We start from the raw sequence: 68,810 nt of genomic DNA, 5'->3' as shown, positions 1-68,810 counted from the left end.
GTGTTAACTAGACATGGGGTGTGAGAGGACGAGAAATGAGGGACACCCCAGCTTGTGGCGTACTGGCTGACGGCACAGGTAGCCTTGGCATGTCCCGAGGTGGGTGGGGCTTGGGGAGCAGCGCAGGAGTTGGGGTTGGGACATGCTACGCATGCAGTGCCTGCCAGCCATCCACGTGCTGGGGTCGAACGGCCAGTTGGAATTCAAGTCTGGAGTTCAAGGGTCAGGCCTGGGCTGGAGTTGAGTTTGGGAAGCCATCATATTAGGCCGTGTTCGGACTGCAAGGATACATGTGATTGTGTGAGGGGAGAGAGTAGAAAGAGGAGAGGAGGGAGCCTCAGAGCTCTGAGCTGAGCCGCGTCATAGAGTCAGAAAGACGGAGGGTGTAGGGGCGCGTGAGATTGGAAGATGCAGGAGTGCAGTGGGGTGAGCACCTGAGAGAAGGGCGCCCTGCAGCACAGGGTGGCTTTCAAGCAAGAAGGCGCAGCCTGGAGGTCACACCAGATGCCGGAGCTGCGCCCATTGGATTTGAATTCCTCTGTTTCAAGAGCAGTCGGGGGATTGGCAGGTGAAGCCTGCTGAGTATGTTGAGGACACAGTGAGAGGAGAGCCAATGGGGTGGTGGGTTCAGAACTCCTTCAAGGAGTTTCACTGTTGCCAGGGGAGGGGGGTGCAGAGGAACAGGGCAGAGTAGCTGGCAAGGAAGATGGGATTAAGTTGAGGGTTGTTGTTTTGTGTTTTTAAGAAGGAAATTGCAGCATGAATGTATGCTGGTGGGAGTGGTCTGGCTCGAGCCATCTTGGTTTACCTGGGACGCATGACTTACAGTTTTGGGTTTCAAGTGTATTTATTTATTTTGAGAGAGAGAGAGAGAGAGAGAGAAAGCGCATGTGAGAGTGCTAGTGAGGGAAGGGCAGAGAGAAAGATAAAGGGAGAATCCCAAGCAGGTTCTGTGCTGTGGGCGCAGAGCCCAGTGACAGGCTCAAACATTCGAATCATGGGATCGTGACCTGAACTGAAGTCCAGAGGCAGAAGCTTAACTGAACGAGCCCCCCAGGTGCCCCAGCACTTGCAGCTTTAAAGCCCGCCTGAGCTGGTCACCCCAGATCTAGGCGAGGGACACAGTGTTCCTTTTATTTTGCCCAATTCCCGGGTGGCTTTCCACCCCCAGTCTGGTAAAAGCCAAAATAAACCCCCTTCCTAATCTCCAAGCCCCTCGGTCCTTGTTATCCACTAGTGGGTCTCTGGGCCCCCGGAGCAGAGCGGCATCCGGTGGTGTTTCTGAGACCTCAGCGGGAAAGCTGGCCCCTGCAGCACCGGGTGTAGACTGCATGCTCGTATCTGAGGATCACTGCTTAGATGATCCGTTTATGTTGGTCTTTGAGCCAACAAAGGTCCCCTTCTCACGCCCCACGCCCCACTGCTTCTCTGCCGAGCTCTTCCTTCACATGTGGGTGTTGCTAGTTAACTGAGCTACTGGTGGAAAGGGGCCTCTGCTGACAAGCTGTCAGAAAGAGACGGGCCGTCAGCTGTGTTTGCCGTCTTCCTGTAGGAGGACTCGGAGGACAGTGAGATTGACATGGAGGGCGATGAAGACGACGACGATTTGGAAGACGAGAGCGTTGCTGTCTCGCCAGCGAAGCCCAGTCGAAGGGTCCGGAAACCTGAGCCCCTGGATGAGAGCGACAATGACTTCTGACCTTTGTGCCAAGAGACCGGACAGATTAAATCCCTCAGATCTGTAGGTAAACGGGAAGTTAGAAGGTTAGGAGGGAAACCGATTTCACGCACTAAACCAGCTGGACTTGTTAATGAAGCAACACCTCGGTCTTTAGCCTCCTCCGGGTTACTCCACAGAGCTTCAGCGAACTTGGGAAACGCCTGTGTTCTAAGAGATGCACCTCCACAGGACGAAAACCCGAGGAGAAATAAGGGCCCACGCTGTTCATCTTGGCAGTTGTTGTCAAGCGTTTCTGCCAAGAGTCGGGGGTGGGGGGGATAGACCCGGGCTGGGCACAGGACTCAGTTCAGGAATTGGCCGGAGGGGGGTGGGGAGGCACTTGACTCCTCTTGACCTGTACAATTTAGAACATTTACTGTACTTCGGCTTTTAATTCTAGCTTTTATTTCGTTGTATGGTCCTGTTTTCTTCTGCATGTTTGCAATACCAAGCTTTAAATGTATTTTACTAAAATTTCCTGAATGAAAGTTAGGTAAGTTAGATGAAAACCCACTTTCCTTCAAATCCAGGCAACAGAGAGACGCTCCAGAATAGAAGCACTTCATTTTCTCTCAGAAGGTTGACATCCCTTCCTAGGAAAGCTAGTTAAAGGAAAGGTGTTTCTGACTAAAAAACTTAACCAGGATTGCATTAGGTTGAGTAGCACTAGGATAATGTTGCTGATGTGAAGTGAGAAGTGACAGGTGGAGTTGTGTCGTATTTCTGATACGGAAACGCAGAGCAGCTCTCACAGATTTTTTAGTTATGAACGCAGAAGACTTCTGAAGTTACTTAACTCTTAACAAATGTATTTAATACCGTATTTTTATATTATTAAATAAGTTTTACTTGAAACTATAATTACGTTGTTTATATTCACCTATAATGTAAAATACTTATTTAAGAAAAGTTCACAGGTTACTGTGTACATGTCAACTTTTAGGAGATAATGTGATGATTATTTCTATCATCTTTGCTGTTTCCTCTATCTTTTCCCAACTCCTGTGCCGGAGATTACTCCTTTTTTTTTTTTAATTTTTATTTTTTTAATTTACATCCACATTAGCATCTAGTGCAACAATGATTTCAGGAGTAGATTCCTTGATGCCCCTTTCCCGTTTAGCCCATCCCCCTCCCATACCCCCTCCAGCAACCCTCCGTTTGTTCTCCACATTTATGAGTCTCTTCTGTTTTGTCTCCATCCCTGTTTTTATATTATTTTTGTTTCCCTTCTCTTATGTTCATCTGGTTTATGTCTTAAAGTCCTCATATGAGTGAAGTCCTATGATATTTGTCTTTCTCTGACTAATTTCACTTAGCGTAATACCCTCCAGTTCCATCCACATAGTTGGAAATGGCAAGATTTCATTCTTTTTGATTCCCCAGTAATACTCCATTGTATATATATACACCACATTTTCTTTATCCATTCATCCATCTATGGACATGTGGGCTCTTTCCATCATTTGGCTGTTGTTGATAGTGCTGCTGTAAACAATGGGGTGCGTATGCCCCTTCGAAACAGCATATCTGTATCCCTTGCGTAAATACCTAGTAGTGCCACTGCTGGGTCGTAGGGTAGTTCTATTTTTAGTTTTTTGAGGAATCTCCATACTGTTTTCCACAGTGGCTGCACCAGCTTGCATTCCCAAGAGATTACTCCTGTTTTAAAACGGCATTTGGTTAATTTGGCAGTGATGGAGATGTGCCCTCTTTGAAATGACGCACTCACAGGGAATGGGGTGTGTGGGCGCTGTGCTAACCCCCGCAGAGCCCTGCCTTCCACTGCATTGTCCTGGATGTTATCATTTTGGTTTCCCTGACTCTGACCTACCTTTTGAAAAAAAAAAAAAAAACCCAAAAAACCAAAAAATGTATTTCTCTTTTCCTTTTGTGATGCTTTCTTCTTTTTTTAAAAAATGTTTATGTATTTATTTTTGAGAGAGAAAGAACAAGCCGGGGAGGGGCAGAGAGAGAGAGGGAGGGAGAGAATCCCAAGCAGTCTCTGCACTGTCACCTCAGGGCCCAGCACAGGGCTAGAACTCATGAAGCGTGAGATCATGACCTGAGCCAAAATCAAGAGACAGACGCTTAACCCACTGAGCCCCCAGGCGCCCCTTCCTTACGTGATTCTTTCTTCTCATGGGCATTAACGGGAGCCTGACCCAAGCTGCAGGTAACCCCTCCTCCAATAGAGGCTCCAGTGCCGTGTGAGGTTTATTATGTCACCTCTTCCTTCGTGGTCCCTCATCCCTTGGTTAACTACTGCACAGTCTCCCCATGGAGTGACACTTCCTTCCTCGGGCAGCTTCTGTCAGCAAAGGAGCTTCAAGTACCTGATCGTAGTTACCAGTGTGTGTCTGTCACTGTAACAGATCCAGGAGTCAGATATGTACAAGAGCTTGATGACCTCGTGTCTTTTGGGCCAAGCGTCAGAACAGACTCGGGCCCCAAAGAAGATTGTCTGGTTAGGTCAATGAAAAACCCTCATTTAGATCATTGCCAATAGTTCTTTGCTTTTAGCCGTGTAACTAAAGGACCTCTTAAAATGCTTTCCAGATGTGTATTGACTGAAAATGTCAAGGAAGTTTTTAAGTCGTTAATTTTTTTTGGTGGTAGCCATCAAGAACCAAGTCCAAGGACTTCTCGCACTGGGAGGTCTGAAGAACTCGCTGTTTCGGCCGGGCCGGGCAGAATATCTGCAAGCGCTCTTTCGTTCGCATTTTAAACTGTAACATGGTGTCGTGCCGAATGTCTGAAAGGAAGTGGGTTTGGCTGAAGTTAGCAACACGCCGCATAAATACCACAGTGGTTAGACTGGCCCGGGAGACTCCGAGGTGCTGGAATCCGGCACTGGTTGAATTGCAAGAGAACTCAAACTGCCCGGAACAAAAGTCCTTGCAATGAGGATGTGAGTGGAAGAGGAGGAGCGAGAGCTCAAGCAGGGATGTCGTGAGGGGAAAACGTAACTGATGGAAAAACCAGTGTGTCTGTGAAACGGTATTCTGATTGTACACTTCTCTTGGGCGATTCGGAAAGAATTAAGCCATAGTGACACAGAAAATGGAGTTTTTAAAAAAGGTGCACTGTTCATTCTAAGAACGATAAAGTCCATAGGAGAAAATGGCGCAGGAGTGATCAATGGTAATAAAGTTAAAAGACGGACACTGACGATGTCTACAAAGACCATGCTCTAACTCCGTCGGAAAGAAGGAGAAACAGAGTGGGAATGTAAGCTAACGTACATCCAAGTGCCATTTCCCATGGAGAGGTCACTAGATAACCTCGAAGATGATAAAGCAAGGAACAGTGTACGTAGGGTATGTAGTTTTGGGAGTGGGAATGTACAGGAAGGGGAGGAACAAGACAGAAGGCTGCTGTTTTCCGTTATAAGCCTGGTCATTTTTGGCTTTTTAAACTAGGTGTATTGTGTTGTTTTGATGAAATGAATTTCGGAAAAGGTAAATCTACAGACAGGAAAAGGGTAAGGGCTGGAGACTGAGGTTTGAAGATCATTTTCCTCAGATTGCTCGGGGGAGAACACGTGGGGTGGGAAGAGAGCCAAGGTTGGAAGCCTGAGAAATGCTGTGTCTCGGAGGCAAAGGCCACAAGGGGCCAGGAAGCGAGACTGGGAAAGTATTTGCTAAATGTTCTAAAGTGACTGTATTTTGCCTTAATAATTCGGGGGAAATATGTTTTATTTTCCAAAGACTGTTGAAGAAGAGTGACGAGAAGGTAGGAGGGCTGGAAGGTTGTGTGAGGGAAGCCAAGGCAGGGAGAATTTCCACAGAAGGGAGGGGTGAGCGAGCTAAATCCTCCTCCTCAACGGGCCGGAGTCAAAACGAGCCACATTGGCACTTAGGAAATCCGTGGCGACCTCAGCCGGGAGCAGTCGGCACGCGATGGGTCGAAGAGAGGTCAGAATGCGAAGCCAACACGGTGAATGTTGATGAGTGTTCCGCAAGGGGGGTGGTCCCAAGTGAAAAGAGAGGGCCCAGCCAGGGGAGAAGAGTGTGGCCAAGAACATTTTGGAGGGGCAGAGGAAGCTTTGTTTTGTGTTTTGAGAGGAAAACGAGGATTTTTTTAAGCTGGAGGGAACTGGTTTGTGGAATGGGAAGGGTTGACTCTATAAGAGAGAGTGTGCATGACTGATGAAGCAAAGTCTTCGTTAGGAGTCCTGCTTAAATCCATATTGTGTATTGGAAACATCAGGCGCACACCAGATAACCACTCGGGCTGATGCTCCCGTTAGGAGTGCGAAGGCTGAGATGGATTGCACGATCTTTTACACCTGGATGTCTACAGCATCTGTTGTAGGTAAGGCTCCAGAACAGTTTTCTGACTTGGGCATCAGGTAGAGCACCCAGAATACTGAGACACTGCCTCACAAGTTGGGCCACAGCGGCCCTGAACTTAAGGGTGGCTGGTCCTGGCCAACAAAGCTGAAAACAGTAAGCTTTGAAAGGATCCAGCTGTTTCTTTCTTTCTTTCTTTTTTTTTTTTTAATGTTTATTTATTTATTTATTTTTTCAATATATGAAGTTTATTGTCAAATTGGTTTCCATTGTTTATTTATTTATTTTGAGAATGTGAGGAGGGGAGGAGCAGAGAGGGAGGGAGGGAGAGAGAGAGAGAGAGAGAGAGAGAGAATCCCAAGCAGGCTCCCTGCCATCAGCACAGAGCCTGACCCAGGGCTCCATCCCACCAACCGTGAGATCACGACCTGAGCCGAAATCAAGAGTTGGACACTTAACTGACTGAGTCACCCAGGCACCACAGGATGCAGCTGTTTCTAAGTAATGTGTTCCAGAATTAAGCTCAAGAATTTGAAGGCATATAAAAATAGTCTGTATGAAACAAGATAAAATTCCCTGTGTCTGGTGTCCAATCAAAACTTACCAGGCATAATAAGAATCAAGAAAGAGACCAAGGAATGACCACCCCCCCCATACTCAAATGACAGATGACAGAATTAGTAGGAAAGGACATTCAGACATTTAACTGTACTCCCTATATTGAGATGGCAGAGGGAGGCAGGAGCGTATTAAGAGATAAGGCCTAAAGAAAATCTCAAAACTTGGGGAGATTAAAGAAACAAAAACAAAAACTGGGATTGAGAGCAGATGAGGCGCCACAGAAGAGCACATACTGACCCTGAAGACACAGCAGTAGAAACTGTTCAAAATGAAAAAGAAAAAGACAAGTCCCACCGTGCTGTTTATGGGTTTATTGCCTCGCTCCAGTTCACCGTTTGGTCTGCTCTGTGATAACAGAGCTATTCCTTGTAAATCTCTCTCCTTTGCTGGCTGGCGACATATAGAGCCTTGTCAGTAGGCTGCTAGGGAGGCGGCTTGCTCCCGGAGTCCCTGGAGAGCACGATTTTTCTCCGCTGCTTTGGCCCCTGAGGTTTCTTTGGTGGCTAGGTTCCTGCAGGGCACGGCTTTCTCCGGCATTTGGCTACCACATCTTTTTTTCTGTCGAGTTCTCCACTCAGCCAGAAACTGCGCAAACCGGAAGACAGCATGGCCACACCTTGAGAGTACTAAGAGCCAAAAACCATTCTGAAGTAGCAAAAATAACTTTCAAAAGCCAGTAATCCAAATAAATACTACCCAAGACCCATATTCAAATGTCTCCCATTTCCAAATACTTTTCTTTATAGCTGATTGTTTCTCTGCAGTCGAGGATCCAGTCAGAGATCCTGCATCAAGTTGTCATGTCTGTTTAATCTACAATTTAAGACAGTCCCCGGCCTTTTGTATTTTTCATGACATTGATATTTTTGAAGAGGTCAGGCTATTGTTTTTTGCAGAATGCCTCTCGATTTGGATTTTGTCTGACTGCTCCTTCCCGATTAGAGTCAAATCCATATTTTTGGTGAGAATACTGCATCGGCGATGTGTCGTCAGCACCTCCCATCAGGAGCACGTGATGGCAATTTCTCCCATTCGTGCTGATGGTAAGTTTGACCACGTTGTTAAGAAAGCATTTGCCAAATTTTCCATTTTTAAAGTTATCTTTTTCCCCTTTGTAAATGCCCCATGTGGGGTGATATTTGATAATTCCCCTTTGTAAGTATCCCTTTGGGGTGGATAGCTTCTTCCTCGATAGGCTGTCACCCATGGTTTTCGCGTACATTGATGATTCTTGCCCGAATACTCATTTTTAAGGGAACATTGGGAACAACATCAATTCGTGTTCAAACTGTAAAATCTTGATAAGCATTTTCCTTGGTTTTTTAGTTGGTGAGAACTGTGGTGTCCACTTGGGAACTTTTTCCTTTCATCACAGACCAACCAACCCCTGAGGGAATTTGTGCCACATGGAACTCCGCTTGCTCGCCTGCATGGGGACACGAGAGGCACAGCAGGGGTCTGGGAAGCCTGATGTCGCCTTCATGGGGACACTGCAGGCGCAGCAGCGGTCTGGGAAGCCGGCTGTAGAATAACATTGAGGCGTCAACATGTAACACGCTATTGACGACCAGTGTGCCAGACCCCACATAACGTGTGTCGGACGTAATCCTTGCCTTTGAGAGATTTGGTAACGGATCAAAGACGGCAAAAACCTTGGAGAGCTTAGTCTCTGTGTCCGGAATTTTATAACTCGAAGCCTTAATTTCTCTTCAAAGCAAGTCTCACAGTTTTTCCGTGTATCTCTGAGGATCATACTCCTAAAACCTTCTGTTCTTGAGAAAAGGAAGGTCCCTTCTGTCACCCATGCCAAACGGATACTCTGCATAGGCTTGAAGGTGACAGCTCACTTTAGAGTGAGGGGATGATTTTTAACCATTGGAAAAGGACAATGAAAACAAAAGGGGCGCGTGAAGACCTCGGGGTATGAAGAAACTCACGCCCGCTTCTCACCGGCTGGGCTTTAAGGCCTATGTCCCTGCGTCCCATGGCAGACACCTTCCCTCCTCTGTGCCACAGCAGGGAATCTGCGTCACCCCTGCCTGGTCGAAACCTGGGCCGGGAGAGGTGCTCCCAACCCCTTTGGCAGCATCCCTCCTGCCTCTTGCAGGAGACCAGCTTTTGTGCAGGTCAGCATCGTTCCCGGACCACAGGGACGGGCCTTGGACGGGGAGTTTTTGTTCAAAAGCTTCCAGTTGCTTCTGTGTTCTCTCGCCTGATCCACCAGGCATGTTTGCGCTCACATTTCAACAGTGCACGAAGGAGCGTTGGTCTTGATAGCCTCCGAGATCATCCTGGCGCCAGACTCCCCAATGTGATTTCCCTGGAGGCTGGAAGAGAAGGATTCGGACCTGGCTTGAGAGAGGGGCTCAAGGGCCAGAGGCCTGCAAGTCCCTTTAGTAAAGAGCAGACAGTCACTACACAAAATGCAGAACTCCAGGCAAGACCAAGCTTCCAGGATCCCTCCTATGGGGAAGGCCCAGAATGGCTCCCTCTTATACCCGGCTGCCCCGCAGAGCCGCTGAAAGACCTGGGAGCCTGGGAGCCGTGAGCCTGGGGGGGGGAGGGGGGGGCAGAATGGCAGGGAAGGGCCGAGCCCCACTCACTTGATGTGCTGGAGGCCGTGGTTCCCAGAGAGTGCCGTGGCAACGCAGATCACCCCATCCATCCCCAAGGAATTCTCTTGAAGACTAGGCAGAGAAAAGATGCAGACACCATCGTGAGCCATTCGGGACAGAACACGCGCCGGGAAGCAGTGCTGCATCGATCACAGGTGCCCCAGCAAGAGCAAGGTGGCCTTTACCCCTGAGACCAGTGTCTACCGGTAGCCAGGTGGTCCCGTCCGAGCGCCATGGAGGATGGAAGACCAAAAACGCAGGCATTAAATGGCTTACCTCTGACATAAGCTAGATAGAATGAACAAACTCATCTGCAACGTGGACTCTAGTGCTATTTCTAGTCCGAGGGAAGCGGCTTACAGAGGAAGTCAAGAGCATCTCATTACGTGGGGAGGTTCCAGCAGAGAAGTCTGCTGTGCCAGGGTGGAGGTAGGTCTCTACAACCACTCACTTGAGTCTTCGGAGACTTGAGTTGACCTTCAGAGCATTTGCCAGGGCTTTGGCTCCGGCCACCCCGATGGCATTTCCTCTTAAGCTGTCAGGAAAGATACGAAGCCTAAAGCACAGTGACAGCTGTGGGGTGTAAACAGTACCTCCTCAGACGAGCATGGGCCGCTGGGTAGAGGCAGCAGGGACGTAGCAACCACGGGGGGCGGTTCCTCCTTCCTGACTCCCCAGCCCAGAACAGAGATCGGCTCTGGGGAGCAGGACGCACCAGGAGGGGTGAAGCTGGCCCAACCTGGGTGGTTCGTTGGAGCCCTCGCCCTCCATCCCAAAGGAAGGAGAGTGGGGCTGAGGTGAGAGAGGAGACACTTCCTCCAGCGGTCCCCACATGCTCAGCATCACAGGACCACAAGAGCAGGAATGACTGAGACATGCCTGAGACCCCCACTGAGCTTAAGTCGCCCTTGCCCCTGCCCCCGCCCCCTCCCGGGGTTTGGATCTACTCCTAGACCAAGGTCAGTGGCCAAGGACCCCTACAGAGGACCTCAGGATGTGCGCAGCCTGGGCAAGACCGAGGAGAGCAGGAGCCACAGAGGTGACTCCCAGGGAAGAGGTATGAGGTGGCAGCGGGGAAGCTGGGGAAGGCTTCATCTCAGTGACGATATTTAAGTGGTTTGTGACTTTCCATGTAAATTGACATTTTTTCCCTTCTGTATCTTCCTTTTGAATCAACAGCTTGGTTCGTTTGGGTAAGAGACAGCAACCAGAGACTGGAATACTCACTCGAGAATCTCCAAGGTCCTGTTCACAGCCAGGGCATCCCCTAGCGCCTGGGCCCCCCGGGCACCAATGGAGGCCACCTGCAGACTATGCAGAAGAGAAGGGGTCAGTGCGGACAGGCTGGGGCGCTCCGGCCTGCACCCTGCCTGGCCCAGCTTCCATGCGTCCTTGTCCTTCCTTCTCCACCCCTGGACTGAGGGCTGCAAGTGACAACATAGTGCTGAAAACTGTTGGCCTGTGATCCGTCCAGAGAACGCCGCGCCTCCGGCCTCCCCTGATGCCGAGGACAGAGATCGGGATGCTACCGATACGGGAAGCAGAGGTGGTTCCCTGGAGGGTTTGAGGAAAAACACTCCCTGAACCCCTACTTCTTACTTTGTCCCAATTGCTAACATTAGGAAAATTTAACACCTTCTTGGCTGGGAAGCAACACTGATGTTTGGTATGAAAGCAGGGCTCAGGGCTGGCTGCCTGGGCGGCCGTGCACGTCAACACTTACTAGAGAGCGGTGAGGGCCGTGTTGGCCTTTAGTGCGCTGGCCAGTGCGGAGGCGCCCTCGTCCCCGATGGCGTTCTCCTGCAAACTGAACACAGAGCGTGACCCCCGGGCTCACAGGGCACGGGGCTAGCGGCACTCCATCATGACGTCCTGAGCTTGGACCTTCTAGTTTTCATTCATACTGCGCACACCACAGACTAGACTCCCAGGGTTGCCGAGGGGATAACCGACCCCGCGGCCTCCTAATTAACATGCAGAGGGCTCTGGGGTCTCTATGAACCTGGATCATCAGAAGCAAACAAGAAAAGGGACAAGTGGAAATACTCTCAAGGGTGAGGACAAAAAAATGGGTGTGCCAGCCAGAGAATTCAGTTGAAGCCCTTAGTCCCTGGCCATTCTTGCTCGTCAGGGTTTTACATCTTTTTTTTTTTTTTCCTTCCCTTCCACATTGGAGTAAAGTCAGTTCCTAGCGCAGTAAATGATGGAGAGTTTACCTCGGGTGGGCATTGGGGTGTTGAAGGGAGCAGTTTGCATTCGCGATTTTAGCAGACGTGTTAGTGTGTGTGGTGCCCTGGCCTGATCCTGTCTCAGGTGGGCGGTTGTGACTGAACGAGCCGGCACCGTGGGCCACGTGCTGGGGGGACGGAGGAGCCCGTGGGGTCTCCTGCCCCCGTGTGGTCACGGAGGCCACCGGGAGAAATAGGTCTGAACTGAAACCTGCAGGATGAGAGTTGGGGGAGGGGGCCTGGCACATCCACGGAACCCAAAGAAATGGCATCAAGTGGCTGGCGTGTGAAATGACAGAAGCAGGCCTTTGGGGCCTTTGTTAGAAGCCACACCGAGGGGTGGGTTTCACTCTGCAGGCACTGGGCAGCCATTGGAGCATCTCGGGACGGGGACAGATACACATTTTGGAAAGATGTTTGGCCAGCAGTGTGAGCGGATGGACTGGATGTGGAGGCTGCTACGGGGACGCAGGGTGAGTGGAGCTGGTGGCCTGACGGTGGCCGCGAGGGTAGAGGGAGATGGTGGGGCCTTGGGAGGAGAGTCGCAAGTGGGAAGCGAGAACAGAGACGATGTTTCTAGCTTGCAGGCCGGGTTGGCCGGGCCCGTTCGTGAGGCGGAGCTGAGAACAGACTCGTGGGGAGGCAGCGTGGGCAGTGATTACGTGGGTCTGGGGCTCAGGAGAGAGGGGTCTAGATGCGGGGGCACCGGGACTTTGAAGTCCAGGAGTGTGCGAGAGGACAGCTTCTGGAATAGAGAGCTCGTTCGAGACAAGATGGCCTAGAACAGATCCCTGAGGAGCCCCAGGATGTCAGTGCGACAGAAGAACCAGCCAGAAATGGGCTATCCTGGATGCCAAGGGAGAAGCCATGGGCGTGGTCCAAAGCAGGCGAGACTCAGACGGTTAGAGACAGGGTTCCCATTCAACTCCGCGGCTCCACTGGCTCATGTGCCCAAGAGAAATGAAAGCGTATGTCCAGGCAGAAGCTTGTACACGAACGTTCACAGCAGCGTTATGAGAGCCAAACTGTCCAAACCACCCAGATGTTCCTCGACAGATGAGGGGATAAATGGCATGTCAATCTGCACAGCGGAATAGGATTCAGCCACAGAAAGGAATGAAGCCCTGATTCCTGCTGCAACCTGGGTGAACCTTGGAAACCTGATACCGAACGAAAGACCTTGGTGGCAAGAGGTCACACGCCGTTCAGTCCCACGTACGTGAAGTGTCCAGTACAGGTAACTCCGTAGAGACAGAAAGCAGACGTGTGGTTTCCAGGGGCTGGGGCACGGGGGCAATGGGGGGTGACTGCTGATGAGTGTGGGGGTTTGTTTAAGGTTTGTTTAAAGGAAATGGTCTACACTTGTGGGGATGGTCGCACAACTCTGTGAATATACCAGAAGCCAGCGAATTGTACGCTTTATCTGGGTAGATTTTTGTGGTAGGGGGATTACGTATCGACAAAGCCGTTTAAAAAACAACAAAACAGGTAAGAACAGAAACACGCCCGCTGGCCTTAGGGCAGAGGAGGCTGTGTGCTGAGGGCCTTTGGCACGAGCCGAGCCACGTGCCTGGTGGACCCCGAGGTTTCAGATTTCCTTGCCGCCCTGCCCTTCCCCCGCCCCTGCCGAGGCCCCACTCACTCGAGGCTGGTCAGGCTCCGGTTGAGTTGTAGTGCTTGTCCCAGGGCCTTGGCCGCACCGGCCTGGATGAAGTTCCACTGCAGGCTGGGCAGACACAGACACGTGTGACCATGTGGGCCAGAGCAGAGCCCGGGAGGCCCTGGAAGGTGCACAAAGAGGGGACTCCTCCCAGGAGAGTCTGACGGCAGGGAAGGAGTGCTTGTAGGACGGGGTCCTGGCCACTGGTGGACACAACTCCTGCACCCCGCCTCGGGTCTAGTCCCAAGGGGTCAGTCAGCACTCTGCGGTTAGGGGTGGGCACAGGGACGGGCTCAAATGAAGACTCCAGATGGCCCCTGCATGAGGCTTGTGGTACTTGGAGGCGTGAGGTGGGTGCCCACCTCCCACCTTTGGCCTCTCAGTGGATCAGCCCTAGGAAGCGGGGGGGGGGGGGGGGGGGGGGGGGGGGCAGGGCGCAGCCTACTGGAAGCCCCTGAGTCCGTGGTTGTGGGGAAGCCCGATGCCAGTGGGTATGATGGCTCCGCAGCGTTGCAGAGGGGACAGGGAGGGGTGGGGGGCACCGTAGACTCACTGGAGGGATGTGAGGGCCCGGTTTTCTCTCACTGCCAGTGCGATGGCCTGGGCGCCCTGGTCGTGGAGGAGGTTGGCTGTCAGGCTGGGAGGAAGGGATCAGCGGCGAGTAAGCAGGAGCCTGCTGGCATGGAGCCCCCGTCCTTGCTCACCTGGGAATCCAGGCCCCCTCCTCCCCGAGGACCCACCTAGCTCGTGTTGATTGAGCGCTGGTGTGTGCCAAGCACGTGCCTTCCTGACAGCCACAGGGACAGGGTCCCGGGGCAGATCATCCCCCCTGGAGGACTCACTCCTGATCCCTGTACTGCGCTGCCCTGAAGATCTGGCCCCCCTCACATCACCACGGGGAGTGGGGCACGGGGGCAGTCAGCGTCCCCACGAACCTCATCTGCAGGTTACTTATCACATGACAGTGGAGGGGCTGCCCCCAGAGTCCAGGTCTCCTGGTTCCCCCTCCCCAACCGGGTCCCCCTCCAGCCTGTAAAATGACAAGGCGACGAGGGTCTGCAGCCCCCTGTCACCCTGGGCCTGAAGGGGCCGTAGGAAGCACACCCCGCCCCCGACTCACGTACTCCAGATTTTTCAGGGTGCTGTTGCTGCAGAGAGCTTGAGCCAGGTCCCGGGCTCCCTCTGAGCTGATGGAGTTTTCTCGCAGGCTGGGGAGAGAGAAGACCCTGAACTGCTGACCAGATACGTGGGGACTTGGGGGACACGACCCCTGGCACTCAGGCTTCTCAAACCCAAGGAACCTCAGGGGTGACCTGGGCGTCCTGAGCGATCGGGTGCGAAGGGCCTCCGACAGGCAGGGCTCCCCGGCCGGCCAAGCATCTCCCTGTGGGACTGCCAACAGTGGGACCACCCAGGAGGGAGCGGATCGGTTGATGGGCCCTCAGGCGAGGGGACGGGGGCAGGTGAGCATGCTTGGCTGCCTCACAAGCTCGTGTAGCAGAGGGAGCAGCAGAACTGGCCAGCTGAGGACCCCGGCTGTCCCCTGCTGTCCCCTGCCCTCCAGAGCGGGTGGGATGCCACAGGCTCCGGGACCCAGGATGCTCCAGGACCCAGCTGCCCAACCACAGATGTCTTCCTAATGGACCCACAGAGGGAGGTGTGGCCTTCCCAGCCCCAGCCTTTCCTCCCAAGTCCCAAAGGCCCTTCAGACCCCTTGACCAAAGGGACACCCCGGCCGGAGAGGGAAGGCGGGACTTACTTGAGGCTGATGAGGGTCTGGTTGGTGCAGAGGGCCCCCATCAGCGCCGCCACACCTGCATCACTGATGGAATTGCTCTGCAGGCTGCAAACAGGACGGGGCAGCGCTTGGGATGGTTGTCCCGGACCCCCAGGGAGCCACTGTTCCAGCTTGGGGACTGAAGGTGTAGGGCTCAACAGAGTTGGGGGACCCTGGGTGTTCTTCTCATCATCCCTCCTTCCTGTCCCCATCCCCCACCCGTTCCAGACCCTGCTAGGTCAGGGCAGGTGGCTCTAGTGTGACCAGCCCCCAAAGTTTAGACTCTGCCTTGATTTGAGTGGCTCTAAATGGCCCAGAGAAGGGGTTTGCGTTGTGTCTGCAGCCAGGGTGGGGTTGCAGCTGCAACCCTCTTGAGTCACCAGTGCCAGCCTAGGGGGACTTGGTGCTTGTGACTCTGGAAACTCCAGAACCAACACCAACCTCTGCTGTCCAGGGAAATGGACCTGGTGGGTGGGACGGAACAGTGAGGTAGGCATGGAGAGAGACCGAGATCACAGTGTGCCCAGGGTTGGCGGTTGGCTGGATCCCGGCAGGGTGGTGGCCCTGACTGACAGCCCTCTTCCGGGACCTGCCCACCTTCTAGATGGGACGCCTAGACCCATCTGTCACCCACCCAGGGATGTCACCCACTCCCCACGGCCACTCCTGAGTGTGGTCAGGCAGACTCACTCCAGGCTCTCCAGGCCCTGGTTCACCTTCAGGGCCTTAGCCAGGGCCTCGGCACCTTTATCACCAATGCTGTTACTGGAGAATCTGCAAGAGATAAGATAAGGGTGCGCTGGTTTTCTGGAGCAGCCTGGCGGGTGGGCCCCGGGGATCAGGGTCCAGGGAAGCCCTCCAGGGCAGTGCTCTCTCTGTTGTCTTAAGGGTGCCCAGGGCACAGTCTGTTCTTGAGTCTGGTTGGTGGCCTCTGCAGGTGACCCCCAACTGCCTGTAAGAGATCAACCTAGCAAAGTACGTCTGGACTCCCTAGCAGGGGCAGGGCCAACTCTTTGGTGAGAGGTTTTGTGATACTTCATGTGAAGTACCCACACGTCTATCCATCCGTTCATCCATCCATCATCCATCCTTCCATCCATCTATCCATCCATCCATCCATCCATCCATCCATCCATCCATCCATCCCCATGCTCACAAATATTTATGATGGGCTGGGCTCTGTGCCGGTCACTGAGGATACAAATGTAGCCCTTCCGCATTTCTCACATGAGCTCCTTCAGACTCCTGTTCTGCTTCAGGGCATCTGCCGTCTGCTGGGCTCCCAGAGGCCCGATGGTATTCTTCTGCAGGCTGTGGGAGAGGGGAGGGGTCCCTCAGCAAAGCTGGCCACAGCCATTCCCACTCTGGGGACAGTCTGGGGGAAGGGCGAGAGCTCAGAGACGACTCAGGTGCTCTCCCCGCCGCGTGGGCAGAGGGGGCTCTAGGAACAGACTGTGCACCGTTGCCAAAACGATGCCAGCAGATGGACACGGTTATGTGGGGGGTCAGAGGCAAGGACGGCTGAGCTCCTTGCCCAGGCAACCCTCCCAACGCTCAACAGTCGTCCTCCCTCTCGACCAGCCCGCAGCCTACCTCCCACCCCTGCAGTCCTGCCTAGGGCAGACCCTCCGTTTCCGCTCTTCTCCGAAAGCTACTTCCCTTCATACTAAATCTGGAGGAGGGAGATGCTACAAGAGAACCCCTGTGCGCATCTCAGAAGGGCGGGCAGGGCGGGACCTGTCCTGTGTAAGGCCCGATACAATCTCAACTAAAGGGAATTTTCCCTGGTTCCAAAAGGGATCCTTTCCCTCAGAGCCTTTCTTTGAGAAAACTTGGGATTGTAAATCTGTCCCTTTGAGAAGCGTATAAATCCTTTTAAAAGCGAAATAAGCCTTTTGTCAGAGTGATGGCCCCCAAGGGACCTCAGAACCACGTCTCTGAAAGGAGCGCATGGAGGAAGGTAGCACCACTCCAAGTTGTAATGGTCTGCTTGTCATAATGGCACGGGGAGCCTGGCTTTTCCTTTGGGTAAAGGCAATCATTGAACGGCTGACTACCTTAACCACCAGGCAAACTGAGGAAACACTGTGGGTGACAGACGGTGCTGTCCAGTCCTCTTACTTGAGGACAAGTTATCTTGAGAACACACGTGCTGTGGGTTGTATTGTGGGTTGTATCTGCTTGGCTGTAGAAAAGGGTGAGATTTCTTTCTGTCCTGGCCAGCTCGCTGCTGGATTGCCAACGATGTACAGTGCAATCTGGTTGATTCTTCAAATAATGCAACTGTTTCATTCTTTTCTACCTTTGCGGAGAGGATTTTCTGCATTGGCAGGAGGCTTTATTTTTAATTATTTCCCCAATACCTGTTCTGTGGAAGAGTGGACATCAAGATTTCCAGGGGTCATCTAGATGGGCCCGGAAGTCTCAGGCCGTCTCCCCAATCATCCTTCCTTGCAGGAAACAGGCCCTTGGAGGAGGGGAGGGGGGGGGTATCTCTGTTGGCCAGCACGTCCACTTACTGTAGCACAGAGAGGGTCCGGTTGGCGGCCAAGGCCTCAGCCACAAACCTGGCACCGTTATCCCTGATGGCATTGTTCTGGAGGCTGTGGAGGCAAGGAAGGGGTACATCACCAATGGCACGAGAGAGGGCCCAATGGTGGCCTTGACCCCCACCACAGTGTTACCAAGGCCCAGGGGGTGGGGGTAGCAGCTGACCACTACGTGCCCTTGCTGCCCACCACACAGGATTTGGGAACAGTTGGTTCCTCCCAGGGAATCATAAGGATTCCCTCTGAGTCTCCAAGCATTTGTCTGTTGACTGGGGACAGGGTGCGCATATTATCTGGATGACGATAGCTAGGTTGTCCGTAGTCTTATTTACAGCTAAAAGCCACAGCCTCCAAATGTTAACGAGGATGTGGAAATATCGGAACCCTCACCCATTGCTGGTGGGGATGTAAAATGGTGCGGACCTTGTGGAAAACAGTCCGGCGCTTCCTCAAAAGGTCCAACATAGAGTTACTGAGCAGTTTCACTGGTAGGTATTTACCCAAAAGAATGGAGAACAGGTACTCAAATGCTTGCACATGAATGTGTACAGCAGCATTATCCACAAGAGCCAAAAGGTGGAAACAACCCAAATGTCCGTGAGCTGACAAATGGGTACGTTGGGGTCTGTTCATAAAGCAGAATGTTATTTAACCAGAAAAAGGAATGAGGCACTGACACGTGCTACAATGAGCCTTCAAAGCAATATGCTAAGTGAAAGAAGCCAGACACAAGAGGTCTTATTGTATGATTCCATGGTAAACATAGAGACAGAAAGCAGATTGGTGGTTTCCAGGGACTGGGGGGAGGGGAGAATGGGAGGTGATTGATAAAGAATACAGTCTTCTTTTCAGGTGGTGAGAATATTGTGGAACTACATAGAGGTGATGAAGGAACAACTGTGAACGTACTAAGTGACACTGAAATGTATACTCTAAAGTGGTGAATTTCACCCCAATAAAAATACATAAATGAAGAAACAGATGACAGTACACACTCAACTAAGGATGGGTACAACCACATATGACAACTCCTAAAAGGAGCACAGCAAACCATAGGAACATTCTAGAGAATGGCACTTTCAGCGTCCTGGAAAACACCTCAGGAAAACATCCTGACACCATGGCCTTGGATTTCCCATTCGATAGAAGACAAGAGGTGTTCCTCATAGATTATTTTGCTTTTCCACCTCTATACAACCGCATCCTCCTTTTCCTCTATCCCTGAATTAGGCTGTACACACAAGGACAATGAGCACAGAAGAACTGAAACCTGAAACTTGTATAGATACGAGATCATGTGGCATCCACCTAGACAGGAGCCAGTATAGCATGCCTGCCATTTTGAATCATCTCCCGCTCCATGGTTGGTACCTGGGAGAGGGTTTTGTGGGCCCTCTGCTGGTTATATCGGGATGTGGAGCAGATGGCGCGTACCTCAAAAAGGCCAGAGTGCGGTTAATCTTCAGAGCATCTGCCAGAGCCTTGGCCCCTTGAGGTCCGATGGAGTTACTGCGGAGGCTGGCGGGAAGAAGAGAGAGAAAGAACTGTTTTCTTTTATCCAATTCCCAGGGAGGAAAGAAAGAAGTTACACTGACCTTTAAATCTATGCTCTTTGAAAATAACGGGGTTTAAGATTTCATGTTTTGTGGAGATCCTTATTCAGGTGAACAAGTAAGGAATTTCCCAGTATGGCCCCCCAGTATGATGGGGGGTCAGCGGGGGCTGGGGGGGGGGAGCAGGATCTGATGGATGTGGCTTGGGCCAAGTATGGAGAGGAGAATCATACCAGCTTCAGGGCCAAAATTCTGGTGCCTCCCTGGGCTGATCCCCACAACTGACGAGGAGCCAGGAATTTGCTCACTCTGCTGTCCTTCCAACCGACCGAGGGGACAGTGTGGTCTGGGGGACTTCACAAGATGGCTGACAAGCTTTCCCTGTCCCAGTGGTAGAACGTTGGCCTCTGGTGTCCTACTTACTCCAGAGCAGTCAGACTTCTGTTGACCAGGAGGGATCTGGCCAGAGCTTTGGCCCCTTTGTTACTGATCTGGTTCTCAGCCAAGCTGCCCAAGGAGAAGGAGAAGAGTGGTTATTGCTGGTCTACAACTGTCATGGCCTCTTCCTCAACACCAGGCTTGTGATCCAAACCTCCCGGTTTCACCAGCATCATGAGGGCCTGGACGCAGGTGGAGATGACGTGAGCCCTGGAGCAGAATCACCCAGGCCAGGAAAGCCTCTGAGCCAAGTAAGGTAAGGCCAGAGTGCAGGGGACAGACCCTCACACTGGCAAAGATTCCCAAGGCAAAGTCTGGCCAGAATCCAGTACGACAGCATCTTTGCAAACAGCACAGCAAAGAGCATGGGCAGTTACAGAAGTTTCCCACAAAGATCCCCGGCAGCAGTGTGCCGGAAAAGTACAACAATACTGATTTGTAGCATTGGCCGATTTGCATGGTGTAAATACTCTCACCACGGCCAATTTCAAGCAGTCCCAGCTTGCAAAAATTCCTAAAACTTTAAAAACCTGCTCTCATGAACTGTGTCTGCATTCATAGTACTAGCTCACCACTGGCCCCTGTCCTTTTCTAGCACAGGGAAGGAAAATGGTACTAACTATAGAATTAACTTCAAAGTAAAACAGAAACTGGGGCGCCTGGGTGGCGCAGTCGGTTAAGCGTCCGACTTCAGCCAGGTCACGATCTCACGGTCCGTGAGTTCGAGCCCCGCGTCGGGCTCTGGGCTGATGGCTCAGAGCCTGGAGCCTGTTTCCGATTCTGTGTCTCCCTCTCTCTCTGCCCCTCCCCCGTTCATGCTCTGTCTCTCTCTGTCCCAAAAATAAATAAACGTTGAAAAAAAAAAAAAAAGAAAGAAAATGTCAGCAAAGTAAAACAGAAACAGGGCGCCTGGGTGGCTCAGTCGGTTAAGTGTCTGACTTTGGCTCAAGTCATGATCTCACGGTTCATGAGTTGGAGCCCCGCATCAGGCTCTGTGCTGACAGCTCAGAGGCCTGGCACCTGCTTCGGATTCTGGGTCTCCCTCTCTCTCTGCCCCTCCCCGACTTGCACTCTGTCTGTCTCTCGGAAAAATAAACATTGAAAACAAAAAAGGAAAACAAAAAGCAAAAGCCTGTGTTCCTCAGAACAGCTTTAGGAGTCCCAGAGGCTGAGGGGGCACCACGTGCCTGGGCTCTGGGCCTCCACGTCTCCTCTTTCTGTCCAGAAGCTCCCGGGTGCCCGTCTTTTGTGGGCATTCTGGCTGATAGGCCACTTTTAAAAGGGATTCTGTTGTGTAGAGTTTGAAGATCATTCATCCAGACTGCCCTCTACATAACCGTCCTCGAGTCCTAGAACCTCTGTCCCCTCTCCGCCCAGGACTTTTGTAACAGTTTTTAAATAATATCTCATGAGCCACGTGTGTTTTCTGAAGGGTGCCTTTTCAAACGGGATGTGGCCCCTGAGGACCCACTACAGAGAGGGGAAGAAGAGCACGTGGCCTTAGAAGAAATTTTGGCTTTTGTGCAGAATATTTTCTGAGCGTTATCCAGACTCCTTTATGCAAAACTCTGGAAGTTGACTATTTTGCTGAAGGCTCCCGTGAAGGAAGAATATTAATGAAATTAATTAATGTTATTGTGTTTCTTTCAGAGGGATTGCATTTCTATCTCTGGCTGCTAGCCCAAGGGGATCCTGCTAATAGCCGGCCCTCATCCAGTGCTTCCTCTGTGCCTGGCCCGTCCTCACCGCTTGCCTTGAGTTAACCCACTGAAGCTGCTTCAACAACCGGAAGGGGGAATGTGCAGGAAAGGGTTAACCGTGCCCCCAGTTCCGGAGAGGTGACCTCTGAACGCTTGGAATGTCCTGCCTGATAAGTCTGCCTGTGTTTACCTGGGGCCCTTGGGCCGTGCAGTAGCAGCCTGACGTCCCTACCTCCGGAGGGGCTTCCCATGACCCACCTCCAGTAAAATGTCTGGACCCAAGCCTGGGTGCGCCTCCCTGGTTGGAACGCTTCAAGTGTGCTGTTGCGCGTGGTGGCTGGGGGAGGCGGGCCCTGTCTGCACCACCACAGCGGAAGGACAACTGAAAGCTTGCCCCTGTCTCTCGGGCCCGCCTCATGCACCCTTCCCTCTGCACATTTAAATCCGTATCCTTTTGATGTCCTGAGCCACAAGTGCAGGTACAACAGCTCTTCTGGGTTCTGTGAGTCCTTCTAGTGAATCATTAAACCTTTGGGGGGGTCCCGGAGACCCGAGACTCACAGATACGTTTTAACCCCATGTTTACACTCCTTTGGCACAGAGTTGACTGTACAGGGTCACACAGAGCCCACCGCTCGCCACTGTCTTCCGTGACTTCTTTTGGCTCCTGACTCACTCCGTGTTTGTGTTTGTTTTCTCAGAGATTATTCCTGAACCCAGAGGGAGGCTTAAGTGAGGACGAAGAATTCCTCTCTGGATCCTGTTCTCCAGACTCCTCTCCCTATTTCTAACCACCCCCAGGTCACAAGCCCACTCCTCAGTGTTACTGAGACTTGGAAATGTGATCACAGGAGATCTCACAAGCGCGAAACTCTATTTTGCCGTCAGCACACAGACTTGTGTCTCATCACACCATTAAAGAGTCAATGTTTAAATTTTATTTTTTTGTACTCGTTTAAATAAAAGTTCAAATTTAAATCCAAATTTTAAATTAAAAAAATTCTAATTTAATTTCTAGAGCCAATCCTGTGCCTGTAATACTGTTTTGAGGGCAAACATTGAGAGGAGCTTAGAGAACATCGTGCCTCGCAGTACTTCGGAACGTTGAGTATCTGCGGAAATGCTCCCATGTCCACCAGAGCACCTGACCCTCACCATATCCCTTCCCTCTTCTTACAGGTGAGGGACCTGAGCCTCTGGAACTTTCCGGAAGGGGCAGAAACAAGCAGCCACGTGTTTCCAAGGCACCTCTCCTTGCAAGCGCCTCTGGCCGATTGAGCAGAGAGGAGGACGGGAAAATAGCCCTGGACCCCGTGCGACAGGTAGGCACCCCGGGTGGGGTCTCCCGGGTCAGCGTTACCTGATCCTCTGAATGCGACAGTCCTTCCCGCTCAGCACGCTGCCCAGCAGCTCCATCACGGGGTCCTGGAACTGGTTGTTGTCCAGCCTGAAGGAGGCAGAGCGATAATGAGTGGTACCACCGCCCGCGGGCGGGTGGAACGAGGCCCCGGCAAAGGGCCGCCCTCAGGGCAGCGGACACACCCAGGCTGGCATCCCTTCCCTGGCCCACGTTTGCATCGCCACGCAGCCCCCACCACGAGGTGGCCCGGGGACCCGTGCTGGCACGCCCGCCAGGCTCGAGGTTTTCCCGGGAGGGTACGCCGGGAGCCTCAGTGTGGTGAGCCCCAGGATTCCTGCGCAGAGGGCGTCTCCCCGGCAGCCCCGTACATCACGTGTCCGCGGGACACGGGCTGCTAGCTCTCCTTCTAAGGGTGTGGCAGCTGCTCTCAGGCCCTGACGGCCCTGGTCTTAGAGACACTGAAGTCCAGAGCAGGATGGGTGATGGGCGGAAGGGGTGGTGGTGGAGTAAGTGGGCGCGGCCTCTGTCGGCAGAGGGGTGGCTCACAGAGTGCCGTAGGTTGAATCGTGATCCCCGGAAAGATATGTTGGTGTTCTGACCTCCCGCCGCCACCCCAGCGCCTCAAGCTCATGACCTCATCTGGAACTGGGGTGATTGCGGATGTCATGAGTCCAGATGAGGTCATTCTGAGGGGGGCGGGCCCGTAAGCCAGTACGACTGGCATCCTTGTCAGAGAGAACACCACGTGGAGACGGTGACACGGGGGAGGCGCCCGTGTGACCACCCGGATCGGAGTGATGCGTCTGCAAGCTGAGGACTGCCAGTGAACAGCACGAGCTAGCGAGGCAGGAAGGCTTCAGAGGGAGCTCAGGCCTGCCGACCCCTTGAATTTGGACCGTGCCCCCCCAGAGCTGTGACAGAACAAGTTTCTGCTGCCTTAAGCCATCCGTGCTGTGGCCCTGCAGGCGGCCCCCAGGATGCTGACACGGCGGGGGGGGGGGGGGCGTGGTGGAGGGGAACGGCCTTCCAGGCCCCCGCTGTCTCCTCCGACCCGCACCGTGCACACCCCCACCCCAGCGCCCACCTCAGGCTCCGGCAGTAGAGCAGCTGGGGCAGCAGGCTCTGGAGGACTCCCTTGCTGAGGCACAGGGACAGGTTGGCTTCCTGGACGCAGGCGTCTGACACCTGCAGGAGGTAGGCCAGGGCCGCGTGGTGCCGGGGGCCGGTCAGCCCCGCCAGGCTGCCGCTCTGCATGGCCTCCTCCACGCTGCGGGCCAGCTCCGTGTGCCGCAGCTCATGCAGGCAGTGCAGGACGTTGACGGCCCGGGCGCACACCGCCACGTCGGGGCGCAGGCAGCCCTGCAGGAGCTCGGCCGCCTGGGCCCCGTAGCCCTGGTGCTCCCCCTGCACCAGCAGGGAGCCTGCCAGCAGGGCGTTGACACCGGGGGAGAGGAGTCCTGAGAGGAAGCGCAGGAACACATCCAGCCGCCCGTCCTCGGCCTGCATGGCCCGCTGGGCCGCGCTCCTGAAGTGTGTGAGGAAGCCGAGGCGGGGCCAGGACACGCCACCCTCGGCGAAGAGGTCGAAGATAGCCCGCCTGGAGGCAGCGTAGTAATACACGGCCGCCACAAACTCCTGCAGGGACAGGTGCGTGAAGCAGTAGGCCGTCGACGCGGCCAGCGTCTCTTCCCGCTGCAGGAAGCGGCTGCACAGGCCGCTCTGCAGCAGAGCGAGATCCACGCCAAACGCCTTCAGGTCCTGCTCGTAGAACACGTACTTCTTCCTGACCAGCCCGTGGAAGGCCAGCCGCCCCAGAGTGCCTACCATCTTGCGGCAGCTGTGGGCCACCTGCTCGATGCGAGGGCTCTCCTTGCCCTTCTCCTGCCCGTCCCCGCCGAGGGCCATCCTGAAGTACCAAGAGTAGAGCTCGCACAGGGTCCTCGGAGCCTGCTGCCCGGCGTCCTGGGGCCCCGGCCCGCTGTGGCGCAGGTGACCCAGGGCCGACCCCGCAATCCGGCAGAAGGCTGGGACCGTGCACATCAGGTACAGGGCCCTGTCCGCCCGCACCTGCCTCAGGACCCAGTCGGAGAGGGTGTGGTCCTCGGGGAACATCTCCTCCAAACACGCCTTGATCTCCTCCTCGTCAAAGCCCCGGATCTCTGTCATCCGGTCTACCAGGCCCCCCGGGATCTGGCCGGCCACACTGGGGCGGGAAGTGACCCAGACAGAGACTTCTGGGAATAGGTTGCCCCGGATGATGTTGGTGATCAGATGGTCCACCTGGATCTCCTTCTTGGGGTCCGTGCAGGCCACGGTGTTTGAGAAGTCCAGAGGCGTCTTACACTCGTCCAGGCCATCCAGGATCAGGAGGGTTTTGGGTGGGGCTGCCGCCGCCGGGCCGGACTCCCCGATGTGCGAGAAGACGGAGCGGACTAGTCTGTCCGCAGACAGCTTCTCGTGGGTGTTGAGATCTCGGAAGGTCAAGGGGAGCACCAGGGAGAAGTCCTTGGCGACCTGTCCCCGGGCCCAGAGCTGGACAAAGTTCCTCACCAGGGTGGTCTTGCCCACGCCAGCTACCCCGATGGTGATGGAGATTCGGGGGGGGATAGACACCCGAGACAGAGGCAGGAAGAGTCTGTCCAGGGTGAGGCTCCTGGCCGGGTGCCAGGCCCCACGCGTGGTCTCCACCTGTGTGAAGTCATGTTCCCTCAGCTGTAGGTCTGTCAGCCCCTCCAGCAGCAGGAGGCTGGTCAGCCTGGGCGGGGGGCCGCCTCTCGCCCTGTTCAGCAGAGCCTCCCGGCACTTCTGTATCCTCGAGTCTGCGGGACAGAGGCCGAAGGGGAGGGCTGTGGAGGGTGGGGGAGGGGAGGGCAGCCGGGAGCGGGAGGGCCCAGGGACACCCTCCTTCCACCTACCGTCACCGTGAGGCCCTAGGGGGGCCTGTGGCACCCTGTCCAGGGGCTCTGGGGCCTGGGAGCCCTGACTGCTCTTCCCGGCCAGCAGGTCCACGAGGGCTTTCACTTGCCCAGCCGGGGAGCCGGGGCCTCGGCCCTGGCCTGCCTCCCCGCCGGTCCGCACCTCCTGCTTCCTCATGGGGTCCGCGATGGCCGCCAGCAGCTGCGAAGAGAGGGCCTGAGGTGCCGTGTGCCGCGTCACCACCCTGGCCTGGGACAGGTGAGTGAGCCTCCAGGGATGGGGAGGGACCCACTCCCTGTCCTTCCCCAGGCTGCCGGTGGCTCCCTCCGTCCGGCCTCCAGGAAGGGCCAGGAAGGGCTGTTCGTTCCTGGATGGCGAGCGTCATCCCTGACGCCAGGAGTATGGTGGATAAGAACCGGGCCCAGGCTGGAACCTGAGCTCCGCCACTTACTGGCTGTGTGGCACCGGGCAGGCCGCCTGAGCTCCTCGTGCTGTGCTGTCCTCATTTGTGACCTGGAAGTGGAGACGGGGTTAAGAGCAGGGCTGCTCCCGAGAAGGGGAGAATGAAGGAGGTCAATCTGGAAAGGCCGCGTGCTCTGTGAACCCAGCTCTGTGACCCCCCTGGAAAAGGCAAAACTGTGGAGAAAGGGAAAAGATCATCCGTGGTTGCCAGGAGGGGAGGGGTGAGTGAGTCAGGAGGGAGCCCCTGGGGACTCCTGACCCCAGCAGCGCCCTCCTCTGCTGGGCGCTGCAGTGTGGGGCCACCGAGAGGCGGAGCCGTGCGGGCCCCACCTGCTCCCGTCGCTTTCCCTGAGGCTCCGAGTGGCTCCCGTGTGTCCCTCCCTCAGCTACGGTGGGCGCTCCAGGACCCCCGGCGCGCCCCCGCCCCCTCCTCACCTGCAGCGGGCGGGGTGTCCGGCCCACAGCAGCTCCTCCGGCAGGGCCCCACGAACTCAGGGGGTGGGGGTCGGCCATCCCTCGCCCAGGGGTCTAGGAGAGAAGACAGGACAGGGCTGAGCAGAGGCTACACCTGCCGCTCCGGATATCAGCCGCTCAGTGAAATGGGTCTGGCCCGTGTCTTCTAGCTTGGCGGTTCTCTGGGTCTCAACGATCGTCACTTAGGGGAGGGGTCACCTGACTCCAGCCCCAAGGATCCGACATGTTCCCTGACCTTGTGCTTGCACTGGGCTTTCCTGGCACTCTAACTCGGGATGAACCTTTTTACCTAGAAGATGCTAAAAGGGGCTTGACAACAAGTAGGATAGCGTTTTCCAGCCGTTCCGTCCGGAGCGCTGTTGAAGTGTTAGGTAGTGCAGTGAATTCAGGGCAGGCCGTGTCCAGCCCAGCTGAGGGAGTCTGGCAGCGTTCGTAAGAGGCCAGGGGGAGGCCTCGCTCCTTCTTCTTCTTCGGACCCCCTGGCTGTTCCCCCTCTTTTGTTCTTCTTGGCGTCAAATCCAAGGGGAAAAGAAACCAGATGGGGTTCTGAGTGAAGTCTCACTAATGTGGATAGATCGGTGTGGGTGTCACTGAGGAAGACAGTCTTGGTGCGTTGTATCTCCTTTCCCATCAAATGTTAAGTATTCATGTTATTTCCCATCATTTCTCAGTGAATTCTTACTGCAGTATGAATAACTTCATCTCTTTCCTAAAATCGCAACACTTATCCTGAACAAGTTTTCCCACGTGGGTCAGACCCTCCACCTCCCCCACGCAGTGGTGAGTGACGGGAATCACACTGGGCATCCTCGTCTGACTCCCAGGCGTGGTTCGAGCCCAAGCCGTCAGGCCTCATGTTTGTGATCGTGTCTAAGTTGTTCTCTCCTCTTGGAAAAGATTCCTTCGCTTCCTTTTGTCCTAGCACCATTCAGATAGCGCCACATGATTGCTCCTGAAGGCTTCCTGTGCTCCAGATGACGATCTGTTAAACATTGTACTTACATCATTTCGCTTCTTGTAACAACCCTTATTAAATTGTCACTGCTCCTGTTTTATGGATGAGGACATTGAGGCTCAGAGAGGTTAAGTGACTGGCTCGAGGCAACACAGCTGGGGAGCAGCTGAGTTGAGAGAGAAACCAAGGCTTCGCTGACAACAGCCTTTGTGCTGGGCAATCTCCTGCCTCTTATAGTATGTCCCCACGTTTTTCTTAATTAAAAAAAATTTTTAATGTTTATTTTTAAGAGAAAGAGACAGAACGTGAGCAGGAGAGGGGCAGAGAGAGAGAGAGCGAGACACAGAATTCAAAGCACGCTCCAGGATCTGAGCTGTCAGCACAGAGCTCGACTTGGGGCTCGAATTCACGAGCCGTGAAATCATGACCTGAGCCGAAGTCGGATGCTCAACCAACTGAGCCACTGAGGTTCCCTTTGTACGTCCCCACATTTAAAAAATTAGGCATGTCTGTTAAATTAGCAAATACCTTTTTAGCAGTATTGACCCAACCACATGATTTATTTCCCTTCAGTCATTGAATCAGGAGGTATTTATTGAGGGCCTTTTGTGGCCTGTGGGCACTGGGGGATCTGAAGGGAACAAGTTAGACAAGGTCCTGACCCTGTGAGTGTGATCCGGGTGGGCACATGACAGTAAAGAAACCCAGTGAATGAGTGAGGGCATCTGACATGATTAACGCTGTGAATGAAACACACAGGGTGCACGGCGGAGTGGGTCGGCTGTCACGGTGGCCAGGGAAGGCCTCTGTGAGAAGGCCACTTAGGAGCAGAGATCTGAAGAGTGAGAACGCGTTAATTACACACAGAGCTAGGGGGACAGCAAGTACACATGCCCTGTGCATTACTGGGGCAGAAAAAGCCAGTTGCTGGAGCACAGTGAATGGGGGCAGGGGTGGGGCTCACAGGATAAGAGGACGTTTGAGACCCACCCACCGTCATAGTGGCCATAATGCGTTTGGGTTTGTACTAAGTGTGGTGGCAAGTCACTAGAGAGTGACATGCTGGATTCATATCCAGTCTCTCCTTTAATCTGTGAGCTACACTACAGATTTTCTAACATTGAACCAACCTTAGGTTCTTGAATACTATGTTCCACGTGTATTAAGTTGTGTAAAACAGGGTGGACCAGCACAAGAATAGATACAGAAGTCATCAGAACATAATATAGAACTTAGGAACAAATACATATTTATATTACTTGCATATGAAGGAGTTTGGTAATGTGAAAAAAATAACATTAAATTAAAAAAATTTTTTTATTTAGAGATCAGTGGGGGAGAGGGACGGAGAAAGAGGGGCAGAGGGAAGTCAAGACAGAATCTTAAGCAGGCTCCATGCTCAGCATGGAGCCCAGCAGGAGGCTGGATCTCACAACCCTGGGGTCACGACCTGAGCCAAAATTAAGAGTCGGAGGCTCAACTAACTGAGCTACCTAGGTGCCCTGGTTGTTTTTCTTTAAATTTTTTTGAAGTTTATTCATTTTTGAGAGAGAGAGAGAGAGAGACAGAGTATGAGCAGGGGTAGGGCAGAGAGAGAGAGGGAGACACAGAATCCGAAGCAGGCTCCAAGCTCCGAGCTGTCAGCACAGAGCCTGACGTGGGGCTCGAACTCACAAACCACGAGATCATGACCTGAGCTGAAGTCGGACGCTCAACCGACTCAGCCACCCCGGGCCCCCCCCCCGGTGGTTTTTCAATTAGGTGCTAGTGTAATAGGGAAAATGAAAGAATAAAAGATTTCAGGATTGGAAAAGGAAAAAAAAAACTTTCACTGTTCACAGTTGACATGATTATATACATTGAAAATCCAAAACAATCTACAATTGATTAGAACCAATACATGAACTTAGCAAGGTTTCTGAACACAAGGTCGGTTTTAAAAAGTCATATCTATTTCTGCTTATTAGCAACAATGAAATTGAAAGTAAAAGTTTGAAATATTTAAAAAGCAAATATCTAGGGGCGCCTGGGTAGCTCATTCGGTTGGGCGTCCGATTTCAGCTCAGGTCATGATCTCACGGTCCATCAGTTAGAGCCCCGTGTTGGGCTGTGTGCTGACAGCTCAGAGCCTGGAGCTGCTTCGGATTCTGTGTCTCCCTCTCTCTCTGCCCCTCCCCTGCTCGTGCTCTGTCTCTAGCTCAGAAATAAATAAGCATTAAAAAAAAAATAGGAATAAATTCAGCAAAAAATTTGCAAGACCTCTACACAGAAAACTAAAAACAATACTAAGAGAAATGAAAGAAGACCTAAAAGAGGGATTTACCATGTTCATGGTTTGGAAGGCTTACTATTATTAAAATGTCATTTCTTCCCAAATTGATCTATAAATTGAACGACATCCTAATCAAAATTCCAGCAAGCTCTTTTGGTGAGGGAGGGAGGGTAGAAATTGGCAAGCTGATTCTAAAACATATATGTAAAGCAAAAGACCCTAGACCAGCCAAAATTATTTTAAGAAAGAAGAACAAAGCTAGACGACTTGTACTACCCAACATCAAGGCTTAGTATAGAGCTGTAGGTTTTGGCACAGGGCTGGCAGATAGCCCAGTGCAATATGACAGAGGGTCCCGAAACAGACCCACACGTCATGTGTGGTCAGCACATTTACAACAGGGGCTCCACTGCAAGTCGGGAGAAAAGATGGTCGTTGTATTACATTGTGTTGCTCCAATGGGATATTCCTATCGGAAAATGGACCTTGACCCCCGTCCTCCCACCACACACAAAGATTAATTCAAGCTGGATCATAGATCTAAATGTGAATGCTAGCCCCACCAAGTGTTTAGGAACAGTTACAGAATACTTTCAGGAACTTGAGCTAGGTAAAGACTTAAGTGGAGCACAAAAAAAGCACTAACCGTGAAAGAAATGAGTGCCATATTTGGATTCATTAAAATTAGGGATATCTGTTCAACAGAAGACAGTTTTAAAAGGGCGAGAAAGCAAACTACTGACTAGGAGATGTCTCCAGTACATTTAAAAATCCGGTAAGAAATGGGCGCCAGGATGGCTCAGTCGGTTGAGCGTCCGACTTCGGCTCAGGTCATGATCTCACCTTTCGTGAGTTTGAGCCCCCACGTCAGACTCTGCGCCGACAGCTCAGAGCCTGGAGCCTGCTTCGTATTCTGTGTCCTCCTCTCTCTCTCTGTCTCGCCCCTGCTCACGCTCTGTTTCTCTCTCATAAATAAAAAAATAAACATTAAAAATCAGTAAGAAACAGCCCAGTTAAAAATGAGCCAAAAAATTGAAGATCTGTCACAAAAGATAATATCCTTAGTCATCAAAGAAATGCAAAGTGAAATCACTTCAGAGAAGTGTTTGGTAGTGATAAGGCCAAATAGGCATGTTTTTGTGACACAGCAATTCTCTGTCTGGCTCTGTATACCTAACAGAAACAAGTGTTTATATCCATCAAGACACAGTATTGGAATGTTCTAGCAGCTTTATTCATAGTGTCCAAAAAAAAAGGAGAAACTGCCAATATCCATCAACCATAGAATGGGATATATGTATGTGTGTGTGTGTGTGTGTGTGTGTGTGTGTGTGTGTGTGTGTGTATATATATATGTATATATATGTATGTATTTTTTGTAAAGTTGAAACAATCAGGTCCCGGGTAGTAATGACAGCAAAGGAACTGCTGACAAACTCAAGTGGCTGACTCTTGCAGACACCCAGTGAACAAAATGTCACCCCAGAGAGAACATACTCTGTGAATCTGCTTATGGGGAGTTTAATGTCAGGCCCAACCAATCTGACATGATAGAAGTCAGAATAGCAGTAGTCACCTCCTTGAATACGTTGATCTGGGCGATCGATATGATCACCGATTGGTGCAGATACACAGGTGCCTACAGATGTAAAAACCCGCTGGGCTCACTTTGCTCTCTGTAAGTTGTACCTCCGCAGCCACCCAGATCTCCCCATGTGCGTAAACCAAGGCCGAGCAGTGTTATTGCAGCCTCTTAGCATGTGAGGCCAGGACAGCAGGGCCCGTGTCCTGCTGTTGGCTTGGGTGATGTCAGGGCGTGGCCTGGCGGCGGACATGGCTTCCTGTCATTGGTTGTCCAGGTACACCCACAGGTGACACCCTGCCCCTGCTGCTACTGGGGGTGAGGTGGTGGCTAGGGGAATGAGGGGACCATGTGGAAGAAGGGCCGGGCCCAGGGCTCCTCAGCTCTGGTAGGACAGTGTCTAGAGCACTATGTGTGTGTGTGTGTGTGTGTGTGTGTGTGTGTGTGTGTGGTAAAATATACACAGCATGAAGTTTACCGTTGTAACCATTTTTAAAGCGTACAACTCAGTGGCATTATGTACATTTACAATGCTGTGAAACCGTCACCACCATCTACCTCTGGAATGTTTCATCCCCGCGATGGGAAGCCTGCCCCTGTTAAGCACTAACTCCCCTTTCCCCTCCTCCCAGCCCCTGGAACCCAGCCTTCTCCTTTCTGTCACTACGAATCTGACTCCTCTAGGGACCTCATGCAGTATTTGTCCTTTTGCGTTTGCTTTCCAGTTTCATCCTTGTTGTAACACGTCTAAAAATTTCACTCTAAGTCATGTTCTGTCTTTATAGTTAGATCACATTTTGTTTATTCATTCGTCCATCGATGGACACTTGGGTTGTCTCCGCCTTTTTCCTCCTGTGAATAAATGCTGCTGCGAACAAATACCTGTTCAAATACCAGGTGTACAAATACCTGTTCAGGTCCCTGCTTTCGATTCCTTTGGGTTTATATACTCAGCAGTGGAATTGCTGAATCTTATGGTCGTTCTAGGAAGAACTATTTTTAAAAAGCCACTGCTTAGCTCAACCACCTAGAGGTTTATTCGGTGTGAGGTAGGGCCTCAACACGTATGTATTTTTTTAATAAAAATTTTTAAGTTTACTTATTTAGGGTGAGAGCGAGTGTGAATGGGGTAGGGGCAGAGAGAGAGGATCCCAAGCAGGCTTCACTGTCAGCGCGAAGCTTGATGTGGGGCTCAAACTTAGAAACCTCGAGATCATGACCTGAGCTGAAATCAAGAGTCAGACGCTTAACCGACTGAGCCACCCATGCGCCCAGTCAACGCGTGTGTGTTTTGGAGCTCCCCTGGTGATTGTAATGAGCAGCCAGCATTGGGAACCGCTAGGCCAGAAAGGCCGGGCAAGTGGCAGAGGAGGGACAACAGCAGGGGAGAAGAGGCAGGGCAGAGTAGTGTCTGGGAAGGTGGCAGGGGGGAGCTCCCCCCTGCCCCCACCTCCAGTCCCATGTGCCTCTCAGCGTTGGGAGCCAACACTTCCTCCGGGTCAGACACTCATCTTTCTTGCCCTGCTGACCGTAGGGCTAGGGTTGCCGGGGTTAGCAAATTAAGATACAGGACACCCGTTAGAATTTGAATTTCGCATAAACAGCGTTCTTTCAGTGTAAGTATATCCCAAGTATTACGTGGGATGTGCTTATACCTTAAAACCCAGGGCCAACCTCAGAGGCCAGTGAGGGTGCTCCCCCCACGGGAAAGCTACCCGGCTGCGTGTGCGCACAGGCCCTGTGTGCAGCCCAGAATCTGCCCCTGCAGGGTGGAGCTTGCCACGGCCCGAGTGCCACACACGCCGCCAGGGACAGTCAGGCCGTGTCCAGTGCGGACAGCCTTCAGCGAGAGCAGAAGGAGGCCCTGCAACCAGCTTAAAGAGGGGAAGACGGGCGGGTGGTCTGGGCTGCCCTGGGCCATCTGAAGGCCAGAGTCGTTCTGAGCTGTGGTGGGCAGGGCCAGCCAGCCAGACAGCTGCAGACCACGGCCACCCCCTGGAGCGGGCTTCCCCACACCCCCACATCCTCCAGAGCCTCACCCATGGGGAGCGACGCAGCAGAGGACCCGTGCTCACTGGCGCTGGTGTCGCTCAGTCCCCGTCCCTCAGGACGGACAGCGGAGCTCACGTCGCATCCCAGAGAAGACACAGGTCCCGATCTACTCATTTGCTCTGCCGGCAAGTCCCGTCTTGTCCCGTGCTGCCCTCCCAGGGGCCTGCAAGACAGCCAGCCTCTCTCTGCCCGCCCGCACTTGGGGACTGTACGTTCAGACCCTGCAGCGCCGACCTGCCTGGGCCGCCCTCACCTCAGGCCACAGCCTCTCGGATGCTCGTGTCTCCAGAGACTCCCTGCCCCCTCCCCGCCTCCCAGGGCCCAAGAGTTCAGTTCTCAGCCCCTTGAGGTGGCTCAGCACCGTGGCCGTGGACCTCTTGAGACCAAGCAGCCTTTCCTAGAGGTGGGAGGAAGCGGTGGCTTTGCCGCAGGACACAGCCCTTCTCATACTGTATTGCCCATGGGACAGAGGAGGTGCTGCCGGCCTACACCCCTACTCGGGAGCCAGCCACAGGGTGGCCTGTGATGGCCACAGTGAGGCTCCGGCCTGGGGAAAGCGTGTGTCCCCGTGGAGGAAACCCAGAGGCGCCCCAGGAACCCAGGAGCCCGACCATGGGGAGGACCCCATGGCCAGCAGCCACCGCAGGCACAGCTCGGTGACACCTCTTCTGAGAAGGCCTCTCTGGTTACCGGCCCTCTCAGAATGATGAGCCTCGCGTCCACCCAAAGGTGTGGGTAGAAGAGACCCCTGGGGGCTGCTCACCCAACAAGAGGGTGGTGTCTGTGGGGCAGGCACTGAGTGCCAGAGCCCAGCCTGCCTGCGCCATCTCCCTGGGCCCTCAGGACCCCGGGGCAGGTCTGGTATTGTCACTGCCATCTTACAGGTGGAAGGTGAGGCCAGGGATGGAGCCCGGGTCTGCTGATGACAAGTTTAACCCCTTGGCTGCTCAACCTCACTCTGCCTGCCTGCAGCGGTTTCTGGTTACTTCCTGCTCCTCCCAGCCCATCACTGGTACCTGGGGAGCTGGGCTTTGTCCCCTTGGCCCATCGTGGGCTGCCCTTGGGCACATGTTTCTTTATTCTGTACGGTGAACTAGTCCTGCTCAGCAGCTCCCGGCCCCCATGGGGACACCTTCCCGGTGCCACCCAGCCACCGCTCCCTAGAGCAACTCAGGCCTTAAAAGTCACGGTCCTTCCTGCCGGCAGTCTCTTCCTCCTCCCCCATCCTGCACTGAGGCAGCCTGGACTCGACTTACCTCCCAGACCTCATTTCCCTAGGGATGCCGAGACTGGGGGGCCGAGGGTTCTCCATCCTGGTGCTCCCGGGCTCAGCCCTGCTCCAGGGGACAGAGGCAGCTGCGTGGTGGCGAGGATGTCCTGAGATTCTCTGTGGCCGGTCAGCTGGGCCCCGAGCCCTCGGGATCTGTGCGGGGCGGGAGCAAAGCCCTGTTGGAAGGGATGGGGAGGCACTGACTGCACAGGTCAGGGGGGCTCCGGCCTGCCGGCTCCTGCAGTCCCCCAAGCCCACCGGCTGTCACGGCAGCTGGGCTCCTCACCTCTTCCTGTGCAGGGCTCCGCCTCAACCCTCTTTCCTGTCTCATTTCAAAAGCCAACAGCTTCTCACACAAATCAATGAGCCGCGGCTGCCCCGGCTCGGCTTTGTCACCACCCTGTAATTCAGAGAGGCAGGGGTCCCGCCGGGACCTGCAGGTCTGTTTGATGTTCAGGAGAGATGTCCAGCCAAGGCCACAGGGAAGGGACTCACCACAAGCTTTTTGCGGGGTGGGAGGGAAGCCAGGCGAGCTGCGGGACGTTCGGTGACTTGCCCAAGGCCACACAGCAGGGAGCTGGCTTCTCCGGCTGGAACGGAATCCTCTCACTTGGGCTGGCGTGCTCTGATCCGGCTGTGGCCCTCGTTGGCCTGTTCGGCCCCCCTTGCTTCCTTCTAACGCCCAGCAGGCCCCTGCAACCCAGCTGTACCCTGCGATGTGGTCCCTAAGGAGGTGAGCCGCACCCTGAGACAGCAGAGTGTGGCAGTTCACCGGGGCGCCTGCAGGTGGGCTGCAGTGACCAAGAAGGGACGAGGGGGCAGGACATGCCCAGAGTGAACAACAGGAGAAACGCTACAGCAGGGGACAGGTGCAGGACAGCCTCCAGTGTCAGGGAGCAGGTCAACGCGGGGCCGTGGAGAGAAGCAGGTGGCCAGGTGGGAGCCGAGTGACCTGCGCCTCAGGTTTCCTGAGCACGCCAATCGGGAGCCATGAGTGGTTGCAGAGCAGGAAGGTGGTGGGTTCAGATGGTGTGACTTGAGGGTGAGGGGAGGTGGGAGGGGATGTGTGCTCACAGCAGCCTGTTCTCGAGAGCTGTGTGGGGGTGGGGAGGGGAACAGAGGGGACTGAGGTGGCAGGACAGAAGTGCTCCGTGCGGTGACATCTTTCTGTGCCCCTCCCGTCCTCCCCTGTGCCAGTGCCTTCGGGGCCCCCGGCAACTTGCCAGGCGCTGGGGGGGACGCACAGGTTTTCCCTCAAGAAGCCTGCTGAGGCTCCAGGCCCGCAGAGCGCAGACCGGAGGCTGTAGCCCGGCCACAAGGTGCAGTGGAGGCGTCTGAAACCAGGCCGCCCACAGGATGCTGGAAGCCACAGGGGCTTGGTGGGTATCCGTCATGTGAAAGACACCGAGAGGCCTGCTCTGCTCCCCCCTCCACAGCTCAGGGAAGGTGGTTCCCGAGCACAGGAGGAAATACCCTCCTCCCTGGGGGTCTCGGGGCACTGTCCCCCCGGGACTCTCCCCCACCTCCAACGGACCGCCCATGACACACAGGAGGCCTTCCTCTCGACTCTTCTGGGCGTTTGTATGTTTGCGGCGGGGTCTCGCTCTGGCGCTTGCTGTCCACCCGGAACTGGGAGAGCCAGACGGGCAGCGGCCTCAGTCTTTCCCAACTCAGACAGCCCGAGGCTTCCTGCCTGCAGGAGCAGGGGCCTCTGGCGGGGGTGGGGTGGGGGTGGGGTGTTGTACAGGCCCCTGGGGGCCTCATGGCTCCCCTTCGATTGCCTGCAGTGACCGTGCCCAGGCCAGGCCCGCCACAGGACGCGGGACAGGCCTGGGAGGTCTCGACACAGCACAAAAAAAAGTGGGCGTGTCGCCTGGTTTTCCACTGCTCCGGGGCTCGGCACGCTCTCATCTGTGCTAAGTACCCATCACGAGGCAGGGCAGAGCTTCTGGAACATCTGCCTGCTGTGCAGCAGGAGGCCCGCTGCCGGCCCTGCTCCGCCAGCCCCACCGCGGGTGCTGGGGTGAGGCAGCTCCTCCACACCGTTTTCCTTCTCAACCAGGTGGCTGGGCCTGATTGTCCCGTTCCCCAGCCAGGTGTGACCTGTCCGGAAAGCTCGGGGCTCTCCTGAGGCTGCCAGAGGCTGCCAGTCCTCTGCTTGTGGCTGGTCCCTCACTGCCACGAGAGTGCACGGGCTCGGGCTCGGGGCTCAAGCCCTTGCTGGGCTCACTGCCGACCCCTGGGGCCCCCCGGGTCCCGCGGTGAAGACCTGACCTGGCCAAGGCCTCCTACCACCGGAGCTCCCTTCCCCCCACCCCTCTCCTGGCCCAAGGCTTTTTCCGTTTCAACCCCTCCTGCAGCTGGTGACGTCCTGGGCTGCGTTCTGAGGACTGAGGGCTCCCAGGCCCGTCCCGAGGCAGTGCATCCGAAGCTGCTCATCCCAGTCCAGGGTCTCCAGCAGGAGCCGGTGAAGCCGGGTAAGGGCTCTGAGTCACCTCCCGCTTCCCAAACTCCACCCCCCTTCCCTCACACAGTCCCTACTAGGGCAGGAGAGCAAGCCTTTGGTGTAAGAAACACATGGTACCTTCGAAACCAGGCCAGACTCGTCTCTAGTCTCAACTGCTGTTAGCTGTGATCTGAGCCCTGGCAGCCTGCTCTGCCCTCTGACCCCTGCCCGGCCCTCTTCCCCAGGGCACAAACCAGGACACACAGTACGTGTTCAAGAAGCCCCTCTGACCTCCCTGAATGCTGCATGCACCTGAGGCCCAGCTCACAATGCCCCTCTTCCGGGAGGCTATCGCTGGGGGCCACCTGAGCACTGACCGAGCTCAGGACAGGCCAGGGTCTGGCTGATGACTAGACCTAGTCTGATGACTGATGGCTGGTGTCTGACCTCTCTCCACAGGGCCCAGCGCAGAGGCCAGGGCAGGCTTTGCAAACTCATCGTAGTAAAATGCAGATTCTGACTCGGTGGGTCTGGATAGGCCCAAGCCTGCATCTGTAACAACCCCCCCCCCCAACCCTGGGGTGACACTGCTGGGCCCCAGGCCTCACTTTGAGCATTGAGGGCTGGAGCTCATTGCTTGGTAGGGGCTTAGTGTGGGTCTACGGACTCACAGTCATGGATGAACGAATGCACACACCTCTTACCTAAGAACCAAAGAGCAATGAGCCAGCAGGCCTGGGTCACCCCTTGCAATGAAGGACCGTCACAGAGACCTGCAGATGTGGGTGTGGGGGCAGCTGCCAGCCAGCTTCCCTCATCCTTCTAGAGTGTAGTATCTGGAAACTTTTTATACAGCGTTTTTGTTTTTATTGCACATCATATAAAATGGACTGCACCGTATTTAAAACAGACAAGGCATTCACATGGATGTAGAGACCCAGACCTTTCCTCTTTTCTGGCCCTCGCCCATACTCCACACCGCTCCCGAGGCTGGAGATGGCTTCCCCCACATACCCGGCAAAGCCGGGCCCGCCCGCACTGCCCAGTTTGGAGGCTGCTAGTGACTATGACAGGTATCTAGGCGGGATGGGTGGGCCAGCAGAGCACCTAACATGTGGCAGTGACAGGCTTGTGGGCACCTGGTCTGCTGGTGGAGGCTGGGGTTATGGCCAAGTGTCAAGAAGGAAGGCAGGGCAAGGGCAAGCTGGCCCTGGATGTCCACCTCAGGACGAGGACACCCTGTACCCGAAAGACCTCGTCCTGGCTAGCCGGTGGCCACCCACGGCAGGGTCACAGGGAGACAAAGGGAGACAAACCATGGGCACTGACAAGAGGAAGGGGCTGGGGCCCTGAGGACCGTGGAAATGGAGTTGGGGAAAGCCGACCAACTCGGTGCCATCGTCACTTTCACGGGGGGTTGATGTGGTCCCCAGGCCCCGAAATGCCCGTGGAGGCCTGGCTCGCCGCGGGGGGCTGCAGACGCTCACAGGCTGCGGACGGCCGCGGGTGGGGAGGGGCGGACCGGCCCGCTGCCCTGCCCCGATTCTTCTTGCCCACGGGCTGCCGCCTCTTCCTCTGGAGCTTCTCCTTCCGGGCCGCGGAGGTGGTGAAGGTGATACAGTGGGCATCCAGGAAATCCAGCAGCTTCCCCAGGGCCATGCGGATGCCATGCTGCTTCAGCTCGGCCTGCAGCTCGGCCAACTCAAAGGGCTGATAGAGCAGGACCTTGCGGTAGAGGGCCGGCCGGGAGCGGATGTAGCGCCTCACTGCCTCCTCCGTGGCTGCCGCCTGGGCGGCCGTCTGTGAGGCACTTATCTCCTCTTGATCCTCTTCATCCCCTGCAGACTCAAAGGCCACTCCAAACTCACAGGAAGAACTGCAAAGAACCAGACAAAAAACATTTTGTGACCCTCCTCTACAGCACCCCGAGACCAGGAGTCTCTTTGAGGGAAAGAGCGTTTCTGTGTCCCCTGCAGAGCCCAACACGTGGCACGGATGACCTCCCAGGGTGGCAGGAAGCTCCAGGCCGCTGCAATCCTGCCATTCTTGCTGCGGCGGGGGCAGGATCCTACCCTCTGCCAGAATCTACTGCCAGCAGCAACAGGTGCTACCGGGAAGGCCAGCCCCGTCCCCTCACGAGAGTATCCTGAGGGCAAGGATACGGGAGCCCCAGAGGTCTGCTCAGGAGGCTCACAGGGGACTGCCCGTAACCCCAGCTGGGTTTCCTACAGTTCAAATGCAGAAGGCAGCTGGGCTTTCTCAACATCGGCATTAGGCCTTGCTTCCGCCAACTCATGGACCCACTGGCTGGAGGACTTATGAAGCCACTCGCCCTGTCCTTTGGTCCCGTTACCTTTGTGAGTTAAAGGAACTGTCACTGCTGTCCACGGAGGAGGCCACGGATTCCTGGGAGGCTGGGAGCTGGGCGTCACCATCAGGGTCTGGAGGCTCCTCCCTGCTCATTGGAGGGAGGCTTCCACCAGGAGGATTCTCTTGATGGGAGGAGCCCTTGGACGTCTTGCTGGCTTGGGTCTGGCTGTGAGGCGCCTCCAGGAGCACCCGTGAGGACTGGCTCTCATTCTCGGAGTCTGACTCCAGAGTCTGGTGAGTGTACTGGAATATCTCCTTCAGTTTCAGGACCATCTGGCGTTTGGGTAGAGGGCGGACGCCAAACCTGAATGGGGAAACAGGTGAACTTCAGCAAAGAGCAAACAGTTATCAACAAATTAAATTAATGGCTTTGTGTAACTGAAATCTTTTTTTTTTTTAATTTTTTTTTCAACGTTTTTTATTTATTTTTGGGACAGAGAGAGACAGAGCATGAACGGGAGAGGGGCAGAGAGAGAGGGAGACACAGAATCGGAAACAGGCTCCAGGCTCCGAGCCATCAGCTCAGAGCCCGACGCGGGGCTCGAACTCACGGACCGCGAGATCGTGACCTGGCTGAAGTCGGACGCTTAACTGACTGCGCCACCCAGGCGCCCCTGTGTAACTGAAATCTTAAATGCCTGACTTTTGTGAGCATTCAGAGATGTCTACTCTGCAGGCCAACTGAGCTTACATTGAAGAATATTCCAGAAGGGCCATTCCCAGGTTCTGAGCGATGGTGGTAGTGAGAACACCTTCTGTGCCCAAGGTGAGGAGCAGCATTGATTGCGATGTGATAGTTTTGATGTTCTTTTAAAAAATCAGATCTCCTTATTCAGACTGTTAAGGCAAGTGTCCCATTTCCATCCACATGGCTCATGGAGACCTGTCACCCGATGGATCACCTGACGGAGTCTCCTCTCTTAGCTTCTCCGGGAACAGTGTGCGGACAGCCAGACGTCACACACTCTCCCACCCCCAGCGGCTCCTGCTACCAGAGCCCCACAGCAGGACCTTCATCTCCGGCCTCACTAAAGCCTGGACGCTCACAGGAGGGAGTGGACCACTCAGGAGCAAGTTTTCAAGAACAACACCAACCTATCCAGTTCTTTCTTCAGTACCGGGGTCTCCATGATGGAATACCTTGGCATTGGGGTTATGGGCTCTTTCGGGGGCAAGTTCTTCCAATGAGCACCTTCTAGGTAGAACAAAAGAAACACGTATCAGCACAAAGGACCTGGATTTACCTCTTTTGAGCTCAGTAGGATCACCAAGAGAAATCCTGCCTTCAAAGGAAGCCTAGCCACCGTTGTGCATGAGAGCAGTACGTTCACCCCTTCATCGTTTGAGTCTAGAATTGTGTCTTTTCGGAAAGCATCGCACGGCACGTGATGAGGGCCACAGGCCTTGTGCGATGCCGATGCTGCAGGAACAGGGAGGAAGGCAGATTCATGGCTGCCAGGGGCTGGGGTGAAGGGGCAGCGGGAGTGGCTGCTGACGGGATGATGAAAATGTTCTGGGATTCGTGGTGATGCCTGTGGAACACTGTTAATGTACTAAAACCACCGAGGGGTATGGTTTCGTTTTTGTTTCGTAGCTACTGTCTATCACCGTGCGCTGTTAGACCACTGACTGTACCCTGTGCTATTTTATTCCCAGGACTTACTCATTCGTCCTGGGAATAAGGCCTGCACCTCCCACTCTCCCTCCCGTTTTACCCAGCCCCTCACAGTTGCAGAACATTGTTAATGTCCTAAATACCACTGGATTATACATCTTAAAGGGTAAACTTTATGGTGTGTAAATAACAGCTCAGTAAAGCTGTTATTTTAGAAAAGAAGTCAGTATTTTAAAGACAAACGGGACAACTTAGGAATATATTTGGTTCTTATCCTTTTTCTGAGCTTGGAGTCCTTTGAGACTCCAATGAAAACAGGCTGTCTCCTGAAAAAAAGCACAAAAGTCTTTGTATAATTTGAGAAAGCCTGTCACCTCGTGGAAGCCCGCCTCAAATTCAGACTGAGGTCTCCCCGGTCTGATGTCTCCTGCAGTGGTTCTCACGGCACCACCTGGGAACTGGCTGGTTAGAGATGCAAATTCTTGGCCGAGCCCCAGACCGGTGGGGTGGGAGGCCTGGCCGTGTATGTGTTAAGACGTTCTCCAGGCAATTCTGAAGTCCATTCAATGCTGGGAGTGCTGGTCAACAAGGCCCAGATGGTCTCGGGTTTTAGGAGGAAATGAAACACTGGTCGCACGCAGATGCTCTGTCCGCAGGCTGCTTCCATGCTACCAGCCACTGCTTGGTGCAACCCTGCCCTTCCCGGCTCCCCCAGGATCCTCCCGGCAGGGGACAGGGTGGGAGGCAACACCTCAGGGACTGGCACGGGGGACTCTGACTGAAATGAGCTGGGAAACGGCATCCCCCCACGGGGCTGGGGGCTGGTGGATGAGGAAGGACCTCCCCCACTTGCCCACCTCTTGTTTTTTTCAATGAGATGCAAATTCACGTGTAATTTTAAAGTGAACGATCCAGAGGCTTTGGACATTCCCGGTGCGGTGCCACCCCCACCTCTATCTAGCTCCAAAGCATCTTCGTCACCCCGAAAAGGCAGTTCCGTACCCAGCACGCTGCCCATTCTCTCTGCGCCCCCGCTCCCGGCAACTGCTCGTCTGCTCCTGTCTTAACAGAGGTGTCTCCTCTGGACATGTCACGGAAATGGAATTACACAGCATGTGGTCTCCCGTGACTCCGGTCTCTCACCGAGCATCGTGTGTTCAAGGTTCATCCATGACGTACCAGGTCAGTACTTCTATCCTTTCTGTGGCTGATAATACCCCACTGTGTGGATGGGACCGCATTGCCTTTACCCCTGCACGTCAGCTAAGGGACGCCTGGTTATTTCCCCGCTTTGGCTGCCGTGAACACTTGGGTACGAGGATCTGTTTCGGTCCTGACTGCACTTCCACTGAGCATGCTCACAGGAGTGGAGCTGCAGGCTCGGCACGGCAGCTCTGTCTCACCTCGGGAGGAACCACGCGTGGCCGATTCTGAGGTGCACCTGAGGTGTTCGTGTCGGCCTTCAGAAGTGCTGGCTCAGTAGTCCCGAGCAGGGTCCAAAGACAGCAATTTTCACTCGAGCCCAGGGGAGCCACAGGACCCAGGCAAGGATACGAACTGGCTAAGGAGTACTCTGGAAGCAAGCCCGCTGTCCCTGAGCCGGGAGGCGGAAGGGAGGGCTCAGCCGGCCCTGTGCTGTCTTCACCGTCCCCTCCAGCCCCTTAGTGTAAAACAGTGTAAGACACAACTACCCCCACTCCCCAGCCCGCCCCGCTACTCACTTGGCGTCTCTAACCCTTCTGATTTCTGAGCTTCATCAGCACTCGGCGTCTGGGCCGCAGGAAGGAGCTCTGGAGACGTCTGTTCTTTTTCATCCCAGTGGTCCCACAGAGCGGAGTTCAGAAAGCTCTGCCTGCTGCTCCCAGGCGAGCCGGCCCGAGGGGACTTCTCTGGAGCCTTTCTTTGGCCAGCAAGGCTTCCTCGGATGGGGGTGGTGCCCGAGAGGGCCGGGGAGTGGCCATAACCGCTGGGACTACTGGTGCTCAGGGGCCCCGTCAGCTCAAGATTCAAGCGGTCGATCGGAATCGGAGAGAGGGGCTCCATGTGCCAGTGGCAGTCATCAAGAGGGATCGGAGGGTCGTTGTCCGGCAGGGGGCTGCTGTTGGCCACCTCCCGCTCGTCGTCGCTGTCCTCCACCTCCACCACCTCACTCGCGGTGGCCTGATTCAGCAGGCTGGGCCCGAGGGGCGAGCGCTTCCGGAGCCGCCCCGTGGAATCGGCGAGGCCCCCGGAGATGGGACAGGCCGCCAGAAGAGCAAAGTGCTGGAGGCGCCCGGGGTGGGGACTGCATGGGCCCCTGCTGTCGGGGCTTCCTGCAATGATGGGGCCCAAGTGCGGTGGCGACATCTGGGGCCTGGCTATCGAACACGTATTTGCAGCTTCGGGTCTATCCCTGTTTTCTAGGGAGGCCCAGGGTTTGAACTGGGCCATGTGATCCACTAAAGCTCTGGACCTGAGGCCTGTTATTTGGGTCTGGGATGAAGAGTCACGGCTTCTGCTAGCCAGGGGGGTGGCGGGCACCAGCCATGAGGCGTCTGTGGTGCTGTCCTCCTCAGGGCCGCTCTCGGGGTCACAGAACAGCTGAGGGGTCCCTCTGCCCTCCCGTGAGCCCTGGCTCCCTGGCGGCCTCTCCTCCCCACACAGCAGTTCCGCCTCTCTTCGTGGTGGGCTTTGGAAAGAATCCTGATCTGCATCAACGTCGATGACGGAAAACAGCTCAGAAGACTTGGTGCTAACTTCTAGCACTTTCCTTTCTTCCAGGGGACCATCAAGAACTGACTTTGTTTTGGTTTGTTCCAGCTCCAGCTCTTCATCTGAGTCCAGTAAAAGGATAATCTCATCTTCTCTGTTCTTGCTGGATGGAGTATTCTGAGATCGGGAGCTCAAATGACCAGGTTTTGATTGGGTGAGGTCAATGGATGGAGATTTTTCTGGGGAGACCAGAGCCCCTTTATTTCTGCATTCCAACAAGGAACCACGTTCTTTGCCTTTCTGAAGGCCTGGATCTTTAAGTAGCTTGCAGAGGCTCCTGCCCCTCCTCTGCTTGGATGGTGAGTCCTGGGAGGCTGCCCTAGAAGCTTCGCTGGGCGACTGGCCGGTGTGATGAGGGCGAGGGCAAGGGCGTGGCCGGCCAGGACTCCTGCCTTGAAGGAGCTTCGACAGGCACGGGCGCGATGGGGGTGCCTGCCGGTGGGCAGGGGTACAAGGACTCTCCGCCCCCTTTCTCGTGGCCGTGCCATTGTCTTCCTGGAGCTCACTTGTCTGCGACGGTTCAGGGCATCTTCTGGGAGTCGATGAAAAGGGCTGTTCAGCGGCAGCAGCAGCCGAGCACCAAAACGCACCTTCCTTTCTCCCTGTCCGGCCGCCCCGAGAAGGGTGAGAGGAGCCGGGACGCCCCAGTGCTTCCTCTGGGGACCCTGCTGTCTCTGCATCTGCACCATGGCCCTTGAGTCGCAGGGGCGTGGACGGTCCCACGCTCTTCCATTTGACTGGGGCCTCATCTCTTCTCTGGTCACACAGTTCCATCTCTTCTGCATTTTCCGGCTGTTCGTGAACCTGAACACTTAATGAGATTTGTGCAGACAAGGGACCATCCTCCCCGAACCGGTCCGTTTCTTCCTTGACCTCTGGAGTGCTTTCCCCCCGGAGCAGCTTGCGCTGAGTGGCTGCAAATTCATAAATCTCTTCCATTTCTGCCTCATCCACTTTTTCTCTGTCCTCTTCACAGCCCTCGGATTTCAATGAAGCCTCTGCTTCTTCCTCTTCCTTTATCCACATGGACCTCAAGAGTTCTTGGAAGTTCTCCGCCCGGCTTTCACAGTCCTCGTCTTCATTCTCCTTCCGTGGCCTGTCCTCTGAACCCATCACATCAGGCTCTTGTTCGCACAGAAGAGCAAGCTCGCTAACGCCGAACCTGCAGCAGGAAATGACACGCATCACTACCTCACAGAGGCAGCAGCCGGTGCCCCGGCACAGGTGAGGGTCATGGGGAGGAGAGCCGTTGACTCAGTCCTGGCCTCTTCCCTGCTCTATTCCAGACGGCGCCCATGCTCACACCCAGCAGCCCCCGCCCCACACACACCACTCAGCTCTAGAAGGAACTCAGGGACTTTAAGGAAGGGATCTTGGACTCCGCTGCGCAAACAGGAAGGTGCATCGGGCCGAGCTGGAGGACAGCAGCTGGTGGTGCGGCCCGGCTGGAGCTGCCCTGAGAGGCACCCGGAGCTCTGGACCGATGCAAACCAAAGACAGCGAACCCGTCACAGGTCAGCCGGGGCGATGGGGGCACCACCTGCCGTGTCCCCGAACACTCTGTGGTCTGACTGGCACACTCAGAACCCCAGGGGCAGGCTGGTCCTCTCCCAAGGACGCACCCGAGGGCTGACACGGCCTCGGATGGACACGGTTCCCCTCGTTTTGTGGAGCTGCACGCTGCCCCTCCCGGCTGCTGCGTGGACTAGGTGCGAGCCCGCGGGAGTTAAACTACGCATCCTAGCTGCTTCTGTTTTCTGGGACCTGGGAAAGGACGGCCACCGCTAGGCTTTCGTGGTGGAACGGCCAAGGAGTGGCAGGGCTTTGGGGCAGCTGAGGACCACCCCCATCACACCCAGGGAGCTCCAAGCCACGTGACTCGGCAGAGGCCGTCCTCCACCAGCGCTGGGCTCTCTCACGAGCGCCCGCTCTGGCCAGACTTCCAGTCAGTACATCCCAGGTGAGGTCACCACTGAGCATAGACCTGGGGTTAACACAGAAAGGGCGCAGCCCTGGCCCTCCCGCGAGCCGTCAACCTGCTACTCCTTGGCAGTTCGCGTCAGACGCTGTGAGGTAAACGGGAAGAACGATCGGACCTGCGGGCCAGAGCGCTCAGGCCGGGCACCAGCCGGGAAGGCACGCCGGGGTCCGCGGTGTAGAGATAGTGCAGGAGTGCACGGGCAGCCTCGGCGCTCACGCCGCCCAGCAGCGCGCGCTGGCTCTTCACGTCGCCGTCCTCCACGGCGAAGAAGCCTTCGCTGTTCACCTGAAAACGAAGGAGAATACAGGAGGTTACCGACCTCACGAGCCTGACTCGGGGGCCACACAGAGGGGGCCCCTCCTCCACACAGCCTTTCCCCGGCACCAGCGTCAGCCAGTGTCGCGCCAGTCTGCCCCGCGGGCTCTGTGGTCAGGCCATAGGACTTCGCCGTTGATAAAAGCAGACCGTGATGGGTGTTTAAGCACCCGGTCGTTTCCCTCTCGACAGACACATCAGAGGCACTAGAACCTTCTGGGAGAGGCCGACAGTAGCTTCCTGGATCCTGCGACACAACGTTCAAGTTAAATGCGTGTCGGTGCGGGTCAGTGCAGAAACGTTTGTCAGCAGCTCAATCTTCAAGAGGTCGAGGATGACTTTATAATTACAGACACAGAGGAAAAGGAAAAAATTCTGGGGAAAAGTGGATTTTTATTCAGTGAATCAAGAAATCTGATGTTTCCCAATCCTCACTTCATTTCCTCATACTGCTTCCTAACCTCAAAAAGGTCTTCTCCGTGAAGTATAACTGAGAGGACGGAGAGACGGGTGAGAGCGTGGGCAGGGAGGGGGGGTGCGAAGGGGAGTGAAGGGGGTGGGAAGACAGAGGGAGAGCCCGAACAGAGTGGAAGGGAGCATAAGAGAGCACCCAGAATGGGAGGGGTGGGGGGGAGGAGGGGGGAGGGGGCGGGGGGGGAGGCGGAGGGGAGGTGGGAAGAGGGGAGGGGGAGGAGTGGAGAAGGAGAGAAAGGAAGGAGGGGAGGGGCAGGAGAGGAAGGGGGGAAGGGAGAAGGGGGGAGAGGGGACATACTCACATACTGCATGAGAAGGGGGCAGCGGGCATAAAGCACGAACTTGTGGGCGTAAAGCACCTCCCCGCTGTCTGTCTGAAGCTGGATGTCGCTCAGCTGTGGGTTATTGACCATGGCTCTGAAGTCAGCCAGCAGCAAACTGAGGGTGAGCTGGAAGGAGGGGGAGCAGACCGGGCTAACGGCAAGTTCCCCAACTTTAGGGGTGCCTTGAGCTCCTGTCCCCAAGGCTCGCACGCCGGGTTCCACCTGTTATTACCCTGAGGCTCTCAACAATATGGGACAGCACGCTAGCTTCTTGCTCAAGTTCTCCGTTACCCGGAATCCCCTGGCCCACAATGCGGGGGACAAGCAAGTGGAGGCATGACGGCGGCAAGAGAGCTGCAGATGAGGCATTAGCCGCGGCCGAGCAGGGTGAGCAGGGTGCACGTTGGGCTAAGTGCTTCATAAACACCGTGTGCGGCCCGATGTGACAGGCAAGGATCCTGAGCCCTCACCATTCAGGTACCGGGATGACGGGAGCTCCGAGTCCCTTCTCCGACCCTGTGCCACGGTCATCAGGTAGACCGTGGTGTGAAGGGTTTGGCTGATACCGATATACTAACAGGATGACATCCTCTCTAAGGAAAACCCAACTTCCAACCCAGCGTCACCAACAGGGAACCTGAACCATTATCCGGAGGCCAGCCTGGGACCTGATGTCAGAGGGGCACAGTAGATGCTGAACAAATGAATGAAAGTTCAGGGAACGAAGCCCCTCACAGAGCAGCGGTGATCCCTGTGGGCTCTCAGGACAGAGCAGGCTCCCGGGGCTTGGCTGCTGTGGTACCCTAGAGTGCAGTGACGATAGGGACAGAAGCCTCATGGCAGAACCCTAGAGGGGACAGGAGACTCCTGTGGTCTCTTGCCTGGCTTAGCTCAAAGGCCAGTGAGGGTCCAGTGCACTTGTGGAAGGGTCTGGAGACAGTGAGCTGACTCAGTGGCCAGGACCACAGGGTCGGGAGCAGGGCCAGGCTGCCCAGCCCGCAGGGAGAAGCCCGGTCCTTACCGAAGTTTGGCCGCCCCTCTCCAGCTGCTCTTCCTGGGGTGGCGGGATAAACCCAGTCAGTGGAAGGCCAGTGGGTGACAAATCCATCCCTGAGAGAATTCACAGGTTAAAAGAACATCACATCTGGCAACGTCAATCTCCAGGCATCACCTGTCAGCCGGCTGACCCCAGAGGCACCCTGGAGGTACTTGTCACCCGAGGGCTTCTTCACTGAAGCGAACCACCTACTGATAGGTTTTACCCCCTCACCCAGAGGTACAGGGTGGTGAAATAGACACAAGTAGCCTGCAGGTCTCTTGCTCTGGGAAAAGGGCTGTGTTCTGGGTTAAAGTTTAAGGTAATTGTGACAGACTCACCAACACGACATTCATCTGAGAAAAAAGGAAAGCACTCACAGAGACCGCATTCTCCCCATCTCATGGGGACAAGCCAGAGACCCCCAGGTCTGAGTGGCTACCACCACGTCACAAGGACTAGCCAGTGACGCTGCAGCCGTGGCCGGGGCGGGGGGGGGGGGAGGGCGGGTCTGGCCCAGGTGTCCCATCCGGTGTCTCACCTGCAACCCCTCCCGGGCTGGCTGGTCCCCCACTGCAGGGCCATGGGCTGGCATTCATCCCCTCTCCCGCCAGGTCCACAAGGTCCTGCAGGGCCTGGTGCTCCCTCTGGCTGGCGGAGGGGCCTGGGCTCCTGGGGCCGTGGCCTGCAGGGTGGGCACTGGGGACAGCAGGTGGCATCTGCACTCCCAGCTCTGGCTGGTCAGGCAGCCCTGGGAGGAGCATGGGCTCCTGTGTAAGAGCCTGAAAGAAGTCAGAAAGCCGAGTGACCAAATGGCTACTGCAGAAGCCGCCACGCAGAGGATCCCTGAGAGTGCCAGCCACAGCCCAGAGCAACCCTATGAAGCTTTTCTCCCTCACCATCTATCAACGGACTTCTCTGTCACAGTGAAGGCCTGCCTGCTGCACCTATGTTGCTGAAGGTTCCTGAAGGCCCTGTCCTCCTAACGTCATCTAAATGGCCTCAAGCTTAGTGACTCTAGGCACACCTGCATCAGGCTGGTTCCTGGGCCCCACCATACGTGGGTTATACCAGCCCTTCCGGGGGTGGGGTCCTGGACTGCATTTCAGTTACACTCTCCAGGGACAGGATACATGTGGGAAACTGGCCAGTTCTTCCCAGGAGAGCCATCAGTTCCTACACACAGAAACATGCTACAGTCAACACCCCTTGACTTCCTACCCTTCCTTCCTTTTCAGACTTTCTGTTGATGACCAGTGCTGCATTCCTGGAGCTGCTGGCCTCTCCCCAGAGCCCCCCGTATGCCCAGAGGGGAGGGCGCACCTTTGCGGGCTGCTGGGGCACCATGGGAGGGACCAGGCTTGCCGTGTAGAAGGCTTCCAGGGCCCAGGCTCCAGTCAGGGCGCTGCCTTCCCACAGAAAGTTCTGCTTCCCTCCAGGTGGCCGCAGACACCGACCGGCCTTTCCCAGCTCTTCCTTTAGAATCCTGCTCGTGGGAAGTGGCGGCGTGCTGGACAGCTCCACCTCCTCGGCAAAGAGCTGGGCCACCCGATCCGCCGTCAGCCTCCCCGTGGTCTCCGGGTCCTGGACTAACAACGGGGGAGGGGAAACAGGCGCCTTCCTCTTGCGGCTCTTCTTTTCTGGAGGTAAACAGAAGCAAAGGGTCACGAGGCCCAGCTGCAGTCACCTTCGGCCAGCAGCGTGGAGAGCCTCCCCCCGCAGGGGTGCGCCTACCTGCTCCCAGTCTTATCCTCTCAGAAAAGGCATTTCCCAGTCTGAGCGCCGCTGGCACAGCCTCCTGCTCCATCTCAGACCGGGACAAGGCCATGGCCACCAGCAAGTCCTCGGACGGCGCCTCAGGCTTGGTGACCCTCCGCTTCCTCGGCAGCTCCTTCTGGTTGGTGGCTCCCCTCCGCTTCAGACCTCCAGCGTGATGGCTGAAGCTTAAAAGACAGCCAAACAGGTTAGAGAGGCCGGAAGTGTGAGCGCTTCCTCTTCTGAGGCGGTCCCCACTGGACCAGAGAGGCCTGGACCCCTTCTACCCTCTGGTCAGGAGAGAAAAGGGATAAATGTGAACTCATCAGACAGAGGCGTCAATTGCTCTGGGCATTCGCTGTACTCATCCTGTTGCCTTGTGTAAGCTCAAGTGATTCTGGGCCACGTTCGCTGCGGCCCGGAGAGCAGAGGCTCTGGGACCTTCCATGTGATGCTACGCAGCTGAGTTCTTGGCAGACGTACAAAGCTGTAAATGGTACCTGCACATGCTCCGTGTGGCCAGACCCTGCCAATGGAGCCCACATTCGACGGCTCTGAGTCAGCTTCCTGGATTCCACCAACTTCTGCCCAACCATACCTCAGATGCCCCTCAGGCAGTCCCTTGGCCACACTGGCCACGAAAGGATCCCTTCCCCTCCTGCAGGGGCCCGTGGGCAGAGCCTCTGTCCAAGGTCTGAAGGAAAGGACTCCCAGCTTAGACCACCAAAATGGTCAGCCAGCTTGGAGGAGATTTACTTAAAGGACTTTCTGGCTGGAGAACGCAGACTGCCTGGTGAATCCCAACAGGCCGAGTGAGAAATAGGAGGGCAACGGTGAGAGAGAGACTGGGAGCGCAAACCCAGCTGTGGGGCTGCTCTGGAAGGTACCTCTGGTCTTTCCAGAGAAGCTCATGCTCTCCCCTGGGCCAGGGATGGCTCAAGAATCTCAGATATCACTTCGGAAGATCTACACAAGCCCTAATTTGGTTCAACTTCCTGGGAACCCCACATGATAACCACAGCCCCCCAGAGAGAAAGGGGCCATCCCAGTATCCACTACCCAGAGTTCCACACACACCAGGCTTGGCCTTAGGGCAGGTGAGTCTCAAAGCCTCAGTGAGGGTGTCCATCGGCTGTCGTTTTCTACCTTAACAACCTTCTAGAAGGACCCACACACATCTCGTGTCTCTTCTTGGAAGTATTTAAAAGGCAGATATATGTCATCTGAGTAAGTAGTTGTCATCCAGTCCTACTGAAAGACAACAATGGCTTAGATAATATCTATGCTAGGTCCTTAAAGTTTCCAATTCTGAGATGCTGCTGTTGATGTGCTACAATACAGACAGGCTCACCAGCTAAGAACTGACTTTTGCCCACCCCAGTCCCACCACTGGCCCAGCTCAGATGCCCATAACCTGTGTGCAAGACACCGACCAGGACAAACAGAGCCACGCCCTTGGCCTTCCCTTTGCTCTTGACAGCTGTCAAAGGAAGGAAGTCCCAAACCTGCAAAAGTCCAGGGCCGGCACTAGACTGTTCCCTGTAATGCCAGCGTCCACCGTGGCAGGGGCAAGGTGCAGGGGAGCTGAGCTGCCCGCGTACCTGTGGTTTGCACACCAAGGACTTGTTTCTGGCTACGTGCAGGCCTCTTATTGTGACACTTATGCATTTAATTCATGCACATTAACAAAAAGGCCTGTGCTTCTGTCTTGACAACTCTTTGAACGATGCTGAGTCCTTTAACGTTAATGGTGTGAGAATCGGACCGCGTGGAGGTGGAAGCTGTGCCACAGCACACGGGACACAGACACGGACAGCGGGCTACCGAATTCCTCACTGCCCCAGAGGGCACCAACCACAGGATGCCGAGAATGGAGAAAGCTCAGAAAGGCCCTCCAGGAAACCAGTCCAGCTAGTCCTTTGCGTAGACACACCCGTGTGGACCATCTCAAAGCCTTCGAGGATACAGAATCTGTCTCCTCTCCATGCTAGTGGGCACTGTGCCTGATTTCCTTCTCAAATGTTTCGTTTCCAGAATCTAGGGAGGGGTCTAGGGTTCTGTTGTTCTCTAACACTACAAAAGGCTTTAAAAAGAAAAAAAGCGTTTCTGTGGTGTTCCTCCTTTTCATGTGACTCACCTTGATGCCAGTGTGCCACAGGCCCCCTCCGGCGGAACCGTCTGCAGCCGCACAGCCTGGAGCAGGAGCTGGGGGCCCACGTCCATGTTCACCGCGCACTGTTTCAGGTGACTGATTCTGCTCTTCAGGGTGAGAAACGGCCTCCCACAAATCGGGCATTCGGGGATCCGTGGTGTGGTGGGTGCCAGTGCCTTTTCAGCCTCATCCAAGCACCTGGAGGAAGACGGTAAACACAGAACGCCCTTCCTGATAACGTGGATTGTAGCAGACCTGCGTCCACGTCAGCACGGACATGCTGCGGGCCACAGCCAGCTCCCCCACGCGGCCTTCGCTCAGCCTCCGAACCCCTACATTTAGGGATCTGTTAGCAAAGCCGGCTGAAGAAGGCAAGGACAGGTTACACGGAGGCAATCCCGCTAAGTATATACCCCAAAGGACTGAAAGCAAACATTCAAGCTAATACCCGAAACACACGCTCACAGCAGCTCTATTCGCAATATTCAAAAGGTAGAAACACATTCACCCGCCAGCGGAAGAACGGATAAATGAGACACGGTCCATGCATACAATGGGGCATTCTTCAACCGTAAAAAGGAACAGAATTCTGATCCGTGCTACAACCTGAATGAACCACAAAAACAGTATGTTGAGTGAAGGAAGCCAGACACAAAAGGCTCCATCTTGTGTGATTCCACTTACGTCCGGAACAGACAAATCCACAGAGACAGAAAGTGCATGAGCGGCTCCCAGGGGCTTGGGGTGGGCGTTGGTGGGGGTGGGGAGGGAGAGTGAGTGCTAGTGGGTACAGGGTTTCTTTTTGGAGGAGTAAAAATCCTCTAAAATTGACTGTGGTAACGGTTGCACAACTCTGGACATAATAAATAAAAGCCACTGAACAGTTCGTTTTAAAAGGATCAACTGTATAATACGGGAAAGGCATCTCGATAAAGCTATGTAAAAAAACAGCAAGGACAGGTTGATGCCAACACTGAGGTGCTAAGGTCACGGTCAGGTGTCTCCGGATTCCCACCACAGATTCCGCTGGACCTGTCACACCCACGGGAGAGGTGACCGGCCATTCCTACCGGTTCACATGCTGCTCCCTCCGTGTCACGTTCATGGCTGAGAGGTTCTTTTGACAGATCTGGCAGAAGAACAACCCTGTCTCCTCCAGGTTCTCATCAGGTAACGATGCTTGTTCCTGCCCAAACTCCTGCTGCAGGGCCGAGGCCACCGCCGCGTCACTCTCTGTGGCAGGGAGCCAGGGCCCCGACCCTGTGAAGAGGCACGAAGACTTGTGAGGACGAGCTCACCTGCATACCCCTGCACCGCCTGCCAGGCCTCACGGAGCACCCACAGTGGGTGGAGTGTGGAGAAAGCAGACCCGGCCCCACCCTGTCCGGTGAGTGTGGATGTAATCAGGGCCCCTGGAACAGGAACTCCCCCAAGTGTGCAGAAGAACCCTGGGAAGCCTGTTAAAGCGCAGGTCTGCATCCCACAGATCTAGGGGAGGCCTGAGATCCCGCATTTCTGACGGGTCAGGACCACCGTCTGAGCAGCAGCGTCCTGGAGAACGCGCCTTCCGTTTTCCCCGTTTCTGCGAAACTCCGCCTCGGGCGTTCCAGGCTTGCAAGGCTCCTATTCCAATAAATCTAGGTTTTCTCTTCAAAGTGCAGCCTTTCCTACTGCTAGGACCTTTTGTTTCCCATCCTAGAAAAAACAGGTCAAAGTGAAATAAATGCCTTTCTGTCCTCAAAGGTCAGTCTCCTTCTCAGCATCAGACCAAAGGACGGACGGACTGGTTCTGGTCTGGAGATGGCGCCCTCGGTGGCTGGGCCACGGCCGCGGCCCTCTGTCACATCTGAATTTGTTGGAGCAGACTGTTGGCACTCACAGGGAGGTGCTCGGAGAACTTCACAAATCCTCAGTCCTTGAATATTCCTACAGTCTATCGCTCTTTCCACTAAAGCCAGAAACACATCACCCTTCATTTTGGTGCCCTATTTTTTTTTTTAAACAAAGAAATGGTTTCTGTCTCCTGAATACTGAGCATGACTGGCTTTGCTGTGAAGATCGATGGAAACACCGAGTCCCACAGAGGGCGGGTGCCGAGCTCGTGTTCTAGCTGAGCAACTCCTGTGCACCCTGTTGGTGCTGCGGGGACTGATGGCGCAGCAGCTGCCACATCGCTGCCTGCGTGGACCTCAGAGGTAGCCTGAGAATCCTCAGTGCTCCCAAGGGGAAATCTGCACGTCGGTACCAAGAGACTCCATATTTATTAGCTGTAGGACCATCCATGCAGTCTCTTCCTATTTTTTTCCCTCGTGTGTCTTTTCACCAGGGAGGAGGGCTCCTGTTGTTTGTGGGATAAAGAATGGGACTGCCTCCTGGGGCACACCACCTGTAATGTTGTTGCCAAGCTATTTTAACCCTGAGCCACTCAGACCTCTAGTCTACTCACGTGTGATGCAACACAGGGCTTACAGGAAGTGGTTAAATGACACTGTGAGCAAATAAATCTAGAAAAGTGGGAAATTTTAAAACACAGTTGTCCTGCACTAATGAAAAAAATCATGAAAAAGACAGTTTAAGACACTACTAAACTGTCGCAGATGCAGTTTGTGGACATCTAGTTCTCACGGATCCTTATTCAGAAAAAAAAGAAACCAGCTATAAAACTGTCCCTGGGACAAGTAGGGACATTTTAATATGAAGCGGACACCAGGCAGAATTATGGAATTAGGTGTGGCAGCAACACTTTGATCATGTAGGAGATCGAGGGGTGAAACATCATGATGTCTGGAACTTCCTTTCTAATGGTATAGAAGAAACATGTACACTTAGAGACATACAGATAGGTGGCAAAATGTTCATTGTTAAATACAGGTTGAGGATATGGAGGTTCATTGTAATATATATTTACTTTTGTGCGTGGGAAAAATTTTGTAATAAAAAGCCAAAATAGGGACATCTGGGTGGCTTAGTCAGTTGAGCATCTGACTCTTGATTTTGGCTCAGGTCATGATCCCAGGGTCATGGGATCGAGCCCGGCATCAAGCTCTGTGCTGAGCATATAGCCTGTTTAAGATTCTCTCTCCCTCTCTCTCTGACCCTCTCCCCACTCACACTCTCTTTCTCTAAAAAATAACAAAAATAAATAAAAAGAGGGAGAGGTATCTTGTCAAAGAAGGTAGGTGAGAAATGACCCAAGGGACCCTTCATTCTCTGGCTAGCAACAATGAATGGCCAAGGTACAATCCCGGGCAGAGAGCCGGCCCCCACCAGAAACTCCTGGAATGCCAGCTCCTTCCCGCCCTGCCCTTCCCCCGCCCCTCACCCCGAGTTAAAACTTATCCCTGAGGGGAAGATGTAAAACTCCCATCATACCGTCCCCTGCCGTCATCTCCTCTCGAGGGCCCTTCGGGAGGTTTTCTTCAACTGCAGACTCCAGGGAGCACCGTTCGGAAGCATGCCGCAGGCGCTCAGGATCTGCTCTCTTGAACTGCTGCATTCGCTGCAGGACGAGCTCGGCCGTCCGGGGTTTGGAGGGACTGGGCCCCATCGCAGTCAGATGGGAAGGAGGGGGCTGGGAGTCGCTGTCCCGAGCATCCTCTGGCAAGGAGGAAAACATTCACAGGCATGTGTTCTAGCTGGAGAAACAAAGCCTTCCACCAGATCCAGGTTAGACCCAAGTCTCAAGGGGCCCTCTACCAACTGGTTGAGTTTAACCCTCAAGTGTGAATAGGAGTGATTATTGGTGTCCTCCCCGTTGGGGGGAATATAAATAGACCTGTCATAAATATCTTTGATGGGAGGGGGAACAGGGAGTGACTGCTAATGAGCACAGGGTTTATTTCTGGGCTGATGGAAATGTTCAAAAACTGCGGAGTTGTAATGACTACACAGCTCTGTGAGTACGCTAAAACCACTGGACTGTATGCTTGAAGAGTGTGCATTTTATAGAATGTGAATTCTTTCTCTAAAGGTGTTATTAAAGAAATATTAAAGACAAACATTTTGATCTTCCTAGGTCATAAGTTCGATACCCTGGCGTCCACAGATGGCCTCTGGTGGGGATCCATGAAGCCCTGCAGTTTTATGCCAGTTTCACAGGTGTGCACGGGGGTGCGGTTTTCTGGGGGAGTCATGCGTGGCTTTCGCTAGACTCCCAAAGGGTGCATGAGGGACCGACGACGTTTCGGTAACATCACTGATGCCTTACAACGGTCTCTGCCAGCTAAGTGTTTACCACCGCTCCATTGAGAAATCATGCTGACCACACTAGGTAAAAAATATCACTTAAGATCAGGAAGTAAAGGTGAGACATATTTAGAAACAGAACCCAGGAGCCCAAATATCTTATGCAAGGCTGGTTCTCAGCTCTGCTTGAAGAAGGCATGCTACATACACAATATGGTTCAGTACACCAAGGGCAGCAGGATAAGAAACCTGCTTCAAACAGACAAAGGAAAAGAAAAGAACAAAGGTGCTGGAGGAGAAAGGAAGGACCTGAAGATTCTCTTGGGGTTTAAACCCATCTGGCAGCTTCCTACTGCCTTCTGAGCAGCCTAAACGAACTGGCTGGCCCCATTGCAACTTACCCACTCTGGAATAAATTCAAGAAAATGAGAAGCAGCATTATTTTCATGTTCACGTAACTTGTGTCAACTACATAATGTAAAGATTAATAGGAAACTCTGAAAGAGCAGAAGGCCACAAATATAATCATGTAGAAAGTTCACGAAGGGGTTATATTTGACCACTGTTTAAAACAGGAGTCAGCAAACTATGGTCCTCAGGCTGGATGCCTGTTTTCGTTAATGACGTTTTGTTGGAACACAGCCCATTCATTTGCTTACACACTGCCTAGGGAGTTGAGAAGTTGCAACAGAGACCATGGCTGCAGAGCCAAAGCAATTTACTATCCGGCCCTTTGCAGGAAGTTTTCTGACTCCTGGTGTAAAACAGTACAGTCATCTCTGGTTTCCTCTCTGGAAACGTACTGCCCGTGGCTCTGGCCCAGTTACCTGTCTGGGTGTTCTGCACGTTCTCCTGGAGCACAGCAGAGGCAGGCACACCTCCCCCTCCATTCTCAGGGGGAGCTGGTTTGCTCTCCCGCCACTTGGGTGCCCCTTGCCTTTTAGTCCTCGGGGCCTGGCTGCCAGACCGAGTTTTCTTCTCCCTGGGGCCTTGAAGGGTTTTGCTCTTGGTAGCAGTTGGTTTGGTCCTTTTCGGTTTGCTTGTCTCAGTGCTGTTTGAGGCCTTTTGTGTCTTCCTTTCCCCCGACACTTCCTTGGTGCCATTCTTTTTCACCCTTTGGAGAAAGGTGGCGCAGAGCTCCTTAAAATCATCGTCTGACTCATCCATCATCTGACCAACTTTAAGGCTCTCAAGTATTCTTCAGAGATTTGAGGTCTACCTGGGGACCCAGGAACAAGCCTAGCAGGGCCTCCTTCAGACTTGTAGCTCCATCACGGCTGCTCTCTACTTCTCACTAGGACAGCTGGAGAGTTTGCACAATTGAGCAAAAAGTCGTGCTTTCCCCCGCGTAAGAATTTAAATGCCTTTCTTCACACAGAGTCTGCGTTAAGCAGCACATTTAAAGTTCACATCTGAGAGCTTTTGCTGTCCAACGGATGCCTCCAAGGTAGGATACATATGAACTTCATGCTCAGGCAATTCTCCAAGATCTCCATAGTGATAAAGCACATTGGTTCATTCAATGTCACATCTGTGGAAAACCAAAAGCATCTAAATGTAATTAGACAGACATTGCATCTTATGCCCTTCCTTCCAGGAAGGTACAAGAGGATGGAGAGGATGGACAAAGTCCTCAGAGTAGCAGTACCTGTGTCAAATACTCAAGTACAGCCTGGTGAACACAAACTCATGGTCCTACAGGATATCACAGCACAACACAGGGGGAGGGATCTAGAAACCCATCAAAGAAAGACCGTGAGCATCTTGAAAGAGTGTTGTTTTTACTGAAATCTGGGGAATGAATGAATCCCATGAAGGGCAGTTACCGCAGAAACAAGATGATCGTCAAATGCAGAAAAACTATCCCTCAGGCCCTCTCAACAGAAACTTAATGTGCAGGGGAGGGACAAGAGGAATGAAGAAAATATGAGCTTCAACACTCAGGAAGAAACAAAAGACAAGAGTACAGGAGGCTTATTCATCACTGACATGAGCAATGTTTCCAAATCAAAAGAAGGCCACTTTTTTTCCACCCTCTCTCACCCAAGCAAGAGCTCCCCAAACTTAACTCGAACGGCGACCACTGCAAAGGCTGAGCCTTATGGGTGTGATTATTTACACTGGCACAGTTTAGTGGGATTCAGAAGTCAAAACTGAATGACCCAGTAACAGAGTTTATTTCAAATACCATATTGCAACCTCCACTGTCCGAGTAATCCAATTAATCACCTGTTTTTATGGAGGTGAGCAGACATGGACACCTGTAATCTACTTTGCATGGCTGGCCCATTCTCATCTTCTGTGTCACCTCTTTAAAGAAGCTTCCCCTCATCCTTTATCCAAGTGGACCCTCTCCACTGCCATCATTTTTTGTCACCACACACTGTTTTCACAATCGCATTTATCACAAGTTACCACCGTTTGTAACAGGTAACATTTATTGAATGCTTACTGTATGCCAGGCACAGGTCTAACTGCTTTACGAGTCTAGCTCGTGTCATCCTTACAACAATCCTGTTGGGTAGACTGTATTGTCATCCCTTTACAGCAAGAGTCAGGCACAAGAATAAGGAACTGGCTTAAGTTCACGCAGCCTTTGAAGTGGCAGGGCTGGGATCAAATCCAAGCAGCGTGGTTCCAGGGCATCAACTCCTACATTTTCATTCATTTACTCAGTATCTGTCCCCTACTCAGCTCAAATTTCAAGAGGGCACAGCCTCATCTATTTTATTTCGTATTCGCTTGGGCTGGTGAAGTACCTGAATTGTAAAAAAAAAAAAAAAAAAAAAAAAAAAAAACTCGACAATTATTTGCTGAATTAAGTGCAAAGAGTTTGGTATCATGGGAGCTAAGAGAACGTGGTGGGAGAGAAGGCTGCAGGGAGAAGCCCCTGAACTGAGCCTGTCGGACGCGGGGAGCTAGAGCAAATCCCACCCTCCACACCCCGCTGAGTCTCCACATTGCCTTGGATACTAGCCCTAAGACGGCCCACCTCCTGTACGTGCTGTACTTGCTGAAGGAAGCGGCAAGTTTCCAGAGGGTCGGGACTTGGGTCTACTCCGCTTTGTACCCGCCGCTGCAGGAATGAATGGGCACTGCGGGACGGACCCTCCCGCTGCCCCCGACCCGGTGACACCAGGGAAGCGGGCGGGGGACCCGGCCTGGGGAAGGGCTGTCAAGGGCTCGGGCTGCTGTTAAGCCAGACGGCGAATTCCGATCGTCGGACTGACGCCCGGGCCGCGACCCCGGGGTATCCGATCAGCCCACCCGTCCTCCCTTCAGGCTGCCCCAGGCCCTCCAACCAAGTGCGGCTCCTGCCTCTACACCGCGGGCGAGAAAGACTCTTCTCTCCCACCGAGAACGGCAAGGGCCCAAGGTGGCTGGACCTTCTCTCCCAACTGCAGACTCCCGGCCCTAGAGCCCGACTCCTCCTACCTCCGGCGCCGCCGAGGCACCTTCTCAACGGAGAATCTCGCGCCTACGCATGCGCCAAACGGCGCCCCCGGCGGAGGACTGCGTCTGCGCAGGCGCGGAAAGGCTCGGGACGCTCTCTTCCCGTCGTTCTCCGCGGCCCGGGCGCGCAGCTGCGATAGTTTCCGGACGCCGCGAGGCGGGGTGCTGCTGAGGGTGGCTCTCGAGGCTCGCGTGGTCGCTTGCGTGCGTGGCACCTCGCAAAGGTTCCTAAGTGTTGAGGAAGAGTCAGGGTGAGTTTAGGGCACCGCTGCAATATTTAGTTGAAGTTTGGGGTGTACCACGGTTGACACAGGAAATGTCTTCGGATTCAGCGTCGCAGGGCGCGCCGGCCCGCTGGGGCGGGAGAGCCCCCTGCCCGAAGTAGCGAGCGGGCTGAGGCCGGGAGGTGGTGGCCGCGAGAGGGAGCGCCGCTCACCCCTCTGGCCTGGTTGGTACCAGAGATCGGGGGCCGGAAGATGTGCAGCCTGAGGGGTTCCCGCGTGCTGAAGTTGGAGGAGCGTATGTTTCGTGGTAGTGCTTGGAGCTCCAACCCGGCCTGGGTCCTCGGGAGACGTCCTCATGCACGTGAGGAAGGATGTGGAGAGGCAAGACTGGAGGCCGTGAGACCAATTAGGAGAATGTAATGTAGATGAGAAATGAGGGCGCCCGCATTGGGAGTTGGAGTGGAAAGAATGGAGAAATACTCAGAAGTTTGATTGGTTAAGATTTGTAGGTTTCTAGCCTGAGCGTCTGAGTGGAATGTGGTTCCGTTTACCGAGGTTATGAACACGGGGGAAGGAGTAGCTTTGAAGGGAAGAGAATATTTAGTTGGGGTTTAGAGATATAACGTTCATACCGTAAAAATCACGCTTTTACTTACTTTTTTGAAAGTTTATTTATTTGAGAGAGCGCGAGCGACGGGGGAGGGGCAGACAGAGGAGAGAGAATCCCAAGCAGGCTGCGCTCTGTCTGGGGAGCCCCACACCGGGCTGTATCTCAGAAACCGTGAGATTATGACCTGAGTTAAAATCAAGAGTCAGACGCTTAACTGAGCCATCCGGTTGTCCCCCAAATTCACCCTTTTAAATTGTACAATTCAGTGGTTTTTCACATACAAGGTTGTGCCAATCACCGCTAATTCCAGAACGTTTTTTTAACCCCAGATAGAAATCTCTCTACCGATTAGCGGTTAGTCCCCATTCTCTCTTTCCCCAGCCCCACCAATCAGCCCCTTGACCCCGGGAAACCACTGTTTGTGTGGATTTGCCTATTCTTTTCATTTTATATGAATGGTATTGTGCAGTATGTGGCATTTTCTGTCTGGCTTTTACTTAACGTATGTTTTTAAGGTCTATCCATGTCATAGCATGAATTGATTCTTCATTTCTCTTAGTGGCTGAATAATATTCCCTTGTTTGGATAGTCCACATTTTGTGTATCCATTTATCAGTTAATGAACTTTTTGGCTGTTTCCACTTTTCAGCTGTTATGAATAATGCTGCTGTGAACACTGTTGTACATGTTTTGTGTTTTTAGTTCTCTTGGGTATATACCTAAGATTATGATTGTTGGCCATACTGCATTTAGTTCTGAGTGTTGAGTTTCAAATGCTAAAAGGACTCCCAAGAGCTTTTTCTGTATGGTTTTTGGAAACCTCAGTTACTTTGTAATATGGTTTCCAGTTGGATCAGACCGGTAAACACCAAAGAGGAGTGGCAGCAAAGAGTCATGGTTAGGGTGGAATGTCTTATTTGTACTGGAGGGATTTTAATTTGTAGAGGTGACTGGGTGACAACACAGAGAGGCCAATGCCATTGGAAGAATGTATTACCTTTCCAGAGAGAAGACAGTACGCCATGCCACATGGTGCCACAGTGAAGGTTTTGGTCAGGAGGCAGAGCAGGAGACAGAGGAGAGCTTAGATCAGAGCCTTTATTCCTTGAGAAAGGCAAGGCAGGGCAGAGTAAACAGTGTAGGAGTGGCTGGTGTGAATAATCCTGGTGGGCTTTGGGCTATAGGGGTGGCCTCTAGTTGCCTGGTACCTGGCCCTGGCATGATTTAGGGCAGGGGACATACTGGCCACGTCTGTGAGCATTAAAGGAGTTGATTGCTCTGCATGTGAGAGGCAGCTCCGAAGTAATTTGATTATCATCTTTAGACATTAGATAGCCCTGGGAAGGGCAGTGTCTCCCCACCAGCAAGGTTTTTAAGATGTCACAACATCGTAAAATACAGACAATTTAAAAAAACGTGATTAATTCACATCGCTGGAATGGTATGAAGGACAGTTGTAAACATGGTGCTTATTTTTCTCTAGTTAGACTGCAGGTGCAGGGCCTGAGTTGAGTTTAGGACGTAAATCTCTTAGAGGCCCCTGGGGAGGAAAACCCACCCCTGCCCTCCCAAAAATCTGGCCATATTTTCTTTTAAGCAAAATTGCTTAGTGTAGTTTAGAGAAAGAAGTGTTCTTTAAACCTTAGATTCTCAACTGAATTACCTGTGGAATATGTTAAGCTGGAAGTGGTTGGATACCACCCTTCAATCTGCTGAATGAATGTTGGGCAGGATTTCCAACCTATAGCTTTTGAAAGTGTCACAGGTGGTTTTGATGATCTCTAGATTAGAGACTGGTGGTCACTGTATTTAATTGCTACTTAATGTACCTACAGAGCAAATCCTGTGGGCTAAATATAGAAGAGATGCCAAAAGATGGGTGAGGGGTTATTGGGATTTAGAGTTAGGTATAATTTCTCGTTGCAAGGAACAAAGTTCTGTGCCACCTTTTTCCTTGGCTTAATTAAGATAAACCATGGGAGCTCCCTTGACCAGGACCCTAATGTGATTTCTCTCCAGCAGAAGCTCTGAGGTTCACACTGTTCTACTGGAATTAAGCAGGAGTTGCCCAAGCGACTAAGCTGAGGGACAATGTCCAGAGACAGTGTTATTACATCCATGTTATTTCACTGGGAATACTACATGTTAATTGCCAGGATTGTGGCAGAACTGCACTACCAACACACTCAAGCCAGGGACCTGAAGGAATATTTAACATATTAAAAGGTTAGGGTTGTCCTTATGTATGATAAACCCTACAGAGTTTATCGGAAAGAGAAAATGGATGCAGAACTGTGGAAAATTTTAAACGCGGTGTAAGAAGTGTTATTCCAAGTAGAGACTCTGTTTTCAAAGCCTTTAGGAGTAGATCATTTTTAGGTCCAGGGGAAATAGGTAAAAGTTGAATATGCTGATTATCACTTCCTTATTCACCTGGAATATTTCCTTTTTGGAAACTTTGGGCATCTTCCGCTGAGTTAATGTTTGAAACAGTTCTGTGGAAGAAGTGAAGGGTCCTTGTCCCAGGTCTGTGGTTTGGTTATAAATCACAAAACCAAAACCTACCCAGCTCCCTGTCGTTTATTTTGGCAGGAGTTGGGGAGAGAGCAGATTGAACAAGGGAAGAATTGTCTTCTCAGTTCTTTGGTCATATAAACTTTTATTTGTTGTATAATCCTGTTTCCTGCACTGCTGAAATTGTTGAAATCAAAGGGAATAACTGTTTCTCATTTCAGAGTGCACAGGTCATTCTGGGTTATGCTGTGCTTCTCCCTGTCTACCACTGCTACCTTTTGTGTGATGTAGTTCTATTAATTTTGTTAGATGTGTTTACGGGGAGATTTCGTGTAGATGTTCTGGCCTCAACTGCAAGACCTCATTTTCCCTAATAAAGTGGTTAGTGGGGCATTTGTGATTTTGCTGTTAAAATTAAGTCATCTTCCACTTTTATTAAGATGGCAGTACTCCCCCAAGTGATCTGTAGATTCAGTATAATCCTTGCTAAAATGCTGATAGCCCTTTTTTTTTTTTTTCAGAAATGGAAAAACTGATCTTAAAATTCATGTTTAATTGCAAGGAACCCTAAATAGTCAAAACAATCTTGAAAAAGAACGAAGTTGGAAGATGCACACTTGTGATTTCAGAACTTACTACAGAGCTACAATAATCAAGATGGCACTACTGGCATAAGACTACACTTTTAGTGCGGTGGAATAGAGTTGAGAGTCCAGATATAAACCCACACATTCATGGGAAATTTTTTTTTTTTTTTTTATGTTTGTGTATTTTGAGAGGGGGGAGATGGAGACAGAGAATCCCAAGCAGGCTCTGTGCTGATAGCACAGAGCCTGATGCGGGGCTCAGTCTCATGAATTGTGAGATCATGACCTGAGCCAAAATCAAGAGTTGGACCCTGAACCAACTGAGCCACCCAGGTGCCCTTTGGGCAGTTGGTTTTTGACAAGAATGCCAAGACCAGTCATGGTGGAAAGAATAATCTTTTGAATGAATGGTGCTGGGCTAACAGACTATCCATATGGAAAAAATGAAGCTGGACCCTTTATATCATATAAAAAAATTAATTCAAAATGGATTAAAGACCTAAATGTGAGAGCAAATCTATGAAACTCTTAGAAGAAAACACATAAACCTTCATGACCTGGAAATGACAGTGGATTCTAGCTATGACAACAAAAGCACGAGCAAGGAACAAAAGAAAAGAATTGGACTTAATAAAAATTTAGTATGTTTGTGCATCAAAGGACACTATCAAGGGATGGGAAAGACAGCCCACAGAATGGGAGAAAATATTTTTAAGTTGTGTCTGACAAGGGTGTGTAATCCACCATATACAAAGAACTCTCACAACTCGGCAACAAAAAGACAAAACCCAATTTGAAAACGGGCAAAAGACTTGGGGAGCCTGAGTGGCTCAGGCGGTTGGGCGTCCGACCGGCTCAGGTCATGATTTCACTGCTCATGAGTTCGAGCCCCATGTCAGACTCTGCTGACAGCTCAGAGCCTGGAGCCTGCTTTGGATTCTCTGTGTGTGTCTCTCTCTCTTCCCCTTCCCTCCTGGCACTCTGTCTCTCTCTCTCTCGCTCTCAAAAATAAATATTAAGGGGCGCCTGGGTGGCGCAGTCGGTTAGGCGTCCGACTTCAACCAGGTCACGATCTCGCGGTCCGTGAGTTCGAGCCCCGCGTCGGGCTCTGGGCTGATGGCTCAGAGCCTGGAGCCTGTTTCCGATTCTGTGTCTCCCTCTCTCTCTGCCCCTCGCCCGTTCATGCTCTGTCTCTCTCTGTCCCAAAAATAAATAAATGTTGAAAAAAAAATTAAAAAAAAAAATAAGTATTAAAAAATTTTTTTAAAATGGGCAAAAAACTTGAGTAGACATTTTTCCAAAGATGTACAAATGGCCAACAAGCACGTGAAAAGATGCTCAACATTAGTCATTAAAGAAATGCATATCAAAAACTACAGAGATATACAACCTCACCTCCCTGCCAGGACAGCCAGAGAAAGAGAATTCCCAAACCCCCCAAAAAACCCAGAAAATAAGTATTGGTGGGGATGTGGAGAAATTGGTAATCCCATACATTGCTAGAGGTCCATAATGATGCAGCTGCTGTGTTAAACAGTTTGGTGTTTCCTCAACAGGTTAAACCTAGAATTACTGTATGACTTAGTGATTCTGTTCTTAGGTATTTGTCATAAGAATTGAAAAAAAATTGTCGGAACAAAAACTTATGTTCACGATAGCCAAAAGACAGAAACAACCCAAATGCCCATCAGTGGATGAGTGGGTAAATAAAACATGGTATAGTTGTGTGAGTCATACAGTGGAATACGTGTAACAATATATGTTTGCTTATGTATTTATTTTTTTATTTTAGAGCACGAGCTGGGGAGAGAGTCAGAGGGAGAGAGGAAATCTTAAGTGCAGAGCCTGAAGCAGGGCTCAGTCCCACGACCCTGGGATCATGATCTGAGCCGAAATCAAGAGTCGGATGTTCAGTCGACTGAGCCACCCAGGTGCCCCAGTGTTTGCTTATTTAATGATTATACTAATGGATCTTTCATTTTTTTAAAGTTTGCCAGTTCTTTGATGCAACCAGAATCTGTTCTCCCTTCTTAGGAGAAAACTCATGACTGATGACTGGTTCTTCAATTTAAACAATTTATTGTGGAACATTGTGTATCAAAGAACATAAGTAGTATCAAGAGTATCAATAAGATTATCAATAAACGGAAGTGGATCTCTCATCCAGCCTAAGAAATAGAGCATTATCTTTAGTGTTTTTAAATTCTTATTTCCTTTTACTGCCCCACTTAGTATTTTATTGAGTCACCAGATTGATTCTAAATATAAGGATATTCATGAGGATAGCTTTCCCTTCAGCAAATTTAATGTCCTATTTATCATGTCATATTCATTTACTCATCATTTATCACATTATTTAGTTACATTCATTTAATGGGGTAAAAGCATTTCAGAGATTGAAAAGCTCCATATGGGTAGTAAAAGAAGTTTTTAATTTGGAACCTGAACTTGGCCCCAAATAAATGCTGAACTTTACCTCTGGGAAGAAAAGAACATTTATGAGTTATGTCCTAGGCACCTTCTTTGGCCTTTTCCATCCATTATCTCCCTTAATCCTCCGAACAACCCTATGAGATAAATATTATTGTAACAATTTATAAATGAGGAAATTGGCTCATGGTAAATAATTTGCCCAAGGTCACAAAACTAACAGAGCAGATCCAAGACTTAGCTCATACCTGTCTAAATGCAAACTGATTGGGGCTCTTGGGTGGCTCAGTCAGTTAAGCATCTGATTCTTGGTTTTGGCTCAGGTGATGATCTTGTAGTTCAGAGGATTGAGCCTGGCGACAGAGCTTTATCAGGTTAGGATTTAATCCTTTGGCAAGACTCTAGATAGTGTTGTATCCGCTTATTGGGAGGCATACAGTGTCTGGTTTTTAGCCTTTAAAAAAATGTTTTTAATGCTTATTTATTTGTTTTGAGAGGGAGAGAGAATCCCAAGTAGGCCCCATGATTCACTCGACAGCCCAGAGCCTGCTTGGGATTCTCTCTCTCCCTCTCTGCCCCTCATCCGCTTGTGTGTGTGCTTGGTCTCTCTCTCTCTGTCTCTTTTTTTTTTTTTTTTTTAATGTTTTAAAAATGTTTATTCATTTCTGAGAGAGAGAGAGAGCGCACAAGCAGAGGAGGAGCAGAGACAGAGAGAGGGAGACATAGAATTCGAAGCAGGCTCCAGGCTCTGAGCTGTCAGCACAGAGCCCGACGCAGGGCTTGAACTCACAAACCATGAGATTATGACCTGAGCTGAAGTCGGAAGCTTAACTGACTGAGCCACCCAGGCGCACCTCCCCTTTCTCTCTCAAACAAACTTAAAAAAAAAAAAAATGCAAACTGACCACCTTACCAAATTATCCTCCTTCCCCAAGTTCTTGGGAACCTGGAGTTTACATTTTGGTAATTGGCTATGATTACATCTTTTCTAACCTTAATAGGAACTTCTAGTCCATTGACCCCATTGCCTTCTCTTATCCACATATTTATGCATCTTGTAGGCCATTACGCCTGGAATATTCTTAGCAGTATCCCATCTTAGCCCCCTTAGTTTATTCTTGTCCATTAAAAAAAAATCATTGTGCCTTTTAAGTCTCTTAATCTACATGTTTCCCCTCTCAGTGCCTTTATTTTCCTTATAATATATCTGCTGAAGGACATCAGCAGGTTGATTTGTAGAGTTTTCCAGTTTTGATTGTGCTTATTTTTATATATATATTTGCATTGCAGTTCAACATGTTTCTCTGTCCTTTATACTTCCTGTAAACATATAGCTGGATCCAGAGGCTTTCTTTTTAAAGCCATTTAAAAAAATGTTTTTAATGCTTATTTATTTGTTTTGAGAGGGAGAGAGAATCCCAAGCAGACTTCATGTTCTGTACAGAACCCAATTCAGGGCTCCATCTCACAAACTGTGAGATCATAACCTTACCTGAAGTCAAGAGTCGGATGCTTAACCAAATGAGTCATCCAGGCACCCCTCATTTTTGGCCTTTTTATTTTTTTATTTCTATTTATTGATTTTTTTTTTAATGCTTATTTTTGAGAGAGAGAGACAGAGAGTGAGCAGGAGAGGAGCAGAAAGAGAGGGAGACATAGAATCCAAAGCAGGCTTCAGGCTCTGAGCTGTCAGCACAGAGCGTGATACGGGTCTCAGACTCATGAACTGTCATATCATGACCTCAGCCGAAGTCAGACTTTAATCAACTGAGCCACCTAGGCACCCCTGGCCTTTTTATTTTTTATTTTTATTTATTTTTATTTGTATTAAAATTTTTTATTTGACCTTTATTTACTTTTTTTGAGAACGAGAGAGACAGAGCATGAACGGGGGAGGGTCAGAGAGAGAGAGAGAGAGGGAGACACAGAATCCAAAACAGGCTCCAGGCTCTGAGCTGTCGGCACAGAGCCCGACGTGGGGCTCAAACTCACAGACTGTGAGATCACGACCTGAACCGACTGAACCACCCAGGCGCCCCACCCCTGGCCTTTTTAAAAAGAACAGCCATTGGTGCTCAGTGGCTACGTCTATCATTTCATTGGAGATTGCATGATTAGTGATACTCTAATTACAATTTTGTTTTCATGTATTAGTTGGAATAATTTTATAAGGACAGACTTCCCCTTACCTACTGGTTGGTTTTTCCGAGGTGTAGTTCATATAGGAAGGGCTGAATAAACATTTGATTCCTTGCTTTATCTAGTTTTCAAAGTAATGAATTGGCTCTCCTTCTCCATCAGAGGATGGCCATTTAGTTTTCTTCTAAAACATTATCGACTCCTGGATTTATGTTATTTGATTGTCTTCAATTCATTGAAATGACTGTTCTTTTTTTATGTATAAAAAACATTTACATATAAATGTTCATTTTTGAGAGAGAGAGAGAGAGAGAGAGCATAGCGGAGGAGGGACAGAGTAGTTGGGGGGAGGACAGAAGATCCCAAGCAGGCTCTGTGCTGACAACAGCAAGCCTGATGCAGGGCTCAGACTCACCGTGAGATCCTGACCTTAGCTGAAGTCTGATACTCAACCAACTGAGCCACCCAGGCGCTTCTGAAATTACTCTTCTAAATGAAGTGCAATTTATTGTATCTTTGGCCAGTGAGAGCCTCTAACTTAGCTCCTGAGCTCTTTGACACAATCCTGGTGGCCACTGAGAGCTTCCTTGATATCTGGTGTGGGAGAAGCAAAATTTTACCTCTACCGTGGCTGGAGAACTAAATTGATGTAAGACAGATCAGCAGGAGAATATCGTACATGTTTTTATAAGTGTTACATGACACGAGAGCCTTCATCAGAAATGAAGACCTAAATAAATGATGAAACTTAACTTGCTTTTCTGTTAGGTTGAACAAAGGGGCTGTTATGAAAAAGTGACTGTGTGGTGAGGCTAAAGGAAGATGAGAATTGCTTTTAACAAGGTCTGTTTATAGAATGCTTGATGATAAGAATGTTACTCTCCTGGTAATGGGAGGACATCTCTCATATGGGAACTTCATCTGCTTTTAAGAAAAGGAAGGTTGGAGTGT

The 68,810-nt window shown here is 52.8% G+C and overlaps 3 protein-coding genes and 1 long non-coding RNA gene across 7 annotated transcripts in view; 2 read left to right on the top strand and 2 right to left on the bottom strand.

Moving 5' to 3' along the window:
- The window catches only part of CLUAP1 (clusterin associated protein 1), a 36,731-nt gene extending 34,150 nt beyond the window's left edge, over positions 1–2,581 (top strand). The window contains exon 12 of the mRNA XM_040459632.1: positions 1,553–2,581. Within this exon, the coding sequence (XP_040315566.1) occupies positions 1,553–1,699 (147 nt within the window). The 3' untranslated portion in view covers positions 1,700–2,581. The remainder of the gene's footprint in view (positions 1–1,552) is intronic.
- A 6,265-nt stretch (positions 2,582–8,846) lies between these two features.
- Positions 8,847–35,520, bottom strand: NLRC3 (NLR family CARD domain containing 3). The gene is made up of 20 exons (XM_040459191.1): positions 34,486–35,520; positions 26,330–26,422; positions 25,884–25,945; positions 25,432–25,633; positions 23,601–25,335; positions 22,517–22,603; positions 19,442–19,525; positions 18,900–18,983; positions 17,436–17,519; positions 16,144–16,227; positions 15,607–15,690; positions 14,899–14,982; positions 14,264–14,347; positions 13,693–13,776; positions 13,122–13,205; positions 10,975–11,058; positions 10,479–10,562; positions 9,703–9,786; positions 9,240–9,323; positions 8,847–8,963 (listed from the first exon to the last, which is right to left on the bottom strand). Exons 4-20 carry the CDS (start codon positions 25,607–25,609, stop codon positions 8,873–8,875), a joined length of 3,183 nt encoding a protein of 1,060 aa, XP_040315125.1. The 5' UTR covers positions 25,610–25,633; positions 25,884–25,945; positions 26,330–26,422; positions 34,486–35,520; the 3' UTR covers positions 8,847–8,872.
- LOC121019608 (uncharacterized) lies at positions 9,173–25,621 on the top strand. 4 transcript variants are annotated; one of them, XR_005785707.1, is made up of 6 exons: positions 9,762–10,308; positions 10,431–12,716; positions 18,318–19,136; positions 19,596–19,712; positions 21,107–22,478; positions 25,520–25,621. It is a non-coding gene; the product is annotated as an uncharacterized LOC121019608 (long non-coding RNA). The 4 variants fall into 4 exon arrangements; XR_005785710.1 differs by lacking the exon at positions 25,520–25,621 and having other exon boundaries at positions 10,431–11,952; positions 12,522–12,716; positions 21,107–22,140; XR_005785709.1 differs by lacking the exons at positions 9,762–10,308; positions 25,520–25,621 and adding an exon at positions 9,173–9,680 and having other exon boundaries at positions 21,107–22,140.
- Positions 35,521–37,791: 2,271 nt separating the features above from the next.
- SLX4 (SLX4 structure-specific endonuclease subunit) lies at positions 37,792–57,398 on the bottom strand. The gene is made up of 15 exons (XM_040459630.1): positions 57,313–57,398; positions 56,730–57,100; positions 55,090–55,314; positions 52,788–52,977; positions 51,703–51,915; positions 49,545–49,753; positions 49,134–49,450; positions 48,352–48,592; positions 47,796–47,884; positions 46,754–46,900; positions 45,778–45,947; positions 42,652–44,843; positions 40,411–40,510; positions 39,299–39,619; positions 37,792–38,821 (listed from the first exon to the last, which is right to left on the bottom strand). The coding sequence occupies exons 1-15, from the start codon at positions 57,396–57,398 to the stop codon at positions 38,353–38,355; spliced, it is 5,340 nt and encodes a 1,779-aa protein (XP_040315564.1). The 3' UTR covers positions 37,792–38,352.
- Between the last annotated feature and the right edge of the window lie 11,412 nt (positions 57,399–68,810).

This window comes from Herpailurus yagouaroundi, unplaced genomic scaffold, assembly GCF_014898765.1.
Source record: "Herpailurus yagouaroundi ecotype Mexico unplaced genomic scaffold, PumYag 222, whole genome shotgun sequence".
Classification (NCBI taxonomy): domain Eukaryota; kingdom Metazoa; phylum Chordata; class Mammalia; order Carnivora; family Felidae; genus Herpailurus; species Herpailurus yagouaroundi.
The sequence above is the reverse complement of the archived record's forward strand: the minus strand, read 5'-3'. Positions and strand labels throughout refer to the sequence as shown.

Bases quoted from the DNA above. Each gene is read 5' to 3' on its own strand.
- NLRC3 (XM_040459191.1), bottom strand. From the start codon at position 25,609: ATGAGGAAGCAGGAGGTGCGGACCGGCGGGGAGGCAGGCCAGGGCCGA. The intron at 14,983-15,606 runs GTGAGTCTGCCT...TCCTGTTTGCAG, and splicing joins CAGGGCCTGGAGAGCCTGGA to CCTGCAGAGCAATTCCATCA. The intron at 14,348-14,898 runs GTAAGTCCCGCC...CTCTCTCCCCAG, and splicing joins CAGACCCTCATCAGCCTCAA to CCTGCGAGAAAACTCCATCA.
- SLX4 (XM_040459630.1), bottom strand. From the start codon at position 57,398: ATGGAGATCTTGGAGAATTGCCTGAGCATGAAGTTCATATGTATCCTA. The intron at 52,978-55,089 runs GTATGATGGGAG...GCCTCTTCACAG, and splicing joins GGAGATGACGGCAGGGGACG to GGTCGGGGCCCTGGCTCCCT. The intron at 39,620-40,410 runs GTTGGTGTTGTT...TTCCCCATTCAG, and splicing joins CTGAAGAAAGAACTGGATAG to GTTTGGCGTCCGCCCTCTAC.